Below are 72089 nucleotides of genomic sequence, written 5' to 3' on the forward strand. Positions count from 1 at the left end.
TATGGAGGAAAACTTGAATAGCTTTATTGATAATCAAGAAAGGGCCAAGAGAGTTACAACCAATTTTTCTAACCCAGCATCATCCTCTCAGCAAGAAGCCCTTCTTCACGTCATGAAAAGCTTAGATCACCCAACACTATGATGTTGCCTCAAGAAACCAACAACAATTCCTTACAAGATGAAAAATTCCAGCCTCTGGATATCTGGGATGAGGGATCCATATATAGATGTCTGCAAGGGAGATGAGTCAGCTTTTGAGATTTGATTAGTGTCTCCCCTCTGATAGTTCTTGATTCCACTTGGAGATTGATGATCTCTTACTCATCCCTGGTCGAATTCAGAGAGGCAAGTGTCACAGGAGAAGTTTCTGGAAGATTCCATGCTTCTCCACCTCACGGATTGACCCTGCCATTTGTCCCTTCTCACCCATCGCACCCCATAGAATGGATTTTTGAAATGCAACGCACCTACTGTGTGTATTTAGGTGGGATGCAATGCACTTTGCCTATGGAGCAGGTGAAATGGTCCAGTTTTGACCAGTTCTGAGTGGTTTTTCATGGAGAACTTCTGGGAGAAGCTGTAATCAGTTGACCTTGTTCTTTTAGGGGTTGGAACAACACCTTTAGGGACTTAGGAGCCCTTAGTTTATGGACATTTTTTCTTGGGGTTGTAGTGCCCAAAAATGTCTATAACAGTTGCCCCCTAAAGCATGAGGTCGTTAATCTTTTTGATGTCGGTGAAATGCTTTATCATGAGGATCCGAAGTTCTTTCAAGCTAGAAGGAGACCTGTAATAAGATACAATACAATACATTATCTTCATAACATTTTCATGATCTAGCTGAGGCAAGCATTCCCATGCTCAGCTTTATAAATTCATTTCCATGTACATAGGACAGACAATCGTCTGAGTGTATACTGATGATTCTGGTAGAGCCATCATCCCTTAGATTGGATGATTATCTGTGCAGCAATGATGTACATTAGATTTATTTATTTTCCTGAATATATATCGCAGCCCAGATGGATGAAACTAGACCCTGGGTCTTCAATCTCATTCAATCTTCACTCAAAGTACAAGTCAATCCATGTGAGAGATGTTCTGGAGTCGAACATGGAAAGACATCGCCTGATTACCAGCCAATGATGTAAGCCGTTAACAGGCGCGAGAGGAATCACCGATAATGATGATGACCCTCAAGGTACTACAGTACAATTCACGTGGTGTGAATAAAGGACGCAAAATCTTTTGGTCAAAGGCCATTGATGTAAACCTGTCGCCGGAAGTGAGAAACTTGCCATTGAGGCATGCAAGCTTCAAAGTACTGAAAGGGTTGTTCCTAGATCGACTTCTTGGATAATGAGCTGATGTCGACAAGAAGTGATCCGTCATAGGAGGGCCTTAATGAATCCCACATCAATGACATGGAATGGAGCAAATGATTTTAATGGAGGTGAAAACGATCTGGTGATATAAGGTTCAGGGTGGTGGTCATGAAAGAATGGAGCGTAAATGTATTGCAGTGGGTGAGACACAGGTGAATTCTCTGAGCGACATCTCTTGAACATATCGGCGACACTGACATGATGGATCGGTAGCATTAACCCCAAATGTGGATGGTGTGATGGAACCATGGTGATGTGACCGGTGAATGGAACAACCCAACCCGACTTGGATGCGGAGGGAAAGTGTCATGTTCAAGAGCGACTTGCTACCAACAAAGTTTCTTCAAGTTTTCTTCCCAATTTTTCCCCAGTCATTGCTGACTAGTACCTCTTTATTTTTGTCAAGCTTGAGGAGGATAACATATGCTTGTTCTATAATTTGCCCTTCGGGCAAACCCATCGCTATGTTTTAACGAGCCTAGCGATAGTGAAACTCGTTCTTGTCTGTTGTGGACAAGTTTGTCGCTATTAGGTTTTAACGAGTTTAATGACAAAGATAACTCGGTCCTTTTCAATTTTAGAGAGTCTGAAAAGGGACGTAAAGGAAACTCCAAAAATCCTTTTTCGTCATCTAATCCCTTAAGTTCGAAAAAGTATAAAACAATACAGAAGGGATGAATTTTCGGTACTTTTAACGAGCCGAACAAAACAAGCGCTCGATCTTTTTGTGTAATAATCCCTCAGGTCCAAAAAGATTAAAATCTAAAGGAGGGATAACACTTCCGGTCACTTTAACGAGCTGGAGAGGCCAATGGCTTGGCAATCTTTTCATATTTTACGAGTCAGTTGAAAAGAGCTTAAAGGAGACTCATTTTTTAGGAACGAGTGATAAATTCGGGTAGCAGCTGATTCCAGGTAAGGTTTGGAATTTCCCAATCATGGCAGTGTGACAAGGATGGCTAATAGGATCACTCTTCGCAGTTGTTCCTCAAAAAGGGGTAAAAAATCAAGTGGAGGTGAATGATCGGCCAATACAGAGTGGAGGTGATGATGAGAACACGACCAAGGCTTCAAAGGCTGAAGTACTACATTCATGATGGTTATTTACCGGAAATTGGTTCATTTTTTAATGAGCTTAAACGCTGGGGGAAACATTTGCTCATTGCTTATGTTTATTTTTTAACGAGCAAGAAGTCCGCGTTAAAACTGTTCGATTAATCCAGTCGTATAATAAGAATGTCTCATATATAAAAGCGGAATTATTTCAAAGCTTTGCCCCACATCCTTTCTTTATGAAAGTTAGGAAATGACCAATCCTACGAGTTTAAAGGGTTAGAGGACCTACAAATTTAAAAAATAAATGGTCGCTCTTCGCTTGCATGCCAAAAGGTTTGCATGCCCCCAAGTATAGAGACATAGAGTTTCAAGGTTACCTCGCAATTTCGCAGACAAAACATTTGTTTTGCCAAAAAAGGCCTACCTCTTTCAGGTTTCCAAATATTGTTCTATTTGTACCACAAACAAAACACTTCTTTGGCGATGTCTACCGTAATAGACAAAGGCGAGTGGCGCAGACGCCTCCACCCACATAACTTTGACAAGGGAATCTTATTCCAGTCTAACCCCCTTTTCCAATTACGGACGGGAGTGTTAGACTAGTCATATATCTCTCGCGGAAACCTACCCTATACCTGAAGTTTTCCTGCCGAAGCAGACCAGGGTGCATGCTCCCTGGGTTTCAATCATGTCCCCCGAATCACTCGCGCTCATCAGGTGGACGGAATGGGGATTGATGAGACATTCCTTGCGTGAAAAGACCATTCAGGGATGGTATATGACTATTTTCTATACGTGAACCGGGGAATGAAAGCTGGTCTACGAGCTTGACCACTCTTCCTTCGTGCGGAAAACACATTACTCTAAAGAGTGAGGAGACAATGGCTCCCATGCAATAAATATAGTCTCGTCCAAGGAGTAGATTATAATCCAAGGGTCCTTGGACTACCATTACGTTCATGTGAACGGTTTTCCCTCTCAATGTTATGGGCACATTGAGAAGGATCCCTAACGGTCGACTAGTTCCTTTGTCAAAGCCTCTTAGATATCTCATCTCAGTCAAAAGCGATGGCGAACCAAGCATTTCCAAGCAGTCGAGGAAAGGATACTCACAGAAGCCCCTTCATCTATGATCGTACCGGCCATAACCATTCTATATATTTGAGCAATGATTTGGAATGGTACACTAGCCGGTAAACGGGGTCTGCCTAGTAGATTCCAGTCAAAGGAAACAACTAGGTTGCTTGGAGGTGGGACCGAATAGACAGCCAGGTACGACTCTGAAGAACTTCCTTCCTGCGGTAAAGGAATGGGTAAATTGCCCCCATGTTCATCGGAGTCTGTGCTTACGAAAAGAATTTGGACGGTGTCGCCTTTGTTCTCTTCGGTGACTGTATCATCTGAAGATGGAACCTCTGAAGGCAAGACCGGGTCAACTGCTGCCTCGACCTTTTGACTTTCGTCTGGTATGGATTCAGATGGTTTTTCTTCAGTGATAGATGCTTCGGCCGACCATAAGGGCGTTTCAGCCGGATTTTCAACCAGTGACGGACTTGGCAAGAGTTTCTTATATCCAGGAGGGAGCCGTAACGGTGAAACCGAACGGTCGTCCAAAACTCTTTTATCCTCGTCTAAGAAGGGACAACAGTGGACGGTGTGATCGCCTTCACACAGTTTACAAGGAAATTTGCACTTTCCTTTTTTTCCAAGGGCTTCACTTTCACTAGTTGACGGTGCGTTTTCAACATGATCATTAGAGGTTGACGACACCGGGTTGTGCAAATGAGGAGACCAGTCCCTTAAGATCCGAGGGATGCAAGGACAATCTCTATGATAGTGGTCTCCTTTGCAAATGACACATGGTGATTTAGGCCTAGTCAGTGCAGTGTGTGGATTTTCGCTAGACGATGCTTGGTTACCCCTTTTCGCCTTTGGCTCCTTCTTCTTCTTCTCTTTCTTCTTCTTTTCCTTCTTCTTCTGAGGTACTTGATTTTTGGCTTTACCAGCCCCATCAAGCGAAGAGGAAGGAGGAGAGGAAGAATTGGGCGAAGTAGAGGGTTGGTGGGTAACTCTAGAATTGTCTAGTTGCTGACTCGATTGTTCAGAAATCGCGGTGTTCTGAACGACGGAAGTTGAGAAAGCCATACGGGCGAGCCAATTGTCAATCCTGGAAGTGACAATGTGGCCATATGGGGCGCACCAACATCTCCCCAAGAGGAGAAGGGACTAGGATTTCCTCCAAGGGGAACTTCTTGGTCGGTGGGCTCCATTTTCCTCAACCTAAGACCAACGTAGGAAAGGTGATAATTATTCCGTTTAAAATAAATTTTAGACGCTTTGACACAACTTTTTTTTTCAATTTTAAAGATTCGAGAAAAAACAAAAGATGACTCTAGTCGCCTTCGATTTTTAATGAGCCTGAAGTGACAAGTGCTTAGATGGACCTTTTCCGTTAAGGAGTCTGAAAAGGAACGAAAGGGACTGCTCTGGAAATCTAGACAGAGGGATTACCAAACCAATCGCAAAACTGCAGAATACTTTTTACGGTATGGCAGTCAATCTTCCCGAATGTTGTGTTTAGTGCATTGCGATCGATAGGGCGGTAGACATGGCTTCCTATGGATAAAGGATTAAGCCTATTGTGGTCTCCCAAAATATACTCGACGGTACGTGGGAGCACAAGTCCGTACTGGCACTTATCATCTCAAAGTGGAGGAATCACCCAACCAACAGTGAAAACAACAGTTACCAGGCTTTATGACGCCGGAATACGTCTCTAGCCTAGACTTCTAGATGTTGTGTGTTAGGTTCCAAAGCGTTGTTAGATTCATTAAATTTATTTTATAGTTGATCTTGCTTAAGAAATTTGCCTTTCAGGTTCACCGCGTGAAGTAGATGTACAATTCCTAAAATGTAATCTAAGATGATAAATAGTCGTTTTATCTTCTTTGTGCAATGAAAATCCTAGATACTAAGGAAAGAGAGACAGTATTCTTTCAATAAAGAGCAAAGAGCACACACTATATGCATTGTCCTAAATCAAACCAATCAAACAGTCTAAATGCAAATGCACATGCATGTATTTGTTTTCAGCCTTCTTAATATGTGAATGATAAAAAGAAAGCTAATGCGCAAATCTGAATTATTTTTCAAAGCAACAATTACTAACAAGTTTCTTTTCAAAATCAAAATGAAGACAATGACAACACTTTGCGATTTGGAATTGAAAACTTGCTTTCGACACTTAGAAAAACTACTAATTCAGATCAAATACAAGAGTAACAGGGTAATCGACTATCAAGAACAATCAGATTCTCTTCTATGCTGAAAACGACACTTGCGACACTTTCAAATCAAGAAACGACAGTACAATTACGCTACTTCTTTGTAAAGGAGAACTAAAAATGACTCAAAAAATACATAAAAACATTTACAGTTCTTTGCACAATGGAGGCGGAATATCAGCAAGGAAAGGGGTTTAAAATAGAGGTGTACTGACTACAGGCAGCAAAACTCCTGAATAGATCTGAAAAGAGTGAACACAAAAACCAAAATTTAGGAACAAGGCCTTGTCTGATCAGCGCACTTGTAACACAGTGAAACTGAGATGCAACACACCTACTACACTCGGGAAGTGCACTGAATTTGAGATTCACAGAACAGACAGTGCGCTAGACCAGGGATGAGACTTTGATTGGGTTCTGGGTCACAGTTTGCAGTTCAGTTCAGGGATTTTGGCCGAGCAAGTGGTAATCAGTAAATCAATCACAGGGGTAGATCTAAGGAGGTTACTAGAGCCACCACAAGGGCAATTAGAGAGCTTTTAAATCAATTGTTTAATTCATAAACAAAACCCGGAGATTGACTGAAGCAGCGTTGATCTACTTTGCACTTGCATAGCAAATGCAGTTCGAAGGCTAGCTGGCTTGACTTCAGGCTCCGTCTGTAAGTTTATAAAGTAAAAAATGTAGATGAACAAACAATCTACTCGTTCCCCAGCGGAGTCGCCATTTTGTTACAGGGAAAAGTGTCTATGCAGAACCTCTAATCCCACTAAGGCTGGTGGCTACCTTAGAAACAAACAAAGTAAAACTACTTTCGTTTTTCCTTTATGAGAGATAGATGAGAGAAGAATAAAGGAGACCAACCTTTGTCTTGCGCTTGGTTCCTTGCTCGATTCCTCTCTCTTCTGATAGTCCTTTGCTACTTTCTTTCTTGTATACCCAGCTTCACAGAGTACCTGTAGAATCAAAGCAGCATAACACTATATGAGAACATAGATCTATTATCATAAACAATTTAGGATCAGATGTAAATTGACCATACAAATGCATAAAACATAAATCACACAAGAGTATGGAGGAAAACTTGAATAGCTTTATTGATAATCAAGAAAGAGCCAAGAGAGTTACAACCAATTGTTCTAACCCAGCATCATCCTCTCAGCAAGAAGCCCTTCTTCACCTCATGAAAAGCTTAGATCACCCAACACTATGATGTTGCCTCAAGAAACCAACAACAATTCCTTACAAGATGAAAAATTCTAGCCTCTGGATCTCTGGGATGAGGGATCCATATATAGATGTCTGCAAGGGAGATGAGTTAGCTTTTGAGATTTGATTAGTGTCTCCCCTCTGATAGTTCTTGATTCCACTTGGAGATTGATGATCTCTTACTCATCCCTGGTCGAATTCAGAGAGGCAAGTGTCACAGGAGAAGTTTCTGGAAGATTCCATGCTTCTCCACCTCACGGATTGACCCTGCCATTTGTCCCTTCTCACCCATCGCACCCCATAGAAGGGCTTTTTGAAATGCAACGCACCTACTGTGTGTATTTAGGTGGGATGCAGCGCACTTTGCCTATGGAGTAGGTGAAATGGTCCAGTTTTGACAAGTTCTGAGTGGTTTTTCATGGAGAACTTCTGGGAGAAGCTGTAATCAGTTGACCTTGTTCTTTTAGGGGTTGGAACAACACCTTTAGGGACTTAGGAGCCCTTAGTTTATGGACATTTATGCTTGGGGTTGCAGTGCCCAAAAATGTCTATAACATTGGGAGAATGCATTTTTATTTATATGGAGTGTACATTTGAATTGTGTGAGGAGTCTAACAACAACTAGACATCCACATATTTCAAAAGATCCATCAAGAGATAAATTTGGAGCAGTGGAAGGCATTCAAAAGTGAGCTCGAAAATGGCACTGCGCTTTTGTAGAAGGCACTGTGATTTTGCCTATTAGCCCATATTTCTAGTTTTCTTTAGTCAATCTTGAATTTTTATGATGTAATTCTTATTTTGTGAGTTGAAATGTTGTAATAGAAGTTTAATGAGTTTGTTAGAGTAACTTTTATGCGATTTTAGGCATCATTTATGAGGAAGAATTCAGTCAAAGTTTAAAATGAGGATTTGTTTTAACCTCCCTAGACATTAGGGTTTGTTGAGAACTTCATGTAATCAGTTCCTAAACTGAAGTATTCGACCCTAAGAGAGGGGAAATGGTTTTTTGGTCTATTTGTATCTAGTTTTCAATCATAGTCAGGGTTGGACATCAAAGAGTGAAAGGATTAGAGCTTGTACTCTTCATCTTTTACAGGATATCAAAGGCCAGTTGTAGCTATTATCTAGGAATTCTTGTGGTATGAGTTTGTGATAATGTTTTTCTTCTGTTAATAGCTTATATGAATGATAATTTCATCTCCTTTCCATATCTATGCTCTTCAGTGATTTTCCTAAGAGGTTTTAAACATAATTCTTAAACTTAAGATCTGTTTTGTTAGGAATTTCATGCTTATGTTATCTATCTTCTGATAAATAAATTCATGCTTGCCATGCTCATTTTGAATCTTTGCTTTTCCACCCTACACTACATCGACAAAGCCTCAAAGTATCACAAAGTCATACCTACCCTGCTCCTTTTTATCTCTTGCAACTAAACCCTTGAGACCTAACCTAGTTCCTCGATTTTGACTCTTGATCTAGAAAAACCCTAAAATCTTCAAACACTAGAGCTGAAATAGACCTAGCCTAATATATTTTCCCACTCCAGTCATCACTGGCTATGAGCTCATAGAGAGAGCCCTCTTTGGTTCGGTAGGGCTAGCTACTAAACCCTAAGTGGTCTGAGGTTACCTCCTTCAATCTCCTTTCTCAGCTTTGGGATACTGTGGAGGATAAAACTTGTAAAAATCCCTTATCATGTCCAAAATAATGTCAATCAACAAAAGATCCATGGATAATAAAATCTACATAAATACATATCCTCCCAGTCACCTGGGAATTTTATCAGAGAGATTAAAAAATAAGTAGATTTGTATCTAGTCATGTTAAATTTCCATCTGCAAGCTCTCTATGAGAGTCATGTGATAATATTCTGAAACATTATTATCTATCTACTTAAATATTTTCCAAGTGCCTGGAACCTACAAAGCGCCTGCTTTAGATAATGAGTTTGCAGTGGAGTTTATTTCCTTGTAAACATGACAACATGAGATTCGATTAAAAGCATGTTTTAATTGTAAAAGATCTTCAAGTATTTGATACATTGTGTGCATGTGACATCTCAAAATATCATTAAAACAATTTATGCCACAAAGTCACCAAAAATATGCAACTGATGACATCCCTTCTCAATAGCAAATAAAAGAAGAAGCTTGAGAAAACTCAAAATTATTATTTGTTCCTCTTCCTAGACTAATATAAATCTTGAAAAAATGATTTTCCTGTAACCCCCACCTCCACATTCACCCCCAACTAGAGAAGCCATGTCAAAGAGTTTCTAGGGGTAATAGTGGTCTACTACTTCAGCGATTATAATACAAGGATTATATGTAGTCTCAACAACATATAGGAGAGATAAAGTGGCAATGAACTATGTTGCAACTCTGTCAAGAGTAGTAGACTTATCTTAGAATATTTCATTGTTCCTAGAGATCCAAATTCCCCAAGTAATAAGTAAAGTAAACTCGTGTTCTTTTTTGGATTTTCTTGTTCCCACCACTACTTCTAAGAAGCATTGATAGATGCACCCTGATAATTTGAAATGATTCCCAAGTAGTTTCTTACTGAGTTCCATGCTCCCAAGGTGAAAGGGTAGGAAAGAAAAAGGTGATCCACAATCTCCTCAGCTTTTTTGCATAGACCATGCTAACTAGGCCTGTTATGAAACCAGCTCACAAAAAGATAGAAAAGATGGTTGAACGCCTTAGAATTCAACCTTTTTGAGGGGGAAACCTCCTTTACATTACACAAATGAACAATTCTTGGATGATTCAAATAAAAAAACCTCCTTTCTATATATAGGAGACTAAGGAGTCACAGTATAACCCAGCCGACCTAACAATAATAATATAAAGCCACAAAAATAACAATAGAGGGATTATATGGGGCACAATAATAAAAATATGGGGAAAATAGGGGCACAACAATATTAATAAGGGATACAACTACAATAATAATGGGGTGATCACTAGTATTATAGGGACCTAACATGCCCCTCTCCTTCAAAAAAGTTTTTTCCTCAATGCTTGAGTAGTTCTGGATGCTTCTGTATAAAATTCTCATCCTCCCATGTGGAATCTTCAGCGGATAAGTTCTTCCACTTGATGAGGTACTCTGAAATTGATCGATTTCGTAGTTGTTGAGTTCTTATTTCTGTGACTACTTCCAGTTCCAATATAATTTTTCCTTCCTCGTCAAGTTCTGGCAATATTGTTTGACCTGGGAGCTTGTCGCCTATAACCTTCTTTAAACATGAAACATGGAAAACTGGGTGCACTTGAGAAGCTGTAGGAAGCTCCAATTTGTATGCCATAGTACCAATCTTTTGCAACACCTTGTATGGACCATAATACTTTGGTGACAATTTATTATCCTTCTTAGCTTGCTTGAGGGACATTTTTTTATATGGTTGTAGCCGTAGGAATACCCAATCACCTACATCAAAACTTTTTTCGCAGCAATGCTGATCTGCCTATTGTTTCATTCTATTCTGTGCCAACACGAGGTTATCCTTTAAGAGTTCGAGGACTTGTTGTTGATGTTCGATGTGATGTTCCATTGCTTCAACCTTAGAATTTTCTCTTAAATATGATGTGATGGATGGTGGCTGATATCCATAAAGTGCCATAAATGGGGTCATTTTTGTTGATGTATGGTAGGAAGTTTTATACCACCATTCAGCCAAAGGCAACCATTTGACCCATTGTGTTTGTTTATCAGATACAAAGCAACGAAGATATCCTTCCAAAAATTTGTTTACTATCTCAGTTTGCCCATCAGATTGAGGATGATAAGATGAGCTATGAGCTAACTGAGTACCAAGACAAGAAAATAATTCTGTCCAAAAATTTCCAGTGAAAATTGGATCTCTGTCACTTACAATAATCTTTGGATTTCCATGTAGCTTTTGAATTGTTTCCATAAATGTAGTAGAAACTGTATTGGCTTTAAATGGATGTGATAATGCACAAAAGTGTGCATACTTGGTAAGTCTGTCAACTACCACCATGATGACACTCTTTCCCTCAAACTTGGGTAAACCTGTGATAAAATCCATTGAAACCTCCTCCCAACGGCTTGGAATGGATAAAGGTTGTAATAGACTCGGGGTCTTAATTGTTTCAACTTTATTTTGTTGGCAAACCAAACATTCCGCCACAAACTTTTGAATATCCGATTTAAGGCCATCCCAAAAAAATTCCTTCTTAACCCTGTGGTAAGTTTTTAAAAATCCTAAGTGCCTTCCTGAGGGAGAAGTGTGCAATTCCATAAGAATCTTTTGTTTGAGTTGGGAATTCTTACAGAGGTATAAGCAATCTTTGTACCATAACGAATCATTTTTCCAGCTAAATGTATCATATGTACTGGAATCTTGTTGTAACTTTCGAATAAGTGCCCACACTTCTTCATCATTCTTCCATTCCTCCCTTGCTTCATTAATCCAATCTGGTTGGATAATAGAAATGGTGCACAACAATGATTCCACATCCTCATCCTTTCTTGAGAGTGCATCTGCCACCACATTTTGCTTCCCTTTTTTGTAGATGATTTCAAAGTCATAACCCAACATCTTTGTGACCCACTTTTGTTTCTCTTCAAAGGATAATCTTTTTTCTAAAAAGTATTTAAGGCTATCATGATCCGTTTTTACCTTGAAGTGTCTTCCCATTAGGTAGGGTCGCCATTTCTTAAGTGCATGTAGTATTGCCAACATTTCCTTCTCATAAATAGCTTTTTGTAAAAACTTTCCCTTGATTGGACGACCTTCAAAAGCAATGGGTCTTTCATCCTGCATTAAAACAACACCAATTCCATTTCCCGAAGCATCACATTCCACAATAAAGGTTTTTGTGAAGTCCGGTGTAGCTAAGACTGGTGCTTGGCACATTGCCTCTTTAAGATGTTCAAAGGCCTTTGTTGCTTCTGCCGTCCATGAAAATGCATCTTTCTTCAATAATGTTGTTAGAGGTGCTGTTATTCTCCCATAATTCTTAACAAATTTTCGATAATACCCTGTCGACCCGAGAAATCCTTGCAGATTCTTTATGGATGTAGGGATTTTCCATTCTGTAATGGCTTTAATTTTTCTAGGGTCTACCTTAACTCCTTCATGAGATACAATATGACCCAAATATTCCACCTCTTGTACTCTAAAGAAACATTTGGACCTTTTTGCATATAATTGTTTCTCCTCCAATAGTTGTAGCACCCTGTCAACATGTTCAACATGATCCTTCCAAGACTTGCTATAGATTAGTATATCATCAAAAAATACTAACACAAATTTTCTAAGGGTGGGTTTGAAAATGGCATTCATCAAACCTTGAAATGTAGAAGGTGCAATGGTAAGGCCAAAAGGCATGACCAAAAATTTGTAATGACCCTCATGAGTTCTAAATGTTGTTTTCAGAATGTCTTCAGTCTTCATTCTAATTTGATGATATCCTGAACAAATATCCAACTTGGTGAAGTAAATTGATCCATGCAATTCATCCAGTAATTCATCAATGATAGGAATGGGAAACTTATCTTTAATAGTGAGCTTGTTGATCTCCCTATAATCCAGACACATACGCCATGATCCATCCTTCTTGTGCACCAATACTACTGGAGCAGAGAAAGAACTTTGACTAGGTTGAATTATACTAGCCTCTAGCATTTCTACAACCATACGTTCAATTCACTCTTTTGGGCATAGGGATATTTGTACGGCCTAATATTTGGAGGAACACTTCCTGGAATCAGATGAATAGCATGATCATGATCACGAATAGGTGGGAGACCTTTGGGATTCTCAAATACCTTGGAATGATTGTCCAAGACTTTTTGGAGATCTGGAGAAATAGATGATTCCGATGTGGAAACTTCTAGCGAACATAATTGTGCAATTACACCTCTTTGTTCCTTTTTTAGAAGCTTTGTCATAATGTTAGAGCTGATTATATTTCCTGGTTTCCCTGCAATACCCCTTAATTCAACTTCCTTTCCTTCCGTAGAAAATTTCATAAAAAGTTCTTGAAAATTAAAATCTATTGTACCCAAGGATTGTAGCCATTGGACTCCTAGTACAACATCAGCACCTCCCATTGGAATGGAAAGCATTGGGCTAGTCAATAAATATTCTCCCATGGATAGCTTGATATTATGGCACTTTCCACAGCAATTTATCATTCCTCCATTTGCAACCATCACTTGACATTCTGGTGCTGGATATAGGAAGCAATTCAATTCTTTTGCTACCTTACAATGAATAAAATTGTGGGTACTTCCTAAATCAATCAACACTATTACCTTTTTCTTCTTGATTTGTCCTTCTATCTTGATGGTTTGAGGAGTGGTAATTCCAGCCAATGCATTACAAGATATGGTCGGATTCATTTCTTCTTTATCTAGGCTTTGTTCTTGGAGTATATCCTCTTCTTTTGATAATTTCTTCTCAGCACACTTAAGACCTTTAGTGTACTTGCTATCACAACTGTAAAAAAGCCCTTTTTCTCTTTTTTCTTCCAGTTGTTGTGGTGTCAACCTTATAGGTTGTGGAAGACTAGGGGAAAAAACATTTCCATCATTATAGTTGTGAGTGGTATGCTTCCTGGTTGCCATAATGTTGCTTTCCATTTTTCTTGCTAACCTGAATGCTTTCTCTAATGAATCAGATTCCCAAAGGCGAACATCATGTTGGATATTATCCTTTAAAGTCCCTATGAACACATCAATCCTATGCTCCACTGGAATATTTTTTACCCTTATGTTCAATTTTTGGAACTCCTCAATGTGCTCCATTATTGAACCCTTCTGTTTGAGACTTATCATTTGGCTAAAAAAAAGTGTTGCTTTTTGTATCCTCATAATGTGCTGTCAATTCTTCCATAAAAATTGCCCAATTGATAGTTTGTTTACGAGAGCAAAGCCATTGATACCATACAAACTAATTTTGTTCCAAATATAAAGTTGCAATACGTACCTTTTGTGTGTTTTGCACATTATTGAGATCGAAAAATTGCTCCATCTGTAATATCCATGTTGCGGGATCCTTGCCATCAAACTTCCTCATATCGATTTTTGCAATATGGTGGATCTTCGATCCAACATTAGAGTCTATGAAATCATGATTGACATTTCTTTTGTTCTCATCATGAGTTTCCTTTACTACTCTTTCACCATTAGTAAGCATTTATTGTAGAAACTTTGTCAAATCTATCTTCAAATCTTCCATGCCTGTCTTCACATCATCCATCTTAGTTTCCACGTCATTCATCTTAGCTTCTATGCCTTTCTTTAAACAATCCATCTTGGCTTTTACGTATTTCTTTAAACCTTCCATCTTAGCTTCTACATCTTTCTTTAAACCATCCATCTTAGATTCTGTTACTGTTTGTGCAAGTAACACTTGTTGCACTTGGTCTCATAATTTTCATATATCATGTTGCATCTCTTCCTCTTCTTCATGAGTCATGCTAGAGCTTTCAGGTTGCTTACTAGGTGTTTGCATTTTCTTACCTCGAGGCATCAATTACCGATAATAATGTTTTACTATTCCCTTTGAATTCCTTCAAAATAATTTTTCAAACCAAGCTTATGCAAAAATTTAAAAAAACTACACACCTTTTTTCACTTTGTAGGAGCTCGATATTGAATCTAATGGATCTCTGTAATTTCAGATCAACTAGTTCTGAAATTGTGATATGTGGTAGCCCTCTGCGTCCTCTTTCCAATGCCACCAGTCTGATCCAAATTGGATTCTCCAGGGAAGAGTTATGCCAAATCTCCCACAGTGACCTGATTACAGACTAGTTCAATAGAGCGAACTTGTACGACGTGCCATGAGTCACTGTTTCGACCTTTGGCTCTGAAAAATATATACAAGAAACTAGAATCCATCCTCTTTCTATGTTTTCTCATGAAATTTCAATCCGATGCTCAGAGAGAAAGTTATGATGATTTTCCCCAGGTCACCTGTTCGGAATGTAATTCAGGAGTCTGCAAAAAGACCAACTTCCTTAGATCATATCTTCGTACATATAGTGTGAAAAGCTCTGAAATTCAGACCCGAGGTTCAGTGCAATTTTGTCTCAAATGGGTTTTGTTTTTCACTTTTGAAACGTTGCAGAAAATTTTTATAGCAAAAATGTCACGATGACCTATTTGGAGCAGCAAAACCCTAGAATCCAAAGATCTGATACCAAATGTTATGAAACTAGCTCACAAAAAGATAGAAAAGATAGTTGAACGCCTTAGAATTCAGACTCTTCGAGGGGGAAACCTCCTTTACATTACACAAATGAACAATTATTGGATGATTCAAATGACAAAACCTCCTTTCTATATATAGGAGTCTAAGGAGTTACAATATAACCCAGCCGACCTAACAATAATAATATAAAGCCACAAAAATAACAATAGAGGGATTCTATGGGGCACAATAATAACAATATGGGGACAATAGGGGCACAACAATATTAATAAGGAATACAACTACAATATTAATGGGGTGATCACTAGTATTATAGGGACCTAACAAGGCCCAACCATTCATCTTTTTCTAAAATTATCCCATGTGGGGAATTTATTTTCTAGGATGCACCACTGAAACAAGCACCCTTTAGCTAGGCATCTAAGTTTCCATAATTTCCTCCACCACTAGGCCAACTCCCCTAGTCTCCTATCATCAATAATAAACAAATAATCAAATTTTGGTGAATATTCTCCATAAGGTGAATGCACCTAGCATAAATAATTCCCCCTATCTCTGAGACAAACGTGGGAGATGTTGAGAGGAGCAATGTTATTTTTCCATTGTTCAAAGTAGTCAATTGGTAGGTAAAGTTGGTGTGCATCATCCCATCCTTGAGCCCAAATGGATGTGTGAGGATTATCGACCACATAGCTCATAGTACTAATTTCCATTTGTATTTAGAATATTTACCATCTCACAAGATAGGCAGAATTTTTCTCTACATTCTACCAAGGGATCAATACTAATCCTCACCTTTTCGCCATTCCCAGCTTTTCAAGCTAGACCTTCTTCAACCATTAAGAATGAGGCTAAGATAACTTTATAGTTAACTAAAACCTTTGGCCTCTTTTTTTCTGTGGACTGTATCCCTTCTTCAAGTGTGCATGGGTGGATATACTTCCTAGATACGATGTCTATCCATAGACTATCAATAGATACTAGTCTCCATAGAAATTCTGTAGCCTATGCCTTTGCAAAGAGGTGGATATTTTTTCATCGCCACCCACCCCACATCTTTGGAAAAGAAAATTTGTCCCATTTAACCCAAGGGAAGACTCGAACATATTTTGAACCCATTCACAAAATTGGTTGCATGTCTTATGTATGGAATTTAGAAATCCTTTTGGGATCCATGATAAGGATATCCAAAATATTGGAATAGCTTCCAAGATGGATTTTATGAGGACCAATCTGTCAATTCTAAACAACCATCTAAAATTCCATACCTGTATTCTCTTTTCATTCTTTGTAGTTAGCCAATTCCAGTCGACCTTTATATATTCATTGGGTTTCAAGTGGAACCCAAAATACTTTAATCCTTCAACAAAATTGTTAGAATGAAAAGGAAAAATATTATGAGCATTGGTAGACTCATCCTAGGGTAGGCCGAGAGGGGAGTAGATTTATGAATATTTACCTGCATGCCTATGGCCTTCTCAAAAAAGAGATAGTATGGCTACTAGATCACACTTGGATCCATCACAAAATAATAAAATATCATCCATGAATAATAGACAAGTGATGGTTAGATCATTAGTTAGAAAAACACCCCTTAAGTAACCCCTCCTTTTTTCTTCAAATAACAACCTACCAAGGCCCTCATCCACCTGCAAAAATAATAGGGGGGATAGAGCGAAATCCTATTGCAGTCCTCTCTGAGCATGGAAAAAATACAAAGCAAACCCATTTATTGCAAATGATAATGTGGTTATGCAACTCATAGCTCAGTCTATAAAAGGCACTTCAAATCCCAAATGGGTTAGTAGAAATCTGAGATATATCCAACTGACTATATCATATGCTTTAGAAATGTCATTTTTTATCACCAAACTTTTGATTTTCTTATATTTTAAACTGTGAAGCCCTTCCTGAGCAATCCTAACTGCCTCATGTATCTATAGACCTTCCAAAAAGGAAAATTATTCCTTGGATACTTTTTTGGATAGAATTGGCTTTAGCCTATTGGCTATGATTTTTGCTATGAATTTGTATATGAAGTTGCATAGTGATATAGGCCTAAAGCCATCAAAGGATTGTGGAATATCGGATTTGGGAATGAAGGAAAAGAAGGTAGAGTTAAAAGAATCAAGAATCCTACTAGATTGTTAGGAGTCCTTAACCACCCTTAAGAAATATCCCCCCAAAATATCATAAAGCCCCATAAAAAAATCCACAGACCAACCTCTAGGACCAGGGATTTTATCCTTTTGAAAACTATGAAGGACCTTTTGCAACCTGACCTCAACCACTAAGTTCATTAAATATTGGTTTTCTTTGGCTCCTGAGAACCGAGGGAAAGATTGAGCCAATAAGATTACCTCAACAATGGTCACCTTAGGAGGGACCTTATATAGGTTGAAGTGGTTTTTTTCCCATCTTTTCAAGATCTTCAAATGATGGACCTCTACCCATATCCAGATCATCTAGAGCTCAAATAGTGTTGTGTGATAGATGTCCCTTAGCAAACTGCTGAAAAAACTTCGTGTTTTCATCACCACTCTTCATCCAATGCCTCTCCTTTTTTCCCTCCAATTCTTCTCCTTTTCATCCAAAATTCTCGTTTTGGCATCCTCAAATTGAATGATCCTCTATTGAGAGTCCTCATATAAATACCCCCCCCCCCCATCAAGAGCTTCCAGATGCACCAACTCTTCCTCCACAACTTTAAGATCTTCCTCCTCCCTCTATGTTTTGAGGGTATATCACTCAATGTATCATTTTTCACACTTTTAATATTTTCAACAAAGTGAACCGCAATAGGAACATCCCCATCAAGGTTGAAGTAATCTAGTTTTCATCCACCAGATTTTGAAAAGATTCATCTTTTAACCATTATGCATTGAATTCGAAGGGGATTCTTGGTTTGTTAAAACAGCCTTTCATTTTCACAAAAAATGGATGATGACCAAATTCACCCTCCACCCCAATCCATTGACAAAACAGATGAATCCTTTCCAATAAATACTTCGTCATAAGAAACCCATCTATCCACTCGGCACCCATCACATCCCCAATTTGTTGGAATTATGATACAACTTGATGGCAACTCATTCACAGGTCAATTCAGTTTTGGTAAAAGGCAACTCACATTACAACGGGTATATTCAGAGGTAACAGGTCAATAGTATAGAAGAACAGGAAAGATGGAACTAAGGCCTACTGATCAGAATAAAGAAGGTAAAGGAAAAGGTTGACATAAAGCAGTTTAAGAAGTATATGTAGGTCCACTTAGTCAAAACAGCATATACACACTGGTCCATAGAACAAAAATAGAGTATATGTATACACGCACTCCCACAGTAGGAAAGGCGCATACATGTTGGCAAACCAAGGTTTTGGTCCGAGGTATTTGGACCAAGGTATTTGGTCCGAGGTATTGACCCTAGGTATTTGGCCCAAGGTATTGGTCCTAAGTGGTTTTGGTCTGAGGTATTGATAAAGGATCTATGTATATAAGGAGGAGAAGATCAAAGGGCTAATGGTATAAGGAATGAATATCTTATGAAGTGTTAAATGTGCAAGTGTATGGGTTTCTAAGGAATACGTCTATCTTAAATATATTTTATGTTGCAGGGGCTATGTTTGTGATTTAATCTGAAATACTTTGTGCACCTTGAATTCGATATTGGATTAGGATCATGAGACCTGAAATGACTTATTATTGAATGATCTGATATTGGTTGGGGCTAGATCTGATTATGTACACTTGTTTTATTATTTAAATATCATGATCTGGGTTTTTCTGAAGTCCAGAAGTGTATCAAAGTTATGAAGTAAGTATTTGTAGATCTGTAAGTTGGTTTGCTTTGGTGAAGGTGTGTATACACGTTGGTTCAGCTCTTCCAAGTAGCGTATGCAAAAGAAAAGCTTTATTGTCAAGGATGACTCATCTATTAGATCAGTGTTGTTGTTTTACTATTGTCTATCAATGAATTCTTCTTAGATCTGAATGTAAAATTGAATGAATAAGGTGTTCGATATCTGATTGACTGATTATATAAGTGAGAAGGGTGATCTCTGCTGCTGCCTGTGTAAATATTTGTAAATAGACAATAGACGGTCAATATATTGCTAGTTGGTATAAACTTGATTCATAAGTTTAATGTTTCAGTAGTTTTGAAGGTATACGCATATTTTATTACAGGAAGTAGCGTATACACGCAGGTTCGGTCCAGTAAAGTAGCGTGTACATTATGATGCATTATTTTTGAGGTTGCAACTAATTCCAGGGTTTAGCACAGTGTTCTGCTGACAGTGATTTGATTGTTCTAATTAACTAATTATTGGTTGATGCAGTTTGAGTTTCAAAATTTCTGATGGGTCTAGTATGAAAATTTGATGAAACGAGGCCTTCATGTGCATTTTTGTGTACCAAGAGCATTCAGTCTAAAAATTTATGAAACGTGGTCCCTAGAGAAAGAGAGAAGGTCGTAGCCTTCTGTAGGTCGGTGCCTATGTACTAGTAATCTCATTGGCTAGTACAAGAGATAGGGGGTTACAGCTCCCTTCCAGTAGAAGTTGGAAAATGAGAGAAGGTTGTAGCCTTCTTCAGGTGGGTGCCTGTGTACTGGTATGAGTCTGCACCAATACAAGATTGTAAACAAATTTTCTTATTATTAAAAGAAGACAGAGATGACAACAGCTGGTGGTTTTCACCCACATTAGGTTTCCACCTTAAATCTTGGTGTTCATGTGTGTTGCTTATGTGTGATGCTTTATTCAGTTTTACTACATTGTTTAATAAGTTACTAATGCACTGGTTAAAGATCAACACATGATAAATTATCGAAATCACAAGTTCTCTAGGTATATGTTGGTTTCTCTAATCACAGTCGTGTGTAGACGCTAGTTCACTTCACAGAAGTAGCGTATATAAATCGGTTTTTGGAAATAAAATAATTGATCTGATAATATTGATTCACCCCATTCTCGATATTATTTCCAACAATTGGTATCAGAGGAGGTCATTCAGAAGAAGCTTGATCACTTGAAGGTAGATCTATCAAGATGAATAATCACGAAGGCATGGGATCCATTAGACCACCGATCTTCAATGGAAGAAACTTAGTATATTGGAAAATAAGAACCAGAGCCTATCTACAATTGCTTGGAGCAGTTGTTTTGGAAATTGTGGAAGGAGGATATCAATTCCTAGCAGCAATTCCTACAGACTCTGCAGGTAAGAAGTTATACGAAACCAATGCCAAAGCAATCAACACATTATTGGGAAGTCTGTCATAATTAGAATTTTTCAAAGTCATGCAGCTCAAGACAGCCAAAGAGATATGGGACAAAATCATTCAGAGCTACGAAGAAGAATCTCAGGTAAAACATGCTAAGCTTCAAACTCTTAGAATTCAATATGAAACTCTTAAGATGCATAGTGATGAGAGTATTGCTAGTTACTTTTTACGCATAGATGAGATTGTTAATTGTATGAAGAATCTAGGTGAAGAGATAAAGGAAGTTACTTTAGTTGAGAAAATTTTGAAATCCTTGTCTTCTAAATTTAAGTCAAAAGTGTCTTCCATAGAAGAAAAACAGGATCTTCATACTGTCACTGTGACTCAACTTCATGGAATCCTAACTGCGTTTGAATGAGAAATGGAGGTCCATCAAATATGAGAGAAGTCACATTTAAAGCATCAGCAAAGGGAAAAGAAAAGGAAGAGCACCATGAATCAGGGCACATTTCAGAAGAAGAAGATGAGGTAAATTTTGTCAAGAAGCTTCAACGGGGTTCTAGAAGATTCAAAGGTAAGCTGCCTTTCAAATGCTTTGCTTGTGGTAGAGTTGGTCACTATGCTGCCAAATGTCCTCATAAAGATAAATATGAAAAAGGGAAGGAATATGCAAAAGGCAATAGAAAACAGGTTGTGAATAGAAGGAGTTACTATACACATGAAGATAGTGATGGTTTATATAATAGTGATGAAGATGAAACTAAACAAGATTATAGACTTCTCATGGCCTATGACAATGATGACTTTTTGGATGCATTAGGAGAGGAATATTTTCTTAAAGAAATCACTAAACTCAAAATATGTTTAGAAGAAAAGAATATGATCATAAGATACTTTGACACACCAACTTGCTGAAAGGGGAAAACACAATGAAAATTTAGAATGTGAAATTGTGGGTCTAAGAAAAGATATTGAGAAGACAAAATCTCTCAATCTTAGATTTGCTAAAGAATCAGGAAATTTAAATGAAATTATCAAATTTCAACGTTCTCCTCTGATAAAAACAGGTCTTGGATATATTGAAGAATCATCTTAATCACAAAAGCCGTCAACCTCCACCAAAAGCTATCTTGATGCAGCAAAGACGAGTGAACAATATGTCAATTGTCAGCAAATACCTAAAACTACTCATCAGGTAAATCATACTCAATTTACTCCAAGGATGATTATTAGTAGAAGCCACAACCAACAGGTAAACAATGTCAAAAGATTCTATGATCGCGGAAACTTATTTAATGGGCAATGTTTTTCATGCCATAACTTTGGACACAAGGCTGCTCAATGTGTTGCTTACAAAACCATCATGATTAGTGAAGCATGAAATCAAAGAAGTACAACATGAATCAAGAAAATTTCCTATAATAACTTTTCTCCTCTTGAAAATGCAATAGAATGCCCAATTTGTAACAACTTTGATTATGAAGAATCTGAATGCAGGAGAAAATTTCAGCCAACACTTCAAAAGGAGAAAATGCCATTAAATCCCAAGATATGGAGAAGGAAGGAATCTCAATCAGAAAGATGTGGTATAGCTTTGTATGTAGAAGGACAAGAAAATCAGTGGTACATCAACAGTGGATGCTCCAAACACATGACAGGTGATAAAGAGAAACTTCATTCATATAATGCTTTAGAAAAGGAAAAGAATGTCTCATTTGGAAATGACACTCCAGCTATCATTAAAGGTAAAGGTTCTGTTTTCTTGAAAGAAAAGGTTAAAGTTGGAAATGTCATGTATGTAGATGGTTTAAAGCATAACTTGTTGAGTGTCAGTCAAATGTGTGATCAAGGAAATGAAGTGGTGTTTCGATCAAATAGATGTGTCATTCATGAACTTAATATAGGAAAGACAGTGATCAAAGGTACAAGAACTTCAAACAACTTATACATAGCCAAAGGAGGACACCAACAATGTTATCTAAGCAAAACAGATGAAAACTGGTTATGGCATAGAATATTGGGACATCTAAGATTTTCTCAAATAAGAAAAGCATGCAGGCTCAACGCAGTTCATGATCTTCCAGATATCAGTATCCCAGAAAATACCATATGCAAACCATGTCCAATCGGTAAGAAAACTAGAGTTCACTTCATTGAAAAGGAAGGATTAGCAAGTAAGCCTATTGAACTCATCCATACTGATTTATGTGGACCAACAAGGAAAAGGTCACCTCATGGAGAAGAATACTTTATTTTGTTTATTGACGATTTTTCCTAGATGTGTTGGATAGGTCTTCTAAAGCATAAATATGAAGCTTTTGAAAAGTTTAAAGCCTTCAAATCTTTAGTTGAAAATGAGTTAGATCGAAAAATGAAATGTCTCAGATCTGATCGAGGGGGAGAATTCATATCAGATAAATTCTTTGACTTTTGTGAACAACATGGAATAAAAAGGCAATTCTCCACCACAAGAACTCCTCGGCAAAATGGTGTGGTAGAAAAGATGAATAGAACAGTTCAACAAATGGCTCGAGCTATGCTAGATGAATCTGGAACTCCTACAACCTTCTGGGGTGAAGCTGCATTTGTTGTTGTGACTATTCTCAACAAAGCAAATGTTCGGGTAAATAGCAATCAAACTCCACATGAACTTTGGTATGGTAAGCCTGCTACTGTAAAATACTTTAGGGTTTTTGGAAGCAAATGCTTTATCAAAAGGACTGATGAAAAACTTGGAAATTTTGAACCTAGAGCAGACGAAGGTATTCTTCTTGGTTATTCTTCCAGAAGTAAAGGATAGAAATGTTATAATAAAAGACTTCAAAAAATTGTTGAAATCATTGATGTTGTAGTTGATGAAGCATGCAGAAATCCAGAACAGATGAAATCAACAGAGGAACATGACAATGAGGAAGATGGGGAATGCTTTCCCACATCAAATCAAAATGATATTGAAGAAGAAACCAATGAAGCATCAGAAGAAGATACAATAGACAAGGAAAAGACTCCATCTAGGTATGTTCAGAAGAATCATCCAAAATCTCAAATTCTAGGAGAAAAGGGGGCCGGTGTACAAACAAGAAGAACTCTTACAGGTACCTCAAGCTATCTAGCACTATTATCCTCCACCGAACCTCAAAATGTAGATGAAGCCTACAAAGATGAATGTTGGGTCAAGGCCATGGATGAAGAACTTGATAAAATTGAAAAGAATGATACTTGGGAATTAGTTCATAGACCTCATGATAAAAATATTATAGGAACAAAATGGATATTTAAGAACAAGCTTAATGAAAATGGAGAAGTTATTAGAAACAAGGCCAGACTTGTTTGTAAAGGGTATGCTCAACAAGAAGGTATAGATTTTGAAGAAAATTTTGCACCTGTTGCTAGACTTGAAGCCATAAGGATGTTTCTTGCTCTATCTAGTTTTCAGAAATTCAAAGTATATCAAATGGATGTAAAATCAGCCTTCCTTAATGGAGTTTTAGAAGAAGAAGTTTATATTGAACAGTGAGAAGGATTCATTCTTGGAAATGATGCAAACTTCATATGCAAGCTCAAAAAGGCTCTCTACGGTCTGAAACAGGCTCCAGGGCTTGGTATTACCACCTTGACAAATATCTACAACAACAAGGCTTTGCAAAAGGTTCTGCAGATAGAAATTTATGCACAAAGATTGAGAATGATAAATTGCTAATTATTGTTGTTTATGTTGATGGTATCATTTTTTGTGGCAATGAAGAATCCATAAGTCAGAATTTTGCTTCAGTAATGCAACAAGAATTTGAAATGTCCTTACTTGGTGAACTTACTTATTTTCTTGGTCTACAGTTTAAGCAAACAAAAGATGGTATCTTTCTTTCACAACCCAAATATCTCAAGCAGATCTTGAAGAAGTGTTACACAGTAATTTCTCACTGTCTCCCTGTCAGTCACCCTACTGTGTCAGGAGTTCACAATAATCAAGTTCATGCCCTCTGAACTGGCCAAAAAACCCACTTTTCCAAAGTTTTCATCATCAGCGCGACTGTTATTAAAATAACCGCGCTGACTGGCGCTTCATAACAGACCGCATGCGCTGCCAGCGCGGAAGCACACGACTTTCCCGCGCTGGTCGAATTTCATGACCATCGCAGCCTCTGTTTGTATTAAGTCACGCTGACATGGCCCTGCCTATTATTACCTTGCGATGTCAGTGCGCCAGACCAGTTTTGCACCCGCGCTGATCCAGTTTGGGCGAATTTGTTCCAACAGCCAGCCTTCCAGATAACTACAGGCTTGGTTGTTGGCCTTGTGAGTGTCGCCTCCCTTCTATGGCATGTCTGTTCGTCATTTGAAGCCACCTCCCTTGAAGATAAGCTCATCCTTCCACCATTCAAGGAGACTCCTTCTCCTATTTAAGCCTCTACCATTGCCATGAGTAGCTAGTTTTTAGTTTTTGATAGTTTGGATTGTGTGGAGTTTATAGTGCTCAGATTGCTGCTGCTATAGGTAGTTGGTGTGATAAGTGTGGAAGTGCTAGATAGCTTAGGGAAGGTTGTGGAGTGTTGCTTGTGTGAAAGAGAGAGTTTTCTTGTCTTGGAAGATCCATTTCTAGAGGTGAATGCTTGAGAGACTTGCTGGCTGGACCCCCTGAGAAGGATATCGACGTCAGAACATTTGGTTGTACTCTTCTCTATTATTGATTAATAATAGATGACTACTATTATGGTTCCATTCTCATTTGTCTTTGTAATGGTTAATGTGAATTACATCCTTTCTGACTGATGTATAATTGCTTTTATTAGATTTCACGCTTGTGTTTGTCTTTCTCTTCGTGTGTGCAGGTATCTATTCGCGGAGATCGCGAAGGATTGTGACCGGCCAGAGCGAAGGAGCGAGAGCGGCATCTCTTCATCAAACTATAGCGTTGGAATCCAAGTAGGTGTCCATTGCCTATCTTTTAATTGCAATTAGGAACTTGCATAGTAGCATTGATTGATTGTTGCTAGACCCATTCTGGGCTAGTAGGGATCGCCTCTACCCGTAGAGGGGATTTACCTCTCCAACAATTTGGCGACTCCGCTGGGGAGCTGGCCTTTGTCCTTGTTTGTTCATTCTTGCCTTGAGTTTTGTTTTGGTCTCTTTTGAAGTTTTGGGGATTCATTAACAGTCTTTTGCATTTCCTGGGTTGATCTGGGAAATGCCCCTGTTTGATTGAAAGATTGGTTGTTTTGATTTGGGAGTTTTGATTTGCCTGTCACTATTTTTGAGCTCCATCACGGATTTAATTTTAACAGTCGCGCTGTCATCGCGCTCACCCTTTTGCAGCATCCTGTTCATCACGTAATTACGCCTAACAGTCGCGACGATCCCGGATCAGCGCGGAAAAGACGTGTACAGTCGCGACGTCAGCGCCACTAGCTTTTTACCCGCGCTAACCTTGGGTTGCTAGCTTAATTCCCGCGACGACTGTGTTTTTCTGGGATCAGGGCGGGTGGTCTGTGTAAAATTTGCACTGACATCTCGGGTGGTCTGTGTAAAAATTGCGCTGACATTGTGATCACATTGTGATCATCTCGGGTGGTCTGTGTAAAAATTGCGCTGATTCCTGAAAAGTTGTTTTTATAACTTTATCTCCTGAATTCATCAATCTTTCTTATCCCCTGTTGTTTCTTGCCCCTCATTAGCTTGTTTTGATTGCTTTTGGTTAAGGGACGCTCTCTCTTTGATTTCATTCGAGTGAGTCTTGTGTTTTTTAGACCATGTGACCTAGCCCTTTAGAAGTTTCATCGAGAAACCGTTTGCTCAGGTTACTTGTCTATTCAAGGTTCATCCACAACCCTCTTATTGATTTGCTTGAGGCTTTTTCACTGCTTATTGCTGGTTGATTTTTAGTGTCGATTATTGAACCACTTTTTATGTTGATTCGATTTCTTCACTACCAAGCATAGATCACAATTGTTTGGATCGATCAATTCACACTTGCTTGTTTGTCTTCTTGAATTCACAAAAAAAAATTTGCATTCATTTAGCATACGAAAGTGAAAGTGCATTTGCATTACGAATTTTCATGTTTGAGAAATTGAAAAGCAAAATTTAAATCTTTCATTAGTAGTATCGATGCATCGTGAGATTAGTGTATTGGTGCATTGTGCCATTTGAAAAGAAATCAAACTAATATCTTTTGCATTCAATAGTTAATGGGAAAAAGAGCATTTCGTTGATTTGTGTTCTCAAAAGAAAAAGTTTCATTTCTTTGCCATTAGCTGCATTAGATTGTTTGATTGATTGAGTTCATTTTGTTTGGTCAAAAACTCTTAACCCTCTCATAGTTAGAATTCATCGAACGAAATGATATTCTTTGGCATGTAGTTTGCATCTAGGTAATTGTGAGAGATCACACGGTAAGGCCTGAAACCGAAACTTAATTCAAGATCAACCATAAAATAAACTGAATAAACCTAAAAACGCATTGGAACTTAACGCAAACATCTAGAGGTCTAGGCTAGAGATGTGTTCCGGCGTCTTTAAACATAGTCACTATTGTTTCACATTACGGTTGGGTGATTCCTCCTTCTGTGACTCGATAGTGGTCTAGCACGGATTTGAGCTCCCACGTACCATCGCGTATATAGGGGAGACCCCACTAGGCTTTTATCCTTGATCCATAGGAAGCCGAGTCTGCCGCCCTGCGAGCCGTAACGCACCGAACACAGCATTCGGGAAGATTGACTGCAGTACGGAAAGTCCTTGGTTCTCATACGATTGCCAAGGTGTATAAGCAGTTTTACGGATTGCTTGGTAAACCCTTTGCCTAGAATCTCCAAAGCAGTCACTTTTGATCCTTTTCGGACTCCCTAAATGAAAAGGTGCCAGTGAGCTTCTTGTCACTTCGTGCTCATTAAACATTCGAAGGAGACTAGAGTCATCTTTTCATCCTTTTCTCGACTCTTGAAATATGAAAAGGTCAAGTTTAGTTCCTGTGTCTTAAAAATTTATTCGGCCACGTTAACATCACCTGGTTAGATCTTGTGTGCGTTAGCTCGAGTAGGTTTCTTTTTGTTTGCCATGGCAACTTTTCCGGGGTTCACCAACCCAAGTTCCCCTCCTGACGGGAATCCTGGTCATTTCCTTCCTCTCGGGAATGTTGGTGCTCCTTATATGGCAACGTTATCCCTTCCGGGGTTAACTGTCGGGTTGCCTGTTTGGTTGTTTTCAACCTCTTTGGTCCCTGCCGTGTCGGCTGCTAGTCCATCAGTCCCTCCACCTGAACAACATCATGTTGATCCTAAGGTGGATCTCTCCCCTTCGACGCCTACTTCTACGTCTTCCTCTTGTACTTCGCCTGGTGAAAGTCTCGATTCGAGTAACCTGGTGGCTAAGAAGAAGAAGAAGAAGACGAAGAAGAAGAGGGCTCCCAAGGGAGAGGCTACAAGTATAATTGTTACTCCTTCGAGTCCCCCTGAAGTCGGGCCACCTTCCGCTCCTCCGCGGAAGGTTAAGTTTCCTTGTCGATTATGCAAGGAGGACCATCTTCTTCGCAATTGTCCTGGCATTCCCAGGGTACTAGAAGTATGGTCTCGCGATCCGGCCCACCCCTCATCGTCCTCTAAAGCTCACGGCGATTCTACCTTATCAGTTGGGAATGGTAAGGGAAAAGGGAAGATTCGACTCCCCTGTAGACTTTGTGAAGGCAATCATCCCCTTCACCTTTGTCCACTCATGGATAAAGCCTCCAGTGTCTTGGAAAGTCTCCCAGCTCCCTCACCCCAACTCCCCGTTGGATATCAACGTCTTTCTGCAGCTGCAGATCATCTGCCTCCCGACAATGAGATTGGTTCACATTCTTCTCTTGTCCAGGCCCCTCTTCCCGAACCCGGCTGTGCCCAGCCTGTTCCAGACCAACCATTGGTCGGAAAGAGTGTCGACTCGAGTCTGCTGCTCGCTCACTCTGTTTCGGAAGAGAATCACGCCCATGTTCTTCTCGTCTCTTCAGATTCTCCTAAGTCCCGAAATGACTCTCCTAACCCAGCTGCTCCCGAAGGTTCTCCTTCGGTTCCTTTAGCACATGGGGGCAATCATACGATTCCCCCACCAAGTAGTCTGGTCGCTTCCTTTGATTGGAATCGCCTGATCGCCGGTCGCCTTCCATCCCATATGCCTTTCCAAATCACAGTACATGCCTGTGCTAAGGCAGTACCTGGCACTGTTTTGGATGAAGGGGCGTCTGTCAGTCTTATGCCGTACACTACTTGGCAAGCTTTAGGTTCCCCACAGCTTGGGCCAGTCACTCAGAATCTGTTGGCTTTCGACGGAGGAGCCTGTCCATCTCTAGGAGTTCTCCCGAGGTTCCCTATTACTTTGGGAGGCAAAACCGTCTATATAGACGTCTTGGTTACCCAAGGTGTTTTAGACTTTAGTCTTCTCCTTGGTCGCGACTATGTTTATGCCATGGGGGCACTTGTTTCTTCGCTTTTCCGTGTGGTTTGCTTTCCACACGATGGAAGAATTGTGATTATCGATCAATTGTCGTTCATTAGTCCCCCAATGCCTCCTGCGCAGTTGTCGTCCCCTCCTAGTTTTTATCCACCAGTTGTATCTGCCCCACCGCAGATCAACTACGTGGCCACCTACCCTGTGCCTGTATCCAGTGATGACACCATCGTGCATAGTGTCCTGGAGGCATTAGGTCCTGACTTCCAAGATGTGGTCCTTCCACCAGGAATAACACTCTTGGAAGCACCGACTTCCTATTCATTATGAGGCAGTCTGGTTGGAGCATAGTTCCTTTCCGGTGTCAAGCTCCTTAAAAAATGAAACAAGGGTTACGAAGCATAGTTCACTTTCCTATGTCAAGCTCCCTAAAAAATGAAATTGGGTCTAGTTGGAGCATAGTTCCTAATCTTGTGTCAAGCTCGTTAAAAAATGAAACAAGGGTTACGAGGATAGTTCTTTTCCTGTGTCAACCTCATTAAAAAATGAAACAACTCCCTTTCCAAATCGAGTCTTTTGATTAAGATCTCGTAAAATACAAGTCGAGTCTTTCATAGATCTCGAGAGTGAACCTTCATTCCATCCACTTTGTTGAATGCAATGAAGCTTGGGGGGCATGTACCTCGATTTGCGTTATTATGCTGGGGGCATGCGAACTTATAACAAGCATAGTTTTTCATTTCAAGCTTGTGTAAACATGAAACCGAATCCAAGCAGAGTTCTCCATGGTTCAAGCTTGTGTAAAAATGAACCCATACCCGATTTACATCTCGTGATTGCCATTTTTATCCGCTGAATTCTGCTAGATAAGCCTTGGTTGTTTCATTCCATTGCTACCATCTCTTTGGCCGATCATATGCTCTCACTTGGTTGTTTATCCTTTCCTGAGGAACCGCAGCGATGAGTGGTTTTATTAGCCAGCCTCTTGCCCATTACATGTTTTGAGCAGTTCCACCATTTCCGGAACCAGTTGCTACCTTTTATACCACTAGTTCCTCTAGGACAAGTCACCTTTAAGCTCTTTTCTGACTCGTAAAATGTGAAAAGATTGCCGAGTATTTTTCCCTTTTTGACTCGTTAAAGAGAATAAAAATGGAGGTCTGCTTTCAGCTCTTTTCTGACCGTTTAAAGACGAAAAGATTGCCGGGTTCCCTCTCGACTCGATAAAAGGAACGAGAGGCGGTCGCTTTAAAGCTTTTTTTTCGACCGTTTAACTTAAAAAGATCGCCGGGTGTTTGTCGTTTCGTACTCGTTATTGGCCCCAAAACAATGTGCTTCCGACTTCTTTTTTACTTTTTCGGGTCGAAGCCACTATCCACGAAAAGTACTCCTCGATCATACTGGTCGGGCGGTTCTTTCGAGCATTGTTTTATACTTTTTCGGGCTCGAGAGACACAACTTTACGAAAAAGGCCCCCCCTGGAGTTTCCTTTTCTGCTGTCTTTTCAGACTCTCTAAACAAGAAAAGACGTCGAGTTCTTCCTTTGTCAGGCTCGTTAAAACTTAATGACATCGGACATCGTCGAAATGACGCCTTCCCAAGCATATGCTATCCCCGTCAAGCTTGTCCTCCAAAAATAATCGGGGTACCTGCCAGAAATGGTGGGGAAAATGAAACTGTAATAATGGTCGTGTCGGCAGTATGTCGCTCTTGAACATGGCACTCGTCTGCATTCGTGTCTGGGTGGGGATTTCTCATCTTGTTTTACACTAGCCTCCGTGGGTTTGGGTTATCCTATTTGACCTCTCATCTGCTCATTGCCATTGTCACCATGACCTCTGCTCCTTTGATGTCAGATACTGCCAAATCCGTTGTTGTGCCGCCGATATGTTCAAGAGAAGTTGGCCTCTGCAAGATTACCACCTCCCTCTGATGTCTCGCACAAAATCTTTTATCCTTCTCTGTCTCGCGTCGATGATGTGGGAAACATTATGGCCCACCTTCGATCAAGGCTACTTCCTGTCGACTTCAGCTCATTATCCAGGAAAGTGACCTAGAGACTCCCTTCAAGTGCCTTAGAGCCTGCATGCCTCAATAGCAGGTTCTTCGTGTTCGACGTGAGGTTTTCATCATTGGCCTCCGATCGGATGATTCTGCGGGTGTTCGACACCAGCTCATTGATTCACACGCCGCGGATTGTACCTATAGTACCTTGAGGACCATTGTCATTATTGGTGGTACCTCTCGCGTCTGTTAACAGTTTTCATCATTGACTGGTAATCAGACGATGTTCACGCATGTTCGACTTCAACTCATGTATTCACATGCTTGGACTTGTACTTTGTTCGGGTTGGGATGGAGCGCAAGACCTTGGATCTCTATCTGTTATGATCCAGGTTGCGATTTTGTGGATGATCATTACATGACTCATTGATGGATGGCTGCGCCCATACCTGAGTCTTCATGGATGGCTGCGACCATACCTTATCACTACTATGGTCTCTTTAGCTGGATGGCTGCGTCCATTCCACAGACCTTCTTTATGTCTTTTGGATGGCTGCGTCCATGCCTAGACTACATGTACTTAATTATCAGAGATATTCGGTCCTTCCTGGTGGTGTTCCAGTTCGGCGAGTTTTGTAAAGCATTTCACCCCTCCCACTCTCTCGGTCTTCATGCTTTAGGGGGCATCTGTTACACAGTAATTTCTCACTGTCTCCCTGTCAGTCACCCTACTGTGTCAGGAGTTCACAATAATCAAGTTCATGCCCTCTGAACTGGCCAAAAAACCCACTTTTCCAAAGTTTTCATCATCAGCGCGATTGTTATTAAAATAACCGCGCTGACTGGCGCTTCATAACAGACCGCATGCGCTGCCAGCGCGGAAGCACACGACTTTCCTGCGCTGGTCGAATTTCATGACCATCGCAGCCTCTGTTTGTATTAAGTCGCGCTGACATGGCCCTGCCTATTATTACCTTGCGATGTCAGCGTGCCAGACCAGTTTTGCACCCGTGGCGAATTTGTTCCAACAGCCAGCCTTCCAGATAACTACAGGCTTGGTTGTTGGCCTTGTGAGTGTCGCCTCCCTTCTATGGCATGTCTGTTCGTCATTTGAAGCCACCTCCCTTGAAGATAAGCTCATCCTTCCACCATTCAAGGAGACTCCTTCTCCTATTTAAGCCTCTACCATTGCCATGAGTAGCTAGTTTTTAGTTTTTGATAGTTTGGATTGTGTGGAGTTTATAGTGCTCAGATTGCTGCTGCTATAGGTAGTTGGTGTGATAAGTGTGGAAGTGCTAGATAGCTTAGGGAAGGTTGTGGAGTGTTGCTTGTGTGAAAGAGAGAGTTTTCTTGTCTTGGGAGATCCATTTCTAGAGGTGAATGCTTGAGAGACTTGCTGGCTGGACCCCCTGAGAAGGATATCGACGTCAGAACATTTGGTTGTACTCTTCTCTGTTATTGATTAATAATAGATGACTACTATTATGGTTCCATTCTCATTTGTCTTTGTAATGGTTAATGTGAATTACATCCTTTCTGACTGATGTATAATTGCTTTTATTAGATTTCACGCTTGTGTTTGTCTTTCTCTTCGTGTGTGCAGGTATCTATTCGCGGAGATCGCGAAGGATTGTGACCGGCCAGAGCGAAGGAGCGAGAGCGGCATCTCTTCATCAAACTATAGCGTTGGAATCCAAGTAGGTGTCCATTGCCTATCTTTTAATTGCAATTAGGAACTTTCATAGTAGCATTGACTGATTGTTGCTAGACCCATTCTGGGCTAGTAGGGATCGCCTCTACCCGTAGAGGGGATTTACCTCTCCAACAAGAAGTACGGAATGGAAGATTCTAAACCAGTATGTACTCCAATGGTAATAGGATGCAGTCTCAGCTCTAATGATGAAACCAACCAACTTACAGGTCTATGATTGGAAGTCTGCTTTATCTAATAGGTACCAAACCTGACATCATGCATGCAGTAGGAATTGTCGGAAGGTTCCAAGCAAATCCAAAGGAATCACATCTCCAAGTAGTCAAAAGAATTTTCAAATATCTTTAAGGAACTCAGGACTTTGGATTATGGTATCCTAAAGATACAAAGCTTACTCTTCATGCATATACAAATGCAGATTGGATAGGAAGTGTTGAAGATCAAAAGAGCACTAGTGGAGGTGCATTCTATATGGGTTCTTGCTTAGTGTCTTGGTTCAACAAGAAACAAAGTTCAATTGCTTTATCTACAGCTGAAGCAGAATATGTGGCTGTTGCATCTTGTTGCACACAACTACTTTGGATGATGCAAACTTTGCAAGAAATTCAGATCACATGTACTCCACCCATCTCCATTCTATGTGATAATACAAGTGCCATTAGTATTTCAAAAAATCCAGTCATGCACTCCAAGACCAAGCACATACCCATCAAGTACCATTTTTTACGAGAACAAGTGCTTGAACAAAAGGTCAAATTGGAATATGTTCCCTCCAAAGAATAGGTTGCTGATATATTCACTAAACCACTGCCCAGAGAAACATTTGAATATCTCAAACAAAATATGGGAGTAGTTGTTGCATCATCCTGCTGTTAAATCCAGTTTTTTAGAGGAAGGTTATTATACGCGGGTTTCATGAAGTATAGTCATGTATACACGCGGGTTTCTATAGTTGAAGGAGCGTATATGTTTTTATGACAGAAAAACAATGGGACAGACTCTGATATGGGTGCTTTGTCTGATGTTGATGATTACAGTTTGACGATATTCTTTTTCATTGATTTTTATCTGACAGACAAAGAAGCCTTGATGAATGACTTGTTGACAATGCACAGATAGCACAGGTTCAAGGGGAGCATTATCCTTCACACGCATTCTACATTATTGGCATTATGGTTGCTGAGTCCAGCTATGGCTTCAGATATTTATACCATTTGTTGTTTAAGTATGTAAAGGTCTAGGGTGTGATATGAATTCTCATATATTTGAATTAGTCCTATTAGACAAATGATGTAATTTGTATCCCCACTTTGCATGGGATGGATGATGTAATATTTATTGTATTCCTATCATGTATAAACAATGTGGTGTAGCCCCACTTGTCTGGGTGATTGATGTACTTAGGGGGAGCATGGACATCATAATGTATATCAAAGGAGGAAAGTTGTTTGGTCCACCCTTTTCCCTTGATGTCAAAGGGGGAGAGTATTTTGGTGTTGCATGTTATCTCTAATAGTTTCTACAGCTTGCAGTAATCAATACCATCATGGTTGCCATCAAGTCCAAAGGGGGAGGTTGTTGGCATTATGATACAAGTGTTGTCCTTGATGGAAACTCACTCACAGGTCAATTTAGTTTTGGTAAAAGGAAACTCACATTACAACAGGTATATTCAGAGGTAACAGGGTAGTGGTACAAAAGAACACGAAAGATGGAACTAAGGCCTATTGAACAGAATAAAGAAGTTAAACAGAAAAGGTTGATGTAAAGCAGTTTAAGAAGTATACACGCGCCCACTTATTCAAAACAACGTATACATGTTGGTCCATAGAACAAAAAGAGCGTATATGTATACACCCACTCCCACAGCAGGAAAAGCACGTACAAGTTGGAAAACCAAGGTTTTGGTATGAGGTATTTGGACCAAGGTATTTGGTCCAAGGTATTTGGTCTAAGGTATTGACCCTAGGTATTTGGCCCAAGGTATTTGTCCTAAGTGGTTTTGGTCTGAGGTATTGATAAAGGATCTAAGTATATAAGGAGGAGAAGATCAAAGGGCTAAGGGTATAAGGAATGAATATCATATGAAGTGTTAAATGTGCAAGTGTGTGGGTTTCTAAGGAATACTTCTATCTGAAGTATATTTTATGTTGCAGGGGCTATGTTTGTGATTTGATCTAAAATACTTTGTGCAACTTGAATTCAATATTGGATCAGGATCATGAGACCTGAAATGACTTATTATTGAATGATCTGATATTGGTTGGGGCTAGATCTGATTATGTACACCTGTTTTATTCTTTAAATATCGTGATTTGGGTTTGTTTGAAGTCCATAAGTCCAGCGAAGTTATGAAGTAAGTATTATGTATGTTGATTCGCTTTGCTGAGGGTGTGTATACACACTGGTTCAGCTCTTCCAAGTAGCGTATGCAAAATAAAATCTTGATGTTCAAGGATGAATGTTCTATCAGATCAATGATGTTGTTTTACTAATGTCTGTCATTGGAGTCTTCTTAGATCTAAATGTAAAACTAAATGAATAAGGTGTTTGATATCTGATTGATTGATTGTATAAGTGAGAAGGGTGATCTCTACTGCTGCTTGTGTAAATCTCTGTAAATAAATAGTAGATGGTCAGTATATTGTTGGTTGGTACAAACTTGATTCAGAAGTTTAATGTTTCAGTAGTTAGGTATACGTAGATTTGATTACAGGAAGTAGCATATACACACAAGTTGGGTTCAGTAAAGTAGCCTATACATTCTGATGCATGATTTTTGAGGTTGTAGCTGATTCCAGGGTTCAGCACAGTGTTCTGGTGACAGTGATCTGATTGTTCAGATTAACTGATTATTGGTTGATGCGGTTTGAGTTTAAAAGTTTCTGATGGGTCCAATATGAAAATTTGATGAAACGAGGCCTTCATGTGTATTGTTATGTACTAGGAGCATCCAGTCTGAAAATTTATGAAACGTAGTCCCTGGAGGAAGAGAGAAGGTTGTAGCCTTCTGTAGGTCGGTGCCTACATACTAGTAATCTCATTGGCTAGTGCAAGAGCTAGGGGGTTGCAGATCCCTTCCAGTAGAAGCTAGAAAATGAGAGAAGGTTGTAGACTTCTTCAGGTGGGTACCTGCATATTGGTATGAGTCTGCACCAGTAAAAGATTGTAAACAGATTTTATTATTATTAAAAGAAGATAGAGACGACAACACCAGGTGGTTTTTACCCACATTGGGTTTCCACCTTAAATATTGGTGTTCATGTGTGTTGCTTATGTGTGATGCTTTATTCTATTTTACTGCACTGTTTAATAAGTTACTAATGCACTGGTTCAAGCTCAACACATGATGAATTGTCTAAATCATAAGTTCTCTGGGTATAAGTTGGTTTCTCTAATCACAGTTGTGTGTACATGCTAGTTCACTTCACAGAAGTAGCATATATAAATCAGTTTTTGGAAATAAAATAATTGATCTGATAATACTAATTCACCTGCCTCTCGGTATTATTTCCAACACAATTCTCCCATTTCTCCAAGCATGCTTGTACTTAATCAATTCCACATCACACAGTTTGTGTTCCTATAGAAGGTGATTGAAATAGTTAGATAGGGACTCCACGTGGGCATGAGGACCCCAAATTTGAAAAGATCCAAGAGAAAATTTCAAATCCCCCCTACCACTAACTTATCAACTTTCATAAAAGATTAAGGAATCAACAAATCCCAGAAAGTAATATTTTCTTGAAAGGGCCCATAAATATTGACCACCTTTAACTTCTTCCCCAATTCAGAAGAGAAAATGTCAGCTCCCAAAACCATTTCAGATCCCTAAGTGCCTATAATATTGATAAATTTTTTGTTAAAACCAACAACCAAACCCCTAGCTCTACCTTTTGCATAAGATGCTACAAAACTCGATCCCAGAAGCAGAGATTCCTAAGTCCTAACTCTCTATTCCCCATTCCCTAATGTTTCTTCTAAGAAAATAACGTTTATATGTTCAGAATGTACCAACCTCCTCAAATATAGTTTTTTGGAAGGGCTATCTAGGCCTGATCAGTTGAAGGAGAGAAAAATCATTTGGGAACTAGGCCAGGGGCACATGCTTCTGTAGGTGCCCCAACAATAGACCTTTGTCTACCAACCACAACCCCCATACCTGAAGAAGGGAAGAAGAGCCCAGGCCCCCCATACCTGAGATGGAATCCCTCTTCTTACAATTGTATTGAATGTTATATTGTGAGTTATATTTAGAGGAAGTTTCCATAGCCCTAGATGGGAAAGTAATCAAAGACGAGAAACAAGTAGGGGCGATGGGAATAGGACAAGAGATAGGATCCAATTTGAAAAGAGAAAGGGGAAAAAAAGTTAAATATGGATATTGAGAGAGATGACTTGAGCCCATATCAAATGAGAAAAAAATCTAATAATAATTGAAATAGGGAGATGAGGAGAGCGATTACTCAAAGAGGAGATTCCTGAGGAGGATGGACAACCCCCATGTGTGTCAATCTACCCATATTTTCCAATGTGTTTCCCATAGTATTTATGCCCATGTCCATCATCATAAGCACTGGAGTATCCTATTGTTTTACCTAGGGAGTGGTATTCATCAACATACATCCAGAATATTCCCCCCTCCCCCTTTTTTTATCCCCTCATGTGAATCCTTCAGACATTTCTTGACTGAGAAAGGTAGAGGGAAGTCCTTCAATATGTGACCATGTTTATGACATTTATGAAACTTGAAGAGAATTCCTTTATAGCCCATAACCTATCAATGAGTAAACCCCCAATAGTTTATATTCATTTTTTCATAAATCCCTACATGCAAGTCCAAGTTTATCAGTATCCTTTCCATAACCATCTTCTCACGAGTTTCATAAGACTGATTTGCCTCTAGAAAAGTCCCTAATTTATTCCCAGTAATCCTGAAAACATCCATGGATTAGATTTTTGGCGATAAGCCAGGGAGTCTTACCCATGCAAGAGAATAGCCCAATTTCTCACAACTGGCATCGAATAATGGATTCCGTTGTTTCATCATCACTGGCAAAGAATCAATGCTTTATGTTTTACCAAGCACTGAGTGGCCACTTCCACCTAATTGAATTTAAACATGAACCAACCCTGAGTAAGGGTGCTTACCTTAGGGGGTTCATTCAAATCTTTCCCCCATTCATTTTATGTCCACCCGCATAAGATCTCAACTAAGAACAATATTACTTTGGCCTATCGCACCACCACCTTTTCTGATATATCCATAAGTTTGCCTAACTAAACATCTACCCCAAGCACCAATTTTGGTCATCATGTTTAATTTTAGTCCTGTTTCCCTTTTTCTATTTTTCCTCAGATGATATTGGCCTTCGGGCTTAGTTGAGCTTCTAGGGTTTCCACTTGTTCTTCGAACCCATCATCTCTCCCAAAAGGCTTGTTATTATCCCCCACCAGAGAAATCAAGTAATTATTATGTCCCTCAAAAAAATCCCCTTCAAACCCCAAGGGAGAACCTACAAAAAGAATAAATCCCAGTCCTTTTCTCACTGCCATAATCAAATCCTTCTTTGAAATCCCCTTCAAAATATCCTCCTACCTGAGAAAACCCTATGCCTTCCATAACCATCCCATTTTATGATTGCTCAAAACTAGGGATTTCCCCATAGAAAATACCAAGCAACTAACCATCCTAAGGAGCATCAATGCATTGTTCACCACATACATTTTGGGCCGAAGTGCTAAACCACAACAAATTATGGGACCCTAACACTAATGGTGAACCCTAACCATGTTTAGAAAGGTAAACAAGAGAGGATAAAAAATGGGCATCTGAGATTACTGTCTCCTAAGGCCGAAGTGTTGCATTAACTCCAAAATCCATAGAGCCAGTTGTCCCCCAAACCTCCACCTCATGCATCTTAGGTGGCATCTATGTCCAAATAGGGGCATAATCATTGGGCTCGAACGAATAGTCCATTGCTTCCTCCATTTTCCAACACCCTCAATCGTGGGTTTATCCATTTAACCGCTAGCATGAAATAATATTAAACAGCCTGCAGGCGTAAACTATCTACTGCCTGCAAATTACTCGTCAACTAAGGGTTACAAAAAATCTTCTATTTGCCCCTGCCTTAGTATAAAAGCCCTGCCATAGAATTGTGACATACCTGAGATCCCACCATGTACATTACAAATATGCCCTTAATTATCTGATTTTGGAATATTATATTTCTATGCTAAGATCCTCATTAGAATATAAAATTGTTCTTAAGTTTGTACTCCAAAATAGCAAGTAAAAACATGAGGTTTTATGTGTGTTTTCTTAAGCTAGTTTCATGAAAAAATTTAAATATGAAATCAAAACACTTAATGGAAGCATGCATCAATCAGTAATACACTAGCCATTGTTAAAGGATTTCACGCCTCTTGGGCTACATTTCCTTGGATCATCTTTTAGAAGACCCTTGCAATGACATCTCTATCTTCAAACTCCTCCATAAAATTAATCAACACTTTGGTTTTCCATGGCACCCATAGGCTTCAATTTGCCAAAAATCCTATCTAGAAGTGCTCCTTTGTTCTTGAGACCTACTCCAATGAGTCCAAAATGTCCAAAAATGGCTACCTAACCTCTTTTTTCATCCAATTTGGTCGAAAACTGTAGAATTTATGACCTCTCCTAGTTAGGCCACTATTCGCTCCACAAATTACTCAAAAACCCACACTGTTCCTACAATTTCGCCCCAAAAAGTGCTAACTGGGCAAAAATTTCACCGCGCAGTGGGCAAAATTGTAGGACTATCAAACAGTCCTATAACTGATCCAGGTGGATATTGGTTGCCACCTGCCTATTCCTCCTAGACCCCCCAGTCAGTTTCATCTATTTCCTTAATTGTAGCACAGTTTACTATTTTTGGCAGTTTTTTCGGGTCCTGAACTTCCGAAGCCATTTTGAGGCCCTAAACAACGTTTTTTTGGGAAAATTCCTTTGGTGGCTATTATGGCAATCACATCAACAACTATATTTCTTGAAAATATCTTTCCAACGAGGTATCATATGTGTCAAATGGAGATAATATGACCAAGTTACGACCCCGAAAAGTTGGTTGCCCAACTAACCCCAACGGGGCCCATAAATGCTTGGTGTTACATATCCTCGGGTTAGGGTTTTGGTTGTTTAGGGTTTTCTCTTATTTTTCAATAATAAAAAGGCCCTTGAGCCTCATTTCAACTGAAGTTCAAAGGCATGTAGCCTCCACATCTCTTCTCATAGACAAGATACCATTGCCCGAGTTATCTTATTTCCATTCTGTTTTTAAGCATAGTTCAACATTTTTCTATTAATGAAACGAAGTGTTTTTCTGCTGCATCTCTGTGTTTATAATTATATCTGTAGTTTGTTGCGTTCTTGTTTAAGTTCATATTAGTGGTATCAGAGTGGTCTTCTCTTTCTCTAGTTTTCTTTACATGTCACCAACGAGGTCAGGGTATAAGGAGTTAGGGCTCGATCTTGTTGAACCATTGCAGGATTTGCCTTGCAAAACCCGACGACCTCCCATGGCGGAAGAAAAGAAATATGAGGGGGCAGGAGATCGTTTCAAAATGTTGCTCGAGGAAGCCCTCGAGCGATAGAGGGACGCGATGATGGATAAATTTTCCCAGATCCTTCGACGGCTACCCACAAGTGATGCATCTTCATCCAACAGCCACTCTAGAGGTGCCATTCCTTTTAAGGTACAAGTTAACTTCGATATTCCCATATTTGAAAGCTTGATAGATGCAAACGCCATAGATAAATGGTTAAATCTATTGGAAGGATATTTTTCAGTTCATGACTTTTCCAATTGGGAAAAGATTACGTTTGCACTTCTCAAAGCCACCCCACACATCTAGGACTGGTGGGAAGCCTACTGTGAACAAAAGGACGAGAGTGAACCCTTGTTGTTTTCAGCTGCACCTACTTGGAATTCTTTCCGAGATGCCATCAAGGAATAGTATTACCCTATCAGGAGCAATGAAGATAAATACATAAAGTGGACTACGCTACAGCAGGGAAGGGACCAAGATGTGCTAGAGTTCACAAATACCTTCCATACCCTTCGCACGAAGCTGGGTATCAAGGATACTGAGTGGAATTTGGTGCTCAAGTACCACGGCTATCTACCCAAATACATCCGGGACAAGATGGAGTTCCTGGACATTTCCTCGCTCGGCACGACATATCGATACACTGTTAAGATTGAGCAGAAGTTTAAACAGAAGAAGAGGGACTTTGGATCTACGAATCCAAAGCAAGGAAAAGGTGCCCCCAAACAACAGAACAAGGGACCAAGCTAAGGCGAGGATACCCAGGATAGCCCGCTAAAGCCGCAAGCAAAGAACAACACCACGAAGATGAAGAAGGACATGGGAAAATGGTGTGAGTTCCATAAGAGCTCCACTCACAATACAAGTGAGTGTTGGGCCAAGTAGTCACTAGTCACCAAGCTAAAGGCTTTCGAATCAGACGCAGATTCCAACTCTTAATCAAAACTTGATAAGGGGACTAAAAAAGGGAAGAATATCATTGTTGCGGAGCCCAGTGCCACCGTGGCCACCGCAAAGATCCAGAAAATTGAGCTTGAAGATCCAGAGTAGGGGGAATTCCTCTTCCACTCACAGATGTGGGTGAAGGGTTCTCCGCTACAGTTCATTGTCGACAGCAGGAGCCAAAAGAACCTCATTTCAGCAGAAGTTTTGAAGTGGCTGGGCCTAAAGACTACAACACATCCACAGTGGTACACCATCAGGTGGCTTCACCAAGAATGAGATCTTCGCGTCAACCAACAGTGCCACCTTCCCTACAGCATCAAGCCCTTCATGGATGAGGTATTGTGTGATGTTTCTCTTCTTGAAGTTTTTGATGTATTGTTAGGACAATCATACTTGTGGAAGTGACATGTTGTATATGAGTCTAGACCTCGTTCTATGATTATTAATTTGGCTAATAAGTTGTATAGAATACCAGAGGTAGCCCCGCCTACCGCCATCTCTTTGATCACTGCAAAGCAATGCAGTAAGATCATTTCCCAAACCAGAAAAATCGTTTTCCTTATGATTCTCCCCCAAGGAAATAAGAAGATTGTGGCCACTAATTCCAAGCAGGGCTCCTCTACATAGTAGCAATAGATGGACAAGGTCGTGGAGGAGTACAGGGATATTTTTGCCTCACCCACAGGGGTACCTCTGCACTGTTAGGTCAAGCACTCCATCGATCTAACCTGGGTGCGCCACTACCCAATGGACCTATCTATCGACACTCTATTCTGGAGAATGATGAGAGCAAGAGGCAGATTCAGTAACTACTATAGAAAGGGCACATCAGGCCAAGCTCATCATCCTGTGGGAGCCTGATTGTATTGGTACAGAAGAAGGATGGGAGCTGGAGGCTCTGTATTGACTATCGGGCGCTGAACAAGATCACTGTCAGGATTAGGTACCTAATCCCTCAGATTGATGACCTTCTGGACTAGCTTAAGGAGGCCAAATATTTCATCAAGATTGAGTTGAAGTCAGGTTATCACTAGGTGCCTATTGAACCCTCTGATGTGTGGAAGATTGCCTTCAAATCTAAGGAGGGCCTTTTCGAATGGTTGGTTATGTCGTTCGGATTGACAAACGCCCTTGCAACCTTCATGAGACTAATGGAAGACATCTTTTGGCCCTTCACCAATGCATTTGTGGTGGTGTATTTAAATGACATCTTAATCTTCAGCTAGATTTGGGAAGAGCACCTCCACCATATTCAACAGGTCCTTCAAACCCTTCGATAAAACAAGTTGTGTGCTAACTTGGAGAAATGCACCTTTGGCCTAACCTAGGTTCAATATATGGGGTACATCATTGATGAGCAGGGTGTACATGTGGACCCATCCAAGATACAAGTTATTCGAGATTGATCAGTCCCAACCACTCTAATAGAGCTTCACATCTTTTTGGGTCTTTCCAATTTCTACCATAGGTTCGTGTTGGGTTTCTCTCATATCACTTGGGCTTTAAGTCAAGTCACCAAGGGCGGAGCGAAAGAAAAGTTCTTTTGGTTGGAAACCCAACAAAAAGCATTCTTTGAGTTGAAGAATTGCCTCTGTTCTACACCAGTGCTCACATTACCAGACCTGTAACAACCATTTGAGATTGAGACACATGCCTTTGACTATGCTATTAGTGTGGTTCTTACTCAACATGGGCATCCAGTGGCTTACCACAGTGAGACACTTTCAGACATTGTCTGAAATTACCCGACTTATGACAAAGAAATGTATTCCATTGTATAGACTTTCCATCATTGGAAGCATTACATTCTAGGGAAGGAAACGGTCATCCACATAGACCACTGGCCTCTGCAGTTCATACAGACACAAGGGAAGTTGCAGAACAATCATCGTCAGAAATGGTCCACCTATCTGCAACAATTCCATTTGAACATTAAGTATAATAAGAGTAGCACCAATAATGTCGTTGATTGCCTCAACCGACCACTGGTCATGGCGCTAATCACTGTGCTCGACTCCAGTGGGCATGAGACATCGGGGTGGCCGCATCTTTACAAGAGCAATCTAGAATTCGGCAGCATATACCAAACACTCCTAGAAGGGAGCAAGTTCTAAATTTTCACCTTCAGGATGCACTGTTATGCCACTTGGGACACATATGTGTTCCTTCAAGTGAGCGTGCCAGGATGATTTGGAGGTGCAATACAGTTGGGTCATTGGACATTTTGGAGCAGAGAAAATAGTGGCGGTATTGCAAAAGTATTTTTATTGGCCGAATCTTTGTCAAGATGTGGGGAAGTACATTAGATCTTGCACCACTTTTGCCATTTCCAAACCAACCATCAAGAAGCAAGGCATATATACTCCTCTACCAACTCCTAGTCGACCTTGGGAATCTGTCTCCATGGATTATATGTTGGGCTTTCCTTCTACTAAGCACAACAATGATTGTGTTTTTGTGGTCGTCGATAGATTCTCTAAGATGGCCATCATGGTGGCCTGCAAGAAGAGTATCACAGTAGAGGCCACTACTAAGATCTTCTTTGAGCGAGTGGGTACACTTTGGGATCCCACAATCCATTATCTCAGATCAGGACAACAGATCCCTAAGTGCATTTTGGTCAAGTCTCTGGTCGATGCTAGATACAAAACTTACTAATTCCATGGCTTTCCATCCCCAAACTGATGGCCAAATAGAAGTTGTCAACATGATGATCGTACACATTCTATGCATGTACAACTCGAAGCATCCACGCACATGGGATGAAAGTCTCCCCTATGTCCAACATAGCTACAACAGAGCTCTTAACAAATCAACAGGCCACAACCCCTTTTAGGTAGGGTTGGGATTTCAGCCATTATGCCCCATTGATGCAGCCATACCATTTGCAGCCACTTAGGTAGATTTGGCTCATGTGCAGTCCAAAGCTGAAAGGACAAACAACTTCATTGAGTGCATTCAACACATCCACCAATAGGTCCACTATATATTGGACAAAGCCAATGCTAAGAACAAGCAATGCCATGATCATCATTGAGTGCCACACAAGTTCCAGGTGGGTGACAAAGTTTGGCTTCATTTGCAGAAGTAGCGCCTTGCTAGACCCCACCACAAGCTTCGCCCACTCCAATATGGTCCATACACCATCACCAAGGTTGTCGGTGACAATGACTTCAAGCTCAACATTCCATTGTTCCTTGGTATGCACCCAGTATTCAATGTAGATCGCCTTCGACCCTACTTTCCTGCATTGTTGGACACATCTGACATTACAGAACATCTCACACCAATAGAGCTCAACTTGGACTGCATGGAACATGCCACAACTGATCAGATCATGGACACATAGATCAAGAACACTCAGCAATAGAGGATACAACTATATTAATTTGTCAAAGCATGCCAACTCCTTCACCGAGGCAAGTGGTTCACCATGGACCAGGTTCAACAGAAATTTCCTCACCTCATGGAGACTTTGCACATAATGGGGACCATGGCTTCCTAAGGGGGGAGGAATAATCTAGGTGGATATGGGCCTATTCCACCTAGACCCGCTAGTTAGTTTCATCTATTTCCTTAATTGTAGCACAATTTACTATTTTTGGCAGTTTTTTCGGGTCCTGAACTTCTGAAGCCATTTTAAGGCCCTAAACGACGTTTTTTTGGCGAAATTCCCTTAGTGATTGCTGTAGCAATCAAATTAGCGGTTGTAGTCCTTGGAAATATCTTTCCAACAAGGTATCATACACGTCAAAAAGAGATAATATGACCAAGTTACGACCTTGGGAAATTGGCTGCCCAACTAACCCCAACGAGGCCCATAAACTCTTGGTGTTACATCTCCTTGGGTTAGGGTTTTGGTTGTTTATGGTTTTCTCTTATTGTTCAATAATAAAAAGGCCCTTGAGCCTCATTTTAACTCAATTCAGAGGCATGTAGCTGTTAGCTATGCTATGTTCTTTGATACTTGATGGATCAAAATAGGTGTTGAGCAGTGCTGGTTTGGTTGTATAAGGCTGGCAGTGGTTTTTCATGCTTTCTCCTTCATTTTCCATTTTCTCCTTATAACTCCCACACCTCCGTTTCCACCTCCTTTTCCATTCTCCTATTTCTCCCCTAACCCATTATTTTCATGTCTCTCTATAGTCTTTTGTAAACCCCGCCTAAACCTTTTTTCGAGCTCTCGGGCTTCTTTTGGTTTAAAAACTATAAACCCCCGAAAACCTTTATAAATCCCGATAACCCTTTAAAACCCCACATTAACCTATTTTTATTTTAACCCTGGCTATAAAGTCTTAATCATATAACGCGCGCATATAATTAAAAAAAAACATAACCTATCGGCGGGCCCCTTACCTGTCACATCACCTGTCACATCACCTGTCATATCAACCAAAACGCATGTTAATTCTCCGTCGTCCGATCATCCCACGGAAATCCAACAATTGATGCTTTCCCCGCTCCGCGAACCTGCACGACTGATAACCCGCAGGGAAGTGGTTTCTTGCCGACCACGTGTCTCACCCTGATTGCATCGCGCCTCCATGTACCAATACCACTGAGCGCCAAGAGCGATGCGGGGAAACCGCTTACCGCCCTTCCAGTACGGCTCCCTACTCATTAACCCGCACTCAACTCCACCGCCTGTCAACCGTCAGATCTCCTCGATCATGATTCGACGGTCCACGATCCTCCTTTCCGATTTTCTTCCTGATGGCTTCCATAATCCAATCTGCACTATTTGTTTACGCGATCCGACGAATGCTATTGATCCCTGCGCCTCTATGTCTTCCATCGCCTCCTGCCATCAGATCTAGGCCATCCATCTTAGCTATCCAACAGTTAGCATTCATGCCCGGTCCAACGTCCATTTTCAATGTATTTTTCAGTGTTTTCGGCCTATTTTGTATGCACGAAGAAGGAAGAGATGATCCAGCAATCTGCACATGAATTCCTCAGCTACCACATTTAAAGAACAGCACGGTCAAGGATGAGAAGGACGATTCTCGAGCAGCTCAATGACTGCAGTAGTTATGGAAAATTATTCAATTAATATTTCACCTATTCAGGAAGGACATCAAAGTATAGAAAAAAAAGCCATTTTGTTCATTAAAAAAACAATCAAGTTGTATTAGAGACCCATATCTAATTGTAAATGTGGTTGGTGGTTAGTTATGACCCCTTCGCGCATGGGTCTGCAGAGTTTTTTTGTGAACAAACTCTATATATATCCAAAAGAAAAATGTAATTAGGTTGATGAATGTTATTTTGGTGTAAACTTCAACTTCTGGAGACTGCAACTATTGTGACACCTACAGCTTCTGGTCTTCATTTCCAGCTAATACAAGCTTCTTTTGTTGTTGATTTCTCACTTTCCACTTCTTCTTCTTGTTCCAGGTTGTGCCTGTCATGTATTTATTCATGTGCTATTGATATTTAGCATTAGAGGGGATATCATCCCACCTCTGTGTTAGAATCTAGCTGTATCATTGAATTTGTATGCAGGTTTCTATTGTTTTAATGCCAAAGAGCTGTCATCCTGTCTGTGCATTAAGAAATAGATTGACAGACCTTTTAACTGGTTGCAGCTGGCCATCTTAGGGTCCTGTGCATCTGCTGGTGTGATCAATCTTATCCATCTTCACATTTTCCATAAACTGTGAGTAATTGGTGGTCTAAAGCCTTGTAGTTTGGGGGTGTTCACCCATGTCTGGGGTTAAGCATAGTAGAAGTGGTTATCTGGCTTGAATATGCAGCATTTCTTTCATTCATCCACCATTTATCCAACTTTTTGTTGAGTTTGTAATGTTCCCGAGCATCTCTGATATACAACCTAGGAGATTTTCTTGGGGTGATAACATTAATTGGCGCTGTTGCCGGGGAGAGGAGAATTGAAGCTCAGCTTCCCTGGGAGAACGACACAGCTTCAAGCTTTGATGATAGACAAGGTTTGAACACAGTTTCTGGTTGTAATCATCTATCTGGCGACTCCATTGGAGGAATACCATCATTTGGCAACTCCACGTTGAAGTTCTGGCTCAGTTTGTGAGACACACTCGAAGAAATCCTCAGAAATCAGCAGTTGAACCAGTGCCTGACCCTAAGAGGACTGTAAAATCGAATAAAGCATCACAGAAAGGGGCATTAGGATCAGGTAAGCCTAATAAATCTAATGCATCTCTGAAATATAAATTTGTAGCTGAAGATTTATAGTTTGAAGATTTAGAAATCAGCATTGTTAATCAGGAAACTCGTTCAGAGATTAATTCAGCCCCTTGTTCAGTTAGTTCCCCTTTGAATCTCAATCCAAATAAAGGTTCCCATTTAGTCCAAAACATCCATTTATCTCTGCCATCCATCACTTTACTTCCTACCATTCAATCTGCTAGTGTTCCTCCACATATCCCAATCATGGCAGGACAGCAAGCACCCACGAAGATTGAGAGAATTGTTGCTGCTAGATATGGACCTTTAGTCTTGCCTATTCCTTTAAATCCTATGCCTGTGGGAGAATATCAAAAATATATGCCTAAATTCACTGGTACAGAGGGAGTAACAGCAGAAGAACACCTTGAAGCTTTTTATAGTTATGCTGATAATTTAGATATAAGTGAAAATGATGTGTGGATGAGAGTTTTTGTCCAGAGCCTTGATGGAGAGGCTAGGAAGTGGTTTAGAGAATTACCCCATAGATCTATAACTGATATTGAAGCATTAGATGATGCATTTTTGAAGCAATGGGGAGATAAAAAAGACTTGTTGTATTACCATACAAAGTTTGGTAACCTGAAGAGGGAAAATGGGGAATCATTTCCTGATTTCAATAAAAGATTCAATCGTATGTATAGTAAGATACCAGCTGAGGTAAGGCCTACCCCCACCTCTTCCAATCTCACTTATGCCAATGCTCTTGACTCTAATTTTTGCCTGTTATTGAGAGAAAGGAGATGTGCTACGCTGGCAGATATGCAGGACGCAGCATTAGAAGTCGAATCCAATATTATGGCAGCTGAAAAGTTAAAAAATCAAGCTGACAGAAGGAGGCAGAGAGCTTAGGATTCTACTTCTTCTGCTTCATCTTCAGAGCCTAAATTGGACAAAATTACTAAGATGATAGATTCATTGGCTGCTGAAATTTCTAAGTTAAAGGTTGAACAGAATTCAACAAAAATAAGGCAGCATAACACATTTGCTCCAAGAAATCCTATTCCATTTAGAAGAGCAAATGAGCAGTTACAGATTATGCAGAGGGGTGAAGAATCAAAAGAAGATCAGAAAGTTAAAGCTTCTTTCCAAAATGTAGTCATGGAGGAGGAACAATTTGAAGAAGATGAGGATGAAATTCACTGCATGGAGGATAAAGGTAGCACTGCATTTTTGACATTGGCTGAGTATGAACAATCATTGCTGTAGGAACAAGACAGTCAAGAATCGGATAGACAAGCTGTCCTACAAACTGGTGAACAGTAGAGGCAAACCTAAGATAAAATGCAAAAAATGTCAAAGAGAATGTTGCACAAAGAGCTGCTGTCCAAACAGAACCATAGAATATCAAACAAAGAAAACCAACAGCTGATCTAGTCATCCTCAAAGCTCTAGTTCAAGAGCTAAAAAGTTCTGATAAATCATCTTCTTCTTTCAGCTTTGAGTCAGAAGTTCAGAAATTGAAAATATTTGTGCCTCTGGTTGAGTTGGTGAAGAGTGAAGTGTTTAGAAAGCCCATCTTTGAAGCCCTTGAGCTAGAAACCACACAAACCTCCACTGACTCTGTTAATTTGCAAGATGACAAGCCTGCCATTATGCTCAGCCCTATGATTGAACCTGCGGATAATAATTCCCCATTTTTTTATGTCTCCTTGACCATTCATGATAAAATCCTCCACAATTTCTTGCTAGACACAGGGGCCAGCCACAATTTAATGTTTAAAGCTGGCATGGAAGAGTTAGGCCTTGATATCACTAGACCCTATCATGATTTATTTTCTTTTGATTCAAGGAAGGTGAAATGTCTTGGATTGATTAAAGATCTGGCCATTACCTTAACTCAATTGCCCATGAAGAGTATGATGATGGATATTGTGGTAGCAGATGTCCCTCCTAAGTTTGGTATGCTGCTGCCCAGAGGGTGGATTAAGAGATTAGGTGGAACACTACAAAATCTATCTTATGCCACTGTCCCAGTTTTTGGAGGGGAAAGTAGGAGATTGTACAGAGAAGCACAGTTGGCATATATCATTAGTGATGAGAAGAATCCTACTAATCATCCCATTTATGCAGTGGACACTGATTTTGGAGCATGTATTCTGCAAATAGAAGAATCTCAGAAGGCCGAAATGCAGCTCAGAAAACCAATAGTTCAGGCCGAGGAAAATCAAGGAAGTCAGATTTGGGAGGTGTTCTTTGATGGAGCATGTTCCAGGGAGACTGCAGGAGCAGGTGTGGTGCTAGTATCTCCACAACAAGAAAGCATTCAGTTGTCTTTTAAGCTAGTTTTTCAAGCCACAAACAATATAGCAGAGTATGAGGCTCTACTATTGGGCCTTAACATAGCAAAAGATAGAGGAATCAGGAACATAAAGGTGTTTGGAGATGCTAATTTGATTATTCAGGAAGTGAATAAAACATTTCAAACAAAGCACCCAAGGCTGAAAGCATACAGAGATGAGGTATGGAGAATCAGGGATTCTTTTGATTATTATTGTATTTCATACATTCCTAGAGCACAAAGTCAGCTTGCTGATTCCCTTGTTGTGTCTGCCAGTCTATTTATCCCTCCAATGCCTCCCAAACTAGTGTATGAAGTCCAAGTGAAGTACAGACCTTCCTTGCCTGATAATGTCCGCCATTGGAAAGTTTTCGATGATGATGATGAGATAAATAGGTTCCTTCAAGTCATTGATGAGTTCTCTGAAATGAAAATTGACCAAGAAAATGATGTCTTGTTAGAAAACCCCCAGTCCCAGCTTAGAAATAAAATTGGTAAAGACAGCATTGTCCAGCTTCCTAGTAATCATATTCCTAAGGTTCTGATTCCTCTTGAAAGATTGTTTGATCAAAAGGATGTGCCTTACAAGGCTGCCCAAAAATAAGACCAATTTGCAGTCTGTAAGCACAATATAGGAAGTCCAGGTCAGCCTAGATATGTAAATTTGTCCACTCATTTATCGGCTGATCAAAGTGCTGAATATTGCAATTTAATGAGGCAATTTGTTGATGTGTTTGCCTGGGAGTATAGTGACCTGAAAACATATGATAAGAATATAATTCAGCATAAAATCCCTCTGGAGAAAGATACAATACCATTCAAACAGAAGTTGAGACCAATAAATCCTATACTTCTTCCTCTAATTGAAAAAGAAATTAGAAAGTTGTTGGCTGCCAAGATCATTATCCCTCTCAGGTATTCAAAATGGGTAGCCAATTTGGTGGTGGTGAAGAAGAAAAGTGGAGAAATCACACTGTGTTGATTTCAGAAATTTAAACAAATGCTCCAAGAAAGACAACTATCCTCTACCCAAGATGGAGCATTTGCTGCAAAAAGTCTCAGGTGCCAAATTAATGTCTTTCTTGGATGGATTTTCAAGCTTTAATCAGATTGTTGTGCACCCAGATGATCAAGAAAAGACCGCATTTACTACTCCTTGGGGCACTTTTATGTATGCCAAAATGCCATTTGGATTGATAAATGTTGGAGCCACCTTTCAAAGAGCTATGGATATAGCATTTGTGGGAGAGAAGGACAAATTTGTGCTTATCTACCTTGATGATATAACAGTTTACTCCAGCAGCCATCAAAATCATTTACAACATTTAGAAAAAGTGTTTCTAAAGTGCAAAAGGTTTGGAATTTCAGTCAATCCCAAAAATCTCAATTTTCTTTAAATGAAGGCAAGCTGTTAGGACATATTGTGTCTGCTGCAGGTGTTCAGATTAACCCAGAAAGAGTCAAAGCAATACAGACTTTCTCTATCCCTAGATCAAAGAAGGATATCCAATCCTTTTTAGGCAAAATAAATTTTGTAAGGAGGTTTATTCCAAATTTTGTTGAACTAGTGAAGCATATTACCTCCATGTTGAGAAAAGGGGAAGAAATCAAATGGACTCATACAACAAGAAAATCATTTGATTCCATCAAAAAAGCTATTATGGGGGTTCCCACATTAATAAGTCCAGATTACAGCAAGGAGTTTCATATATTTTCATTTGCCTCTGAAGACACCATTGCAGCTATTTTATTGCAGGAAGATGAAGAAGGTTCAGAGCATCCAGTGGCATTTTCAGCAAGAATTTGAGGGATGCTGAATTGAGGTATGATATTATTGAGAAACATGCATATGATCTTATCAAATCCTTAAAAGCTTTCAGAGTTTATATCCTTCATTACAAGATAATTGCATATGTATTCTCTGCTGTAATTAAAGATGTCTTGACACAACCTGATGTTGATGGAAGAAGGGCAAAATGGATTGCAAAAATGATAGAATTTAATATAGAGCTGAAGCCCACCAAGTTGGTCAGAGGTTAGGGTCTTGCCAAATTATTAGCTGAAGAAAATTGCAGGTCTTTAGACATTGATTTCTTGTGCGCTATTGCATAAAATGGTCAGGCAGAAGAAGAGGAAACAGCTGAACCACATAAAAAACAGTTAGTGGCCGAGAATCTAGTTTCTTGTAATTGGTATACTGAAATAATTAATTTCTTGTTGAAGCTAGAAATCCCTTCAAGCTTAAGCACAAGTCAAGCCAGAACTTTAAAACTTAGAGAAACAAAGTATTGCATTATGGAAAATCTGCTCTACTGGAGGGATCCATCAAGAATTTTTTTAAGGTGTCTAGACAAAGAACAATCAAAAGAAGTTATGCAGCAATTTCATAACAGCATGTGTGGAGGGCACCATTATTGGAAAACCACAGCACATAAAATTCTCAGAGCTGGGTACTATTGGCCCACTTTATTTTCTGATGTATTTTTTTTTGTTAAATCTTGTGACAGGTGCCAAAGATTTGAAGGAAAATAGCAATTGAAATCCCTGCCCCTAAAACCAATAATTGCAAAAGGACCTTTTCAGTAGTGGGGCTTGGATTTTATTGGAGAAATCAATCCACACTCCAGTGGCCAGTACAGGTGGATATTAGTAGCCACTGATTATTTCACTAAGTGGATTGAAGCAGTCCCTACCAGGAAGGCTGATCATAATGTGGTCATGAAGTTTTTAATTGAAAATATCTTCAGTAGATTTGGTTGTCCACATAAACTAATCATAGATAATGTAGCAGCTTTCAGGACAAAAGAACTGGTGGAAATGTGTGATTCAATGGGTATTAAACTTGTTCATTCCACCTCGTATTATCCTCAAGGAAATGGTCTGGCAGAATCCTCTAATAAAAGTTTGATCGGGATAATTAAAAAACTGTTAGAGGACAATAAAAAGAATTGGGATTCAAAGCTCAAGTATGCACTGTGGGCTTACAGGGTGACCATTAAAAAATCCACAAGCAATTCTCCTTTCAAGCTGGTGTATGGTACTGAGGCTGTATTCCCAATTCAGCTAACTCTCCCTGTGGCAAAATTCCTTCCAGAAGAGCAGAATGAGGAAGAAGAAATGGCAAAAGAGATTCACTGAATTGGCAGAGTTACATCAAATTAGAGAACAGCTGGTTGAAAAGGTTGTAGCAAATCAGAGAAAGATCAAGGAAGCCTTTGACAAGAAGGCAAAAATAGATGATTTTCAGGTTGGAGACTTGGTTTTGAAATGGGATGCATTGAAGGAGAAGAAAGGTAATCATGGGAAATTTGATGCTTTATGGACAGGGCCTTTCATCATTTCACAGGTTCAAGGGAACAACACTTTCATACTGAAAAGTATGAGAGGAGAAGCAGTTTTTGATGGCCCAGTTAATGGGTGGTTTTTGAAAGTTTATGTTTTTTAAGGTCTTTTGGCCTTAAAAGCTATAGATATTTTGTTTTTATCGGTTTTGTGCAGGCAAAGTAGACTCCATGCCCAATGGAACACTAGGAGTTTTGGCTAATTTGTTTTTAGTTGGAAAGGCATTGATCTGCAGGTTCTTGAGACCTCACAGGGAGGATCTCATCCCCAGAAGGAGCCAGTGTTAGCTCTGCTATGTTCTTTGATACTTGATGGATCAAAATAAGTGTTGAGCAGTGCTGGTTTGGTTGTATAAGGCTGGCAGTGGTTTTTCATGCTTTCTCCTTCATTTTCCATTTTCTCCTTATAACTCCCACACCTCTGTTTCCACCTCCTCTTCCATTCTCCTATTTCTCCCCTAACCCATTATTTTCATGTCTCTCTATAGTCTTTTTTAAACCCCACCTAAAACTTTTTTCAGGCTCCTGGGCTTCTTTTGGTTTAAAAACTATAAACCCCCAAAAACCTTTATAAATCCTAATAACCCTTTAAAACCCCGCATTAACCTATTTTTATGTTAACCCTGACTATAAAGTCTTAATCATATAATACACGCATATAAAAAAAAAAAAAATAACCTATCGGCGGGCCCCTTACCTGTCACATCACCTATCATATCAACCAAAATGCATGTTAATTCTCCATCGTCTGATCATCCCGGGGAAATCCAACGATTGACGCTTTCCCCGCTCCGCGAACCTACAAGACTGATAACCAGCAGGGAAGTGGTTTCCCGCCGGCCACGTGTCTCACCCTGATTGCATCGCGCCTCCATGTACCAATACCGTCGAGCGCCAAGAGTGGTGTGGGGAAACTGCTTACCGCCCTTCCGGTATGGTTCCCCGCTCATTAACCCGCACTCAACTCCGCCGCCCGTCAGCCGTCGAATCTCCCCGATCATGATCCGACGGTCCACGATCCTCCTTTCCGATTTTCTTCCCGATGGCTTCCATAATCCAATCTGCACTATTCGTTTACGCATTCCAACGGCTGCTATTGATCCCTGTGCCTCTGTGTCTTCCATCACCTCCCGCCATCAGATCTGGGCCATCCATCTTAGCTATCCAACGGTCAGCATTCATGCCCAGTCCAACATCCATTTTCAATGTATTTTTCATTATTTTCAGCCTGTTTTGTGTGCACGAAGAAGGAAGAGATGATCCGGCAATCTGCACATGAATTCCTCAGCTACCACATTTAAAGAGCAGCACGGTCAAGGATGAGAAGGACGATTCTCGAGCAGCTCAATGATTGCAATAGTTATGGAAATTTATTTAGTTAATGTTTCACCTGTTCAGGAAGGACATCAAAGTACAGAAAAAAGCCATTTTGTTCATTAAAAAAAATAATCAAGTTGTATCAGAGACCCATATCTAATTGTAAATGCGGTTGGTGGTCAGTTATGACCCCTCCGTGCATGGGTCTACAGAGTTTTTTTGTGAACAAACTCTATATATACCCAAAAGAAAAATGTAATCAGGTTGATGAATATTATTTTGGTGTAAACTTCAACTTTTGGAGACTGCAACTATTGTGACACCTACAGCTTCTGGTCTTCATTTCCAGCTAATACAAGCTTCTTTTGCTATTGATTTCTCACTTTCCACTTCTTCTTCTTGTTCCAAGTTGTGCCTGTCATGTATTTATTCATGTGCTGTTGATATTTAGCATTAAAGGGGATATCATCCCACCTCTGTGTTAGAATCTAGCTGTATCATTGAATTTGTATGCAAGTTTCTGTTGTTTTAATGCCAGAGAGCTATCATCCTGTTTGTGCATTAAGAAATAGATTGACAGACCTTTTAACTGGTTGCAGCTGGCCATCTCACGGTCCTGTGCATCTACTGGTGTGATCAGTCTTCTCCATCTTCACATTTTCCCTAAAACTATGAGTAATTGGTGGTCTAAAGCCTTGTAGTTTGGGGGTGTTCACCCATGTTTGGGGTTAAGCATAGTAGAAGTGGTTATCTGGCTTGAATATGCAACATTTCTTTCATTCATCCACCATTTATCCAACTTTTTGTTGAGTTTGTAATGTTCCCAAGCATCTCTGATATACAACCTAGGAGAGTTTCTTGGGGTGATAACAGTAGCCACCACATCTCTTCTTAGAGATAAGTTACCATCATCCGAGCAATCTTATTTCCATTCTGTTTTTAAGCATAGTTCAATATTTTTCTATTAATGAAAAGAAGTGTTTTTCTGTTGCATCTCTGTGTTTATAATTATATCTGTAAGTTGTTGCGTTCCTGTTTAAGTTCAGATCAATAATCCCCATGCAGTCATAAAAACTGCTAAGTGTACCTGGTCACATGTGGCGGTTAGGAGGTGGTAGTTAAACTTAATGTTAGCGGTTAAGAGTGTTCACATGTGTCTCTTGTCTAGCAGTTACGTTGGCGGTTACAATAACTACTGTGGGTAGTGGTTTGTGTGTTCACATGGGCTGCTTGGGACCGATAGTTAAGCTGGCGGTTGTGGTTACATAAATTGTTGTGGTCGGCGAATAGGTGGTCACATGGGAGGCGATTAAGTCCACCCACCCCCCATCCTTGCAGCTAGAACATGTTAATACAAACCCGAAACCTATATGAGTTAAGAACTAACCCGCGGGTGAAGTGGTAAGGCAATGCACTGTGTTAAGGGAGGTCACAGGGTCGAGCCCGACCTCTGCTAATAAAATTTTAATTGGCCATCAGGAGGACACGTGGCAGCCTTCGGTTGGGCCACGCGTCACCTCTTGATTGGTTGAGCCAATACCCATGTAACCAGTCAAAAAATGCTAATTTGACCTATACAGAGATGATACTTGTCATCTTCTCATTCGCCGAAGAAGATTCGTTGACCAGTCAAACTACCATCTCACCTACCCAGTCATTGCCACATCAGTAGTACGGACTGATGACTGGGTTGTCCTTCTTCTTTTTTTAAATTTGGATGTTTGGCAAAATGAACAGATCGCATTTCTGAGAGCATACGATGTCCGTTTTGGTCATTTAGGTTCCACACCATTCTGACAACTTTGATTTTTGGGAAAATTTTGAGCTCCTGATCACTCTTCCCAACTGAAAAACTTTTGGTCTCCTAAAGTTCACTTTCAATTGTTCAGCATTTTAAGGTACAGTTCCTTCATTTTTCCAAACTCGATCAAATCGATGTTTGTAGTGCCCTGACTTGTACTTGTCTTGGCTCTTTCTCAAGCTGAACTTGAAATATAACTTGACCAAAGAATTCAAGTTCGATGTTCTTCTCAGCTTGTCCATGTCGCTATGGCCATCCACAACAACATCCTTCCCAAGAAGAATTCCAAGGCTCTCATTTGCAAAATCCTTATCGAGGATAAGATCCTAAAAGACTTTGACAAATGAACCAAAATAAGCTTCACATAATGAATACTTGTATAACTTGAGTGCTTAACACATTGTAACATACTGAATGTGCTAAAACTACTCATACAACAATTTTAAAATGTTTTCTTAAACTACAAATAGAAATGCAATTTACAAAATGGAATAACTTGACTCCCAAATTTTCCATTCAAAATGACTATCAACAAGCCAAACTAGCATAATAATGCCCAAAGAAAACATTGTTGCATATAAGTGATTTATTTATGAAAATCACTTTCACAAGTTACCCAACTATGGGGATATGCAACTAGTGCAAAACAAAGATTTACAAACTTCAGCTAGACAAATAGTCCGCCCATTTCTTACCAAACCAGGTAAATGAAACATCTATTTGGAATTTTTCTTCTTTTGAAGTTGGTTTAGGGATGGTCGCATCTTGCGTCACTTTTTCTTTTGTCACTTCCTCTTCTAGTGCTTGCATATTTTTCTTTCCCTTACCAGGAGGAAGTTATGGAAATAATTTCCAACACTTCTTGACCCAATGCCCACTGATATTGCAGTGAGTGCAAAAGTTCTTTTGAGCTTCCCTTGGCTCACATGCCTTTAACCTTGGATGAGACTTTCTCTTTTCGGTTTCAATTCCATTAGACATAAAAATCTTCTTGATGATTGATTTTCTTTTATAGCACTTATCTACACAATGGTTAGATGAAAGGCAAAAGGTGCATGGAAACACATTCCTCAACATGTTATTCAAATTACCATGTTGCTTTCCATTATGAAAATAATTTGAATTAACAGGATGATTATACCTCTTTTTGTTGTCCTTTGGCTTACACTTCTTGCGTGAGGAACTTGCATGGCAAGAAGAACTTAACTTTATTTCTTCTTCAACTTTTGCATCTCTCTTTGGAGATGTTTTGCACTTCAAGTCCTCCTTATTCTTGAGGAACCAAGCAGGTACTAATTCTGGATGCAAATCCCAACATCTTGCCTCCTCGTGTCCTCTCTTATGGAAAAAGGAACATGGTACCCATGAGTTGTCGCTAGAAGACCATTTTTCTTTTGCAACATAGCCCAAACCTTCATATTTAGGCCTCTCCATTGTTTCAATTGGACTTTTAATGCCTTGATGGTTCACTCCAAGGCCTCCTCCCTTGTAACCCATCTTGGTCAAGAGCTTGGATCCAATGCCTTTACTATGTTTTTCAAAGGCTGCAAATGAATTTACATCAACACTTTCATGTAAAGAAGAAGCATGTAAATGCTTACCATTTGCCTCATCTTTTGCTTGGCGCACAAAGATGTTTTAAAACTCCCTTTTGATTCTGAATGTGTCCTCTTGGACTCTCTGTCTCTCTTCTTTTAGCTCCTTGAATTTTGGTGTTGATAGAACCTCATCCTCCACATCATGTGGAAAAAAGGTACAAACTTATCCATCTTCCTTCTTTGAGGGACTTTATACACTAGCATCTTCCATAAGAATTGTATAAAAACATGAAGATTGTGGAGAAGATGATGGTTTATCACAATTCTTGTTACCTTCTTCCCTTGGAGAATATTCTCCTCTTGGAGGTCTAGAGATTTCACCTTGAAATTTGGTATTCCTCTCTTCATAGAGGATTTTTACCATTTCTGCCAAATCTAAGAAAACCTTTCTAAAATACTTCACATCCTTTGACATTCTTGCAGGCTCTACTCCTTGGTACATGCTTTGCTTGAAGCTTCTACTACAACTTGAGGTAAAACTGGTGGTAGAGATTGTAACAATCTTACTCTCCTTTCCAAAACCTTCTCCTCACTTGAGCTTCAAAACACATTCACTTACAACAACTGTCAATTCCTCCTTACACAAAGAAAACTAGTGCTCTGATACCAACTTGATCTGATTTTGGAATAGTAGATTTCTATGCTAAGCTCCTCATCAGAATATAAAAATGTGCTTGACGTTTGTACTCCAAAATAGCAAGTAAAAACATGAGTTTTTATGTGTGTTTTCTTAAGCTAGTTTCATGAAAAACTTTAAACATGAAACCAAAACATTAAAAGGAAGAGCATGCATCAATCAATAATTTACCAGCCATTGTTAAAGGAGTCCACCCATCCTGGGCTGCATCTTCTTGGATCAACTCTAAAGGCATGACCCCTTCTCATTATGCTCAATGTCTAGAAAGGAAGAGTACATAAATTGTTGAAATGGAATGGCTAGTTTCTCCTTCAAAGAAATAACTTCTACAAGAGTTCTCACTCCATACACGTGTTAAACTACAGTCAAACATGTAAATCTTTAGCAAACATATGCATCTTACACCAAGACCCCATACTTCAATTTAAAAGAGCATAAACATTACCACAATCCACTTAAAGTACATAAACAAGTCTCTTATCCAAAACACATATAGATAAAAGAGGAAATAGAGCTACAACACTGATGTAATGGTTGTTATAGAAAGTGCATGCAGGCTGGAAGACCCTGGCAAGGTCATTCCATCTTCAAACTCATCCATAAACTAAATCAACACTTTGGTTGTCCATGGCACCCATAGGATTCAATTTGCCAAAAAGCCTATCCAGAAGTGCTCCTTTAATCATGAGCCTTGCTCGAATGAGTCCAAAATGTCAAAAAATGGATACCTAACCTCTTTTTGCATCCAATTTAGTTGAAAACCAGAGAAGTTATGACTTATCATAGTTAGGTAACTATTCACTCCACCAATTGCTCAAAACCCTGCACCTTTCCTACAATTTCGCCCCAAAAAGTGCTAAATAGGAGAAAATTTTGTCATGTGGCGGGCAAAATTGTAGGACTGTTAAAAAGTATTATAACCCTCGTGCGGTCATAAAAACTATTAACTGTCCCTGGTCACATGCGACAGTTAGGAGGTGGCAATTAAACTTAATGTTGGCAGTTAAACTTAATGCTAGCAGTTACAATAACTACTGCGAGTAGCGGTTTGTGTGTTCACATGGGCCGCTTCGGACCGACGGTTAGGCTAGCGGTGGCGGTTACATAAACTGTTGCAGGCGGCGGATAGGTGGTCACATGGGGGGCGGTTAAGTCCGCTCGCCCCCCAACCTTGCAGTTAGAACATGTTAATACAAACCCGAAGCCTATATGAGTTAAGAACTAACCCACAAATGAAGTGGTAAGGCGATGCACTATGTTAAGGGAGGTCGCAGGGTCGAGCCTAGTCTCCGCCCTGTCTGCCAACAAAATTTTAATTGGCCATCAGGAGGACACGTGGTAGTCTTCGGCTAGGCCATGTGTCACCTCTTGATTAGCTGATCCAATACCCATGAAACCAATCAAAAACCGCCAATTCGGCCTGTACAGAGATGACACTAGTCATCTCCTCATTCGTCGAATGTTGAACTTCAGAATTATCCTCTCCTTGACAACTTTTCTCACTTATTTTCCTTGCTTTTCCCTAAGATTACAGATCCCCATCAATGGTAAATGATAGATTTTGTCTTAAGGAGAGCATTAAATGATTGACATGTTATATTTTTATGTTTTTTCTATCTGAATAAGTTTTTGCAAATTAGCTACAGAATGCAGCCTATTCTGCAGCTGACTGTGTATTCCGTAGCTATTTCCATGGTATGGCAGGTTCCAAGTGTCAAACGAAGAAACCGGCCACATGGGCATCTCTGGAATCAGCTCCACATGAATCCTATCCTAGTCACTCAACCCAGATCAATAAGAAAGCCAGCTCAAGACGACAGTCAAAGGTAGAGTCAAACGTATGAAACCCGGAAGCAATAGGACTCTTTGTCTACTCTTTCATGGTTAATTAATAAATCCAACAGTTCTATTGCAGCATTAACTCAGATCAGCCACCTGTGTTAACGGTTCTATGCAAGCATCTTGCTCGAATTCAAGTCATATATAGCTAATCAAAAATTTACGCAGTCCTGTTGTGATACGTGTAGACCAGCTGTAGCTAATTTTCCTCAAAGACAGTTATGAATATTTTCTTTTAAATACCAGTTGTACAGAACCAAGAGGGGTTCGAAGTTTTTGATGTATTAAGCTCAGACTTGCAGCTCTGTAATTTTGAACTTTTGTTCTTGTTTATAATATCAAGCTGTGTGTTGACCAATGATTGTTTGAAAGAGTATTTTCAACTAGTTAGCAGCTCAACCCAGTCAGTTGCAGAGGGCCCCTGCACTAAAGGAGGTTTTCTTTTCATTTGTTTTCTGTTCAGTTTTAATTTCATCATTTGCTTATAGTAGTGTTTCTAACTTAGGTTGATTTCTTGTAGTTTGATTTCTTTTAGTCTTGATCAATAGCATAATGTTAGAATTCAATTGTGCAGTCTTGCTTCTCCAATCCATTTCATAAAGGAAACAACTTTGTTTCTAAACAGAGTAAGGTTGAAGGTAATGAGAATGCAACGTTGACTAGTTTACTCACTGTTAATGTTATTTATTTTCTAATTCAGATTGTCAATGCACTGTGTTAACGAATGTTTTTTATCACCATTTCAAGATGATACCCATCCTGTACTAAATGATTAACACTCACTTTACACAATGGTTGAAACCAATCAGTTACCTTCTGCATGTTTTTATTTAATTCTCTAGATCATGAAGTACAGAAAGTTGTTTGTATTCCATCTCAATAAGGTTATCTTTCAAAATTGAAGGTTAGAATAACTAGAAGTACTTCAGTTAATTTTATTCTCTGTATTTATTTTAGTGTGCCTCACAACTTCACCTCTTAATTCTAAAAATTAGATTCATGACTTAGGATTAATAACAAGATAGGACAGATGCTCTGGTTTCCTTCTTTTAACTTAGATTTTGACTAGTTTTAAGCTCTTGGTTCACCTTTAGGAATTTTAGATCCAGTTTCTCATAATTCAGTTTGTACATCATTAGGAATCAAAGAACGGAAACCCCCAAAACAATATAAAAGTACAAACAATGAAGTAGGTAGGGTTAACTAAGCACATATAGTGCACTACACTTCATCAGTTTACAAACCTCGGTTGATAATTCATGCAAGCAATTTAGGACACTAAATTGACTAAACATTTTGGCGCTGTTGCTGGGGAAGTGTAATTAGGTAACCTTATCTCTTACATTCAAAATAAAAATAAAAATGATATGCATAGAGAAAGAGACTCTAGGGGTAGATTTATAGTTAAAGGCAGGAATTCAATTCCTACAACACCACCTACTCCACCAAGAACAAGAAGAGATACACCTCCATCTCAAGCTCATACTCCTAGCCATAGAACCCCTGAAGTTCTAAGGTCAGAAATCCAATCAAAAGGATCTCATATTTCATTTACTGAGGCAGTCCTAGAGGAGAAAAATCTTGTGTTTCCAAGAGAAGGAGTAGCCTTTTTCACCTCCACAGGGGAGCACATTTTAGTTGAAGAATTAGAAATACCTAGGGAGAAAGAAGAAGTAGAACCTCTCCCCCACATACCATTAATAGAGGAACCAGAGGAAGAGAAAGTAACCTTGCAGGCTGAACCTTATACTTACTCCGAAGAAACTATAATTGCAGAAGAAGGAGAGGATGGAGAATTCACACTGTTTGGAGGAGGGGGTAGAGGAAGAGGTAGAGGAAATAATGGAGAAGGCAGAGGAAATAGGGAAATAGATAATTCTTTTGGATTCCCTATAGTGGATGAAGAAAAAAATGCCACAATGAAAAATATCTCACCTTCTGTCCTCCCAAATTTCCATGGGTTAAAAAGTGACGATCCTAAAACACTTTTACTTGAGTTTGAAGTCTTGTGTAGAACCTATGATTACTTAGAAGACTCTCAAAAAATTAAGTTGTTTCCTTCAACATTGAAAGGAGCTACTTTGAAGTGGTTCATGGGGTTAGTCACCCAGTCCATTAGAACATGGAATGACATGAAGAAAGTGTTTTTGGATAGGTATTTGGATTATTGCATGCCTACCAATCACAAGGATGAAGTGTTCAAAATGATACAAAGAGAGGATGAAAATTTGGAGGATTTAATTGAAAGATTCAACTATAACTTGAAAAAATAAAAAATGGACAATTTGGATGAAGATACCTTAAAATCTCTTTTATTAAAAGCTATTATAGATGAGTGGATAGATATCCTTAACATGATGGGGAAGGGAGATATCTCTTAACTCCCATTAAGTGACATAGGAGAATTATGTGTTCATCTCTCAATAGGGAAATCCAAAACTGGGAAAGGTCCAAGAGATCCTTCTCTTGTTAGAGTGAATAAGTCTGCAATTGGATCAGTGAGTAGGGTAGAAATTGGGAATATGCTTGATGAATTCAAAACAGATATTCTAGGGAGCCTTAGTGAGCAAATAGACACCCTTAAGTTGCAAAATAACCAGAAAACTGAGGCTGATGCTTTAGTTATTTTCTGTCCCAAATGAAAAAAAAACACGCTTTAAGAGAATGTCCTTTGGATGCAAAAATTATAGAGACTTGTATGATTTGTTTAGAAAACCATGAGACCAAGGGTTGTCCTTTAATTCTAAGTCTTAAGGCTATTTTTCAAGAAGAAACAGTTCCAAATTCAGCAGAATCTCTTTGATTTGTCTCTAGAAGACCTTGGCAGGGGCCACAAAATCAGGGATTTAACAATCAAATGTATCTTCAGCCCCCACCAAAATTCTTGGTAGAAACCTTGGCCTCAACCTCAATCTCAATCTCAACCTTGGGCTCAAGGAGTACAAAATCCTTATGGGAGATTTTCTCAATATTATCAATATCCTCCATCATATCAGAATTATTCTTCCCCACACATTCAACAACAAAATCAGCAGCCACAACCTCAAAATCAGAACCCTCAACTTTCACTTCCATTTCCACAACAAAACCAAAATCTTCAACTCTTACTACCATTTCAGTAGAGACCAAATCAACTACCTGCCCAACCATTACCAAACCCCAACAATAAAAATCCTCAAAATACTTACATGGTGTAAGGACAACAATTTCCAACTTATATGATCACTCCTCTAGATCTCAATGATGTTCAACTAAGATCTGGTAGGATACTAGAAAATGAAAGGCCTTCTGTAGTTATTCAAGAACAAGACAATTCTGAGGAAGATTCTCTACAGTCCAATAAAAGTTTTGAAAGAACATCTCTCCAAAACCAAAATACCAAAAATGAAAAACAGAAAGAACCGGTGAACTCAACTCCTATCATTGAGAAACCAGTATCTACTTCTGCACCTCCTTTTCCTAAAAGGTTACAAGTTGATAGAGGAGTAGAAAAGCAGATTATGTTTCCTAATTATGATTTTCTAGATGAATTGAAAAATATCTGTATCAAAATCCCTTTGTTACAAGCCATTAAGGAGATTCCAATCCTAGCTAAAAGAATAAAGGAGTTGAGCATAAAGAAACTAGGAAGAAAAGCAAAAGAAACAAAAATAATTCACCTGGTAGGAAAAATAGCAGATATAATGATGAGAAAAATTGTCATACAAAAATATGTAGATCCAGGAAGTCCAATTGTGAAAACACATATCAATGGAGTTGAAATTCCAAATACATTGATTGATTTAGGAGCAGCAATAAACATCATGAGCAAACAAACCATGTAACAGCTCAAGCTTCCTAATCTTTTTTACACACCTACATTACTGCAATTAGCAGACAGATCGGTAATCAAACCAGATGGTATGTTAGAAGATATTTTAGTATCCTTAGATTCTTGGAAATATCTTGTTGATTTTATGATCTTAACCCCCAAGAACAATCTAGGAGGACATCCACTCATATTAGGAAGACCTTGGCTGGCCACAACTGATGCTTTTATTAGCTGTAGATCTAGTGACATGTATATTTCTAATGGGAATTCAACACAGAAATTCACTCTATATCCTCCATCTAAAACAATCACAAAAATAGATGACGAAGAATGGATTGATGATGAAAATGACATTCAGCCTCTCTTTACTATTTCAGACATTAGTGAAAATAGTCAAATCTTGAATACAATGGAAAATTTTGAATCATCTTCAAAATATGAACATGATCAATTCCAAGAAAAATCCAATATTGAATGTTTGTCATCTAGGAAGATGTCTCTTTATTCTATGGAAGAATTTGGTAGCTCTCCAATTGAATCTTTCCAGGGAGAACATTGAACATAAACAATAACTTGGAGAAATTACAACAGGAAAAGCTAATCAAGACATTACAACAACATTCTGCTGCATATGCATGGGAATATACTGACATGAAAGGAATTAGTCCTAAGACTTGTATACATCACATATACATTGAGGAAAATTGTAGACCTATCAGACAAACTCAAAGAATGATGAATCCAAATCTTAGGGAAATTGTGAAAGAAGAGCTGCAAAAACTGTTGAATGTAAACTTCATTTACCCAATTTCAGACAGCCAATGGGTTTCCCCTTTAGTGATTGTGCCTAAAAGGAATGGTAAATGGAGGGTGTGCATTGATTATTGAGAATTGAATAAAGCTACCATTGAAGATCATTTTATTTTACCCTTTATAGATCAAGTGTTAGATACATTAGCAGGTAAGAAGTATTTCTCATTTTTAGATGGTTTTAGTGGTTATAATCAGATTTAGGTGGCACCTGAAGATCAAGATAAAGCCACATTTACTTGTCCATGGGGAACCTATGCCTACCGAGTACTTCCTTTTGGATTATGTAATGCACCTCCAATATTCCAAAGAGTATTATTAGGAATTTTTTTTGATCTAATACATGATTATGTAGAGGTATATATGGATGACTTTACAGTCTATGGGAATGCATTTGAAGAAGCTTTGGAAATTTGGAGAAAGTTCTTAAAAGATGTAAGGAAGCAAACCTTTCACTAAGCCATGAAAAATGTTTTATGATGTTTACATAAGGGATTGTTTTAGGACATCACATTTCAGGAGATGGAATTAAAGTCGATAAATCTAAAGTTGAAGTCATCTCTAAATTATCAATTCCAAATTACCAAAAGGATGTTAGAAGTTTTCTAGGATTTACAGGATACTATAGACGATTTATAGAAAATTTCACTAAAATAACATCCCCACTCTTAAAATTACTCACCAAGGATTGTGAATTCAATTGGAATCTTGATTGCCAGTTAGAATTTGAGACTTTAAAAACAAAAATTTCTAAAGCACCCATCTCGAGAGGTCCAAATTGGAAACTACCTTTTCACATTTCAACAGATGCTTTAGATACAGCTCTGGGAGCTATATTGGGACAAAAATATTTGATTCCCTATGCCATCTACTATACAAGTAATAATTTGACTCCCACTGAGTTAAATTATACTGTAGCTGAAAAGGAACTTTTAGTTGTTTTTCATGCAATCAACAAGTTCAGACATTATATAACAGGCTATGAAACCTTTGTTCATACAGATTACTCTGCAATTAAATACTTTATGAATAAACCTATTACTAATGACAGAGTTATAAGATGGCTATTACTCTTGCAAGAATTCAATATTATTGTGCTAGATAGACCTAGAAAACAAAACACAGTTGCTGATTTCTTGTCCAGAATTCAAAATATAAAATATGAAACTCCAGTTGAAGATAAGTTTCTTGATGAATATCTTTTTGCAGTGACTACTCAGACCCCTTGGTTTTCAGATATTGCCAATTACTTAGTCACAGGGAAATTTCCTTCACATTTGTTTCCTAGAGAGAAAAGAAAAATCATTCAAATAAGTGAAAGATACTCATGGATCACTAATGAATTGTATAAAACAGGTCCAGATCTCATGATCAGAAGATGTGTGAGGGAAGATAAAATGCCTGAGATTCTTAAGGCATGTCATGATGAACCATGTGGTGGACACTTTGCTAACAAGAGGATACCCTGTAAAATCCTTTCTTTAGGATATTATTGGCCATCCATCTTCAAAGATGCCAAAGAATATGCCAGGAGGTGTGACAACTGCCAAAGGGTAAGAAAACCTGCTCCTTCAAATGAAATTCCACTACAAATTCAGGTACTCATTGAACCTTTTGAAAAATGGGCCTTGGATTTTGTTGGACCAATTAATCCACCATCTAAGAAAAAGAAGTATATATTGGTATGCACTGATTATGTAACTAAATGGGTAGAGGCTAAAGCATTGCCTTTTTCTAATGAAAAATCTGTAGTTAATTTTCTTTTTTAGGACATCTTCACTTGTTTTGGTGTTCCAAGAGAAATTGTGACAGATCAGGGATCTCAATTTACATCTAAAATGGTGAAGGGTCTTGTGGAAGATTATAAGATCAAACATAGGAAATATACTCCCTATCATCCACAAGCAAATGGTCAAGTTGAATCTACTAATAAGGTGATTGAAGGAATTCCCACTAAAACTGTGCATCTACATAGAAGATATTGGGTAGAAAGGCTTCCTGAAGCCTTATGGGCTTATAGAACTACATGGAGGAACACAACGGGACATACACCCTATGAACTTGTTTATGGGAAACAAGTCTTGTTCCCTATAGAGTTTCAAATCAAAACCTTCAAGATGGCAGTCCAATTGGGACTAGATTTATCAGAGGCATAGAAACATAGATTGGAGCAACTCAATGAGCTTGATGAAATCAGGCAAGATGTAGTTCAAAGAACCAGTATAGTCCAACAACAGAGGGATAAATGGCATGATAAATATATCAAGGAGAAAAAGCTTCAAGTAGGAGATTGGACACTGTTGTTCGATTCAAAGTTCAAAGATTTTCAAGGGAATTTTCAAACTCATTGGCTTGGGCCATATGAGATTGAAGAAATCTTTAATAATGGAGCGGTAAGGATAAGGACAATAGATGGAAGCAAAATACCTCTTCTTGTGAATGGTCATCGATTGAAGATATATCAAAAACCAATTTCAAGAGAGGATTTCATTAAGATTTTCCGGAATAACTGTGAAATGAAGTTAGTGAAAAAGAATTCTTCTTCTCCACAAACTTAGTCTTTATTTTTCCTAAAAAAAATGATAAGATATATATATATATATATATAATAAATTGTATGAGTTTGAAAACCAATCATTGATTGGCATACTTATACAAAAAATACATGGTAAAAATCAGAGATTTCTGACATCCTATATTTTCCATTTCCTTTCTATAATAAGCAGAAACAAAAAGCTACATTTATTTGTGGTTTAGGGTCTGCAAATTCATGGTCTCATTCCATCTCATTCTGTTTTCATTTTATTTTACAGTTCCATTTCATCTCATTGTCATAACCCATTTCCATTTCATTTTCACACATATTTCATAACCATACTTCACTTTTCCTCCTTTTCACATTCTGCAGCTGATTCCATTCTGCAGCTAATCTGAATCTATAGCTACAACTTACTTATCAGCTCTGGCACAATTGTACAGCTCACAAATAAATCATGAATGCAGGAAGTTGAAGAATCAAGTTTTGGAGACCAACCATGCTAAAAGTACCTGTAGATCAACACCAAAGGAGTTATCAAGCAAAAGGTTAAGTTCTAAAGGTAAAATGCAAAATTTATTTCAAATAGCAAGTTAAAAACATAAGTCATATATAATATGAATAATCGTATGTCTCCTTAACAAGTCATCATTTGATTTGACTGCCACTTCATTATACCACATCTCTGCCACATCGTTTATACTCAGTACCAAATGGTCCATAATAATTTCATCATACCACATATCACTAGACTCTCCATACTCTGTACCCAAACAGTCCCTAATAACTCCATCTATTAACATTCAAGACTACGATGTGACCAACATATACACGCCTCTCCAAACCCTCACAGTCTACTTATTCCACACAAACCTGTAGTTCTTTTTCACCATACCCGTAGTCAGTCCATTTCATAAACCAGGAGAGTAATTCTGAAGGTTAATTTTTTTTTTTGCGAAATAGAAGCCATGGGACTCATTGTCAAGACAGAGCCAGTAGGAGCAAAATATATGGATGGATTCCCACAACTCAAGGAGATGTTGTGGAAGACTGGATGGCTCAATTTCATTGAAAATTTTGATGGCTTCCACAAAGAGATCACAAAATCTTTTACTAGATCATTCGATGGTACAGAAGTGGAAATTGGAGACATTAAGTTTGCAATAATAGAATCCTACATAGCAGAGGCTACATAACTGTCAAGACATGGTGAGAGATGGTTCAAAAACAAGGAATTCCACAGTGAATCATGGAAAGTGATCCTCAGGAATCTAGGTATGGATGTCTCTGTGTTTAGAAAAGGAATTCCTTTTTAGCACTTAAAAATAAATGGAGAAGCATGATTTTGATATTACAATCATTACCTGTGAGGGGAGATTTGGGTGCATGTATGTCTATCATATACATTTATTGATGAACTTTCTAGAAAATGGAGACATCAACCTCCCTTTCTTCCTACTAAACAGTTTAAGAAGAATGGCTTCAAATGTACAGAAGAAAATAGAATCCCTAGACACAACCATGTACCATCATGGGTTGGTAAAAATACTGGTTGAGTTTCATTTGAAAAGAATAGGAGATACTTGGGAAAATTTCCTAATAATAAACTATTTCCAAGAGGAACCAGAATCACCTGAAGAGGGAAATGTCAGAAGGAGTAGGAGGAAGAAGACCGGTATAACCATTCAACGCAAACCTGAGTCCTCCACACAAAAAAATGATGAAGAGCTAGTCTCTGAAAAATTGACAGAGATCAGGGTGCAAATCAAGCAAAAAGGGAAGATGAAAAAGAACGTTGGTGGAATTACTGGAAACAAACCTGAATCTTCATTACAACAAGATGATGAACAATTAATCTCTAAAAAATTGACAGAGATTAGGAAACAAATCAAGAGAAAGGAAAAGATAGGAAAGGAGAAAAAGGTTACAAAAGAGGAGAACATAAGCCCTCTACAACTTAGAAGGAGCTCTAGACTCCGAGGTATGGTAAAGAAGATATCATCAAAGGGAACAAAGTTCATAAATCTAGAAGAAGAAACCCCAATACCATCTCCTGATAATGTTCCATTTACACACAGTCATCAAAACTCTCATGAACAGTATTTCGAAGGCATCCCCAACAGAGGATCTCCAGACATAGACCCAGTGGAGCAACAAATTTATGATTATATAGAATCATTGTAGAAGAAAAGTGCTTCAATGGATCCATAATCCTCAACTAATCCATAACTCTCTGTCAATCCACAAGAACCTCTAACTAACTCTCTTAAAAAAGAAATCTATGAGTTAGAGATATTGAACAGACACATCAAGAAAGAAAATGAAACCCTGAGGGAACAAAGTAAATTGGATAAAGTTATTCATGATAATACAATACTGCACCTAGGGCTATGGCACAAGAAGAATAGGAAGTTGAAGAGGAAGAATAGAAGCTTAAACATAATAGTCATCAACCTTAAATACAGGCTTCTTATGAAAAAACCTAGGATGACAGTCACTTCAAAGAGAAGCAAAAGAAGAAAACTAGATGTATTAGCAGAAGTGTCTGAACAAATGCAATAGGAAAAAAGAATTCACATGTTTGGAAAATTGCATGGGGACATGCAATGATTTCGTAGTGGGGGTATGTTGAACCTCATAATTATCCTCTCCGTGACAACTTTTCTCACTTCTTTTCCTTGATTTTCCATAAGATCACAGATCCCCATCAATGGTAAATGATAGATTTTGTCTTAAGGAGAGCATTAAATGATTGACATGTTATATTTTTATGTTTTTGCTATTTGAATAAGTTTTTGCAAATTAGCTACAGAACACAGTCTATTCTGTAGCTAACTGTGTATTCCATAGCTATTTCCATGGTTTGGCAGGTTCAAGGTGTCAAACGATGAAACCAGCCACATGGGCATCTGTGGAATCGGCTCCACATGAATCTTATCCTAGTCACTTAGCCAAGATCGATAAGAAAGCCAGCTCAAGACCACAATCAAAGGTGGAGTCAAACATATGAAACCTGGAAGCAATAGGACTCTTTGTCTACTTTTTTGTGGTTAATTAATAAATCCAATAGTTCTGTTGCAGCATTAACTCGGATTAGCCACCTGTGTTAACGGTTCTGTGCAACCATCTTGCTCAAATTCAAGTCACCTGTAGCTGATCAAACATTTACGCAGTCCTGTTGTGATACATGTAGACCACCTGTAGCTAATTTTCCTCAAAGACAGTTATGAATATTTTCTTTTAAATACCAGTTGTACAAAATTGAGAGGGGTTTGAAGTTTTTGATGTATTAAGCTCAAACTTGCAGCTCTGTAATTTTGAACTTTTGTTCTTGTTTATAATATAAAGCCGTGTGTTGAACAATGATCATTTGAAAGAGTATTTTCAACTAGTTAGCAGCTCAACCCAGTCAGTTGTAGAGGGCCCCTACACTGAAGGAGGTTTTATTTTCATTTGTTTTCTATTCAGTTTTAATTTCATCATTTTCTTATAGCAGTGTTTCTAACTTAGGTTGATTTCTTGTAGTTTGATTTCTTTTAGTCTTGATCAATAGCATAATGTTAGAATTCAATTGTGCAGTCTTGTTTCTCCAATCCATTTCATAAAAGAAACAACTTTGTTTCTAAACAGAGTAAGGTTGAAGGTAATGAGTTCATGCATTGTTGACTAGTTTACTCACTGTTTTTGTTATTTATTTTCTAGTTCAGATTGTCAATGCACTGTGTTAACGAATGTTTTTTATCACCATTTCCATATGATACCCATCCTAAACTAAATGATTAACACTCACTTTACACAATGGTTGAAACCAATCAGTTACTTTCTGCATGTTTTTATTTAATTCTATAGATCATGAAGTACATAAAGTTGTTTGTATTCCATCTCAAGAAGGTTATCTTTCAAAATTGAAGGTTAGAATAACTAGAAGTACTTCAGTTAATTTCATTCTCTGTATTTATTTCAGCATGCCTCACAACTTCACTTCTTAATTCTAAAAATTAGATTCATGACTTAGGATTAATAACAAGATAGGACAGATGCTCTGTTTTCCTTCTTTTAACTTAGATTTTGACTAGTTTTAAGCTCTTGGTTCACCTTTAGGAAGATTAGATCCAGTTTCTCATAATTCAGTTTGTACATTATTAGGAATCAAAGAACGGAAACCCTCAAAACAATATAAAAAATACAAAACAAAGAAGTAGGAAGGGTTAACTAAACACATATAGTGCATTACACTTCATCAGCTTACAAACCTCCGTTGATAATTCATGCAAGCAATTTAGGACACTAAATTGACTAAACACCGAAGAATATTTGTTGACTAGTCAAACTACCATCTCACCTGCCCAGTCAGCGCCACGTCAGCAGTACGGACTGCTGACTGGGTTGCTTTTTTTTCTTTTTTCTTTCTTAAATTCGCATGTTTGACAAAACAAACAGATTGTGTTTATGGGAGCATACGGTGTTTGTTTTACGTGAAACAAATTGCGTCGGATTTAGAGCGACGAACACTACATGGTCTTTCAAGTTCCACACCATTCTGACAACTTTTATTTTTGGGCAAATTTTGAGCTCTTAATCACTTAAACACTTTAATTATACAAATTATTATAATATTAAATTAAATAATATTAAACCCCTTCTTTAACTTTATACAATTTTTTAGATTTTATTTTTTAAAACTTATAACTTTATTATAATAATCCTTTTCACATGATACCTAAATTATTATACAACTTCATATTATCATTATAATATGTATCCATGTTATATTTTGAAATCTAATATTATTCATTTTATTTTGTTCAATATTATTATAATAAACTACCTTTTCCATTCACTTATATTATAGGGAGAATGTGTTTGCCTATGTTAAAGTATAAGAAATTT

This window comes from Pinus tabuliformis, chromosome 5_1 (genome assembly GCF_031772625.1).
Source record: "Pinus tabuliformis cultivar Carrire ecotype Pingquan chromosome 5_1, CPIR1, whole genome shotgun sequence".
Taxonomy (NCBI): domain Eukaryota; kingdom Viridiplantae; phylum Streptophyta; class Pinopsida; order Pinales; family Pinaceae; genus Pinus; species Pinus tabuliformis.